The 72,089-nt window shown below is 44.4% G+C and overlaps 1 protein-coding gene across 1 annotated transcript; it reads right to left on the bottom strand.

Annotated features, from left to right (window-relative positions):
* Positions 1-13,274: 13,274 nt before the first annotated feature.
* On the bottom strand, positions 13,275-59,216 carry LOC142488133 (uncharacterized). The gene is made up of 4 exons (XM_075588504.1): positions 58,892-59,216; positions 58,643-58,797; positions 33,038-33,191; positions 13,275-13,420 (listed from the first exon to the last, which is right to left on the bottom strand). Exons 1-4 carry the CDS (start codon positions 59,214-59,216, stop codon positions 13,275-13,277), a joined length of 780 nt encoding a protein of 259 aa, XP_075444619.1.
* Between the last annotated feature and the right edge of the window lie 12,873 nt (positions 59,217-72,089).

Below are 72,089 nucleotides of genomic sequence, written 5' to 3'. Positions count from 1 at the left end.
ATAGCCCTGAGCCACCCAGTAGTGTAAGTTGTGTCAGGGACAGGCCCCAACCTTAGGGACCCTGCCCCTTACTATTCAGAGTCAGTTAGTGACTCAGCAGACGCTGCACGTCCGTCCTGAGGTTTGGGCGCAGACCTTCATTGTTGCTGCAGCAGCCATCCGGGTGGGATCGCCCTGGACGGCAGTTCCTGTGTTCAGCAGACATCAGGATCCTTTATGAAGTTCCGTGGCAGGCCCGGGCACCGGAGTGCCCGGCAGGTAACAATCAACAAGTGCACCAACGAGTCATATCACATTCACACGGGACATAGTGGCTGCGTAATCACACATAACTATCTCACTTGAGGGTGGGGTGATACTGTGTGGGGGTACTGGACACTGGGTGGGATCATCCGGTGGAGGTGCAGGTGGAGGTAGCGTCCTGCGAGACGCATTAGTTAGTGTCTCCTCTAGGGAGGGACACCTATTGAATTGTTGAATTGTGATGCATGAGTACGGTCATCTAGTAAAGGCATTAGTGGTTATCCATACTGTGTGTTGAGTGATATATTGTCCTGCGAGGAACCACTCCCCCTCTGGTGGGAGCCATCGCAATTGGAGGCGCTGCACCGAGTACAGGGTTACTCATATTATACTTGCCCCAGGTTCCCCACGGCGGAAGCTCAGCCCTCCTGTGAGCCTAACAGGTAAAGCACCACACCAGGTAACATTAGGTTCCCCTTACATATGCCATATATGCGATTGGGTGGGGGAATACCCGTTACATAAATAAAGAATGAAATAAACACATATAAAATAATATATAAAACATATACAAAAAATAATGTCATTTCCAATCGTATTCATGCCCAAGATTGCAAGAGTACCCAAAATATATATCCAAAACACCTCCCTTCTGTTGAGAGCATGTAGTCTGCCCCCGCCCTTGGTGGTGGCGGGGACCTGTTCGATGTCCACAAAAGACCATGTGGATAAACTGCCATGTACACAACTTGAGAAATGTCTGGAGACCAGGAACCTATTGTCTGCATGTTTAATAGACCATATGTGTTCCATATTTTTTTTATTTTAAGGGCCACTGCCACATCTCAAGTAATAAATTACATAGCTGGTGTTGCAATTGATAAATTGTTTTAACTTATACCCATTGTCAAGTACCTTAGTTGGTTTGGCAAATGGACAGCCCTTACACTGTCAACATTTTAAAAATTCCTTATTGGCAATCTGTCCTCTCTGTGTTAGAATTTGAATCAAATTAACTGGGAGATACATACTAAGTGGCTAGTGACTTTAATTTTCTGAATACTAGCCTTGGACGTGAGCAAATGAAAGCTTCAAGATTTGTTGTCCAGAGATAAAACAACCCAGTGTTTGGAAATAATAGATTTGTTCTGATTTGCTTGTTTATTAAATATAGTGATAATTAATCGAGTAGAGGATGTACCATCCCTATTCACATCAGACCTTTGTGTGGCCTGTTAGGATTGACTCGTTTTTGTATACTTTTCAGCTCAATGGCTTCATAGAGGTCTGTTTTTTCTTTTAAATATGCACAATCAAAGGCTTTCTGGTTATCGTTTTCATTATAGCCTTTGGACCTGAACCTAATGGTTCAGTCTTTTGATAGTTCAAGAAATGATTAATTAGAAGAACAAATAATTCTTAATCTAAGGAACTGGCTATTGGGAATTCCTCTAATGAGTGATCGGGGATGGCTGCTGTTCGCACTTAGAAATGTATTTCTTCAATTGTGTTTCTGAAAGATATTGTGCAATTCATATCAATAAACAATACTGTATGTTGTCTAAATAATTCATGTGATTTTTGTTGTGCTCAAAAGTGAATTTTAAATTATATTTATAAATATTAAATGTACTAACAAATAAAAATAAAGTGTCTGTGTCACATTTCCAAATGAATAGCAGATAATCTCTGAATCTTTGTAAAATACAATATGATTGCGATAAAGATTAAATAGACTCCCAGAAACCCAGAAACAGATTTGCATAAGAGAGAGTGAAAGAAGTGCCCATAGAAGTGACTTGTGTTTATAAATAATAATGTGAATCAAACATAAAAAAATTGTGAGTAAGTAACAATTTGATAGATTCCAGAATGAGAGGGGATTATGCTAAAGACAGATAGGAAAGTTTAAGTAACTGGTGAACAGCAGCCAAACCTTGCTCGTGATTGATGATGGTAGACAGGGACATAACATCCATTGTTACCCAGATGTATTTATTAGACCATTTGACTTCCTGCAGTGAAGTGACCAGATCGGTAGAATCATGTAAAAATGAGGGAAGAGTCTACTAATGACTGTAGATATACATCGATGTAACGTGAGGGGCCATCTCCCAAAGATCCAATACTTGATATGAGGGGATGACAAGGAGGGTTAATCAAGGATTTCTGGATCTTTGGGAGATGGTGAAACATTGGTACAACTGGATGACTGGTAAAAAGAAAGTCACATTCAGTATCTTTTAATACATGAAGCATCTTACATAGATCTAACAACTCCCTGAGTTCTCAAAGATACATACCGTATCTGTGGGGTCTGACAGTAAGCCAGAATAAAAAGAATCTTGCAGCTGATGGAGAGCCCCTACCCCAGTGTTTCCCAAATGGGGGTCCGTGGCACCCTTGGTTTCCATTAGAAGATCAAAAGGGTGTCACAGGATTTTTCCGATTTTCCAGAGCAGGAAGAGAGCAGGGCAGTTTCTTCTATCCTGATTGGATGCCTTACCCACAAGCAGCCAATCAGGAGGAGGTGTCAAGAGCCTGCAAGGTCAGGCCATGCAGAGGAGGAGTAAGCAGCATGGGCAGTAGAGAGGTGAGGCTGTGTGTCTTTGTCCTGTGTGTATTTATTTTGCTGTGTGTGTGTATACTGTATGTATTCTGTGACTGTCTGACCCCCTAACTCTCTGCCCCCTATGACTCCCCTGCCCCCTATACCCCCTCTGACTCTTCTACCCCCTCTGCCCCTTCTGACTCCTCTGCCTCTCTGAAACCCCTGCCCCCTGTACCCCTCTGACTCTTCTGCTCCCTCGGCCCGCTCTGACTCTCCTGCCCCCTCTGACTCTTGTGACTCCATGCACCTCTGACACCTGTCACTACCTGTTCCGTTTGACTCCCCTGCACCCTCTGACATCTGTGACTCCCTGCCCTCATCAGACTCCTGTGACTCCTTGCCTCTTCTGACTTTTTTGACACCCTACCCCCATTACGCATGTGATTCTCTGCCCCCTCTGGCCCCTGTGACTCATTTGACTCCCAGCTCCCTCTGACTCATGTAACTCCCTGCTCCCTCTCACTCCTGTGGCCCCCTGTCCCCTCTGATTCCTGTGACTCCCTGGCCCTGTGACTCAGTTAACTCCCAGCCCCCTCTGACTCCTGTGACTCTCTGCCCCTCTGACTCCTGTGACTCCCCTTCCCCCTCTGACTCCTGTGACTCCCTGCCCTCATCAGACTCCTGTGACTCCTTGCCTCTTCTGACTTTTTTGACACCCTACCCCCATTACGCCTGTGATTCTCTGCCCCCTCTGGCCCCTGTGACTCATTTGACTCCCAGCTCCCTCTGACTCATGTAACTCCCTGCTCCCTCTCACTCCTATGGCCCCCTGTCCCCTCTGATTCCTGTGACTCCCTGGCCCTGTGACTCAGTTAACTCCCATCCCCCTCTGACTCCTGTGACTCCCTGCCCCCTTTTGACTGTCTGTCTGTTTCTCCTGAAACAGTCTCTCTGTCCTGTATTTTCTGTGGCCCTGTCCCATTGTAGGGGTGCCTCAGCAGCTGAGCACTAAAGTTAGATGTGCCCTGAGAGAAAAAGGTTAAAAAACACTGCTCTACCCTTTAGTCCGTAGCCAGTTGTACCACGGTTGCTCCCCCCTTGCCTGCATTCTTGATACCAATTGATTTATTAATTTTTAATGCAGTTAACTCCTCAAATTCTTTTTTGAAGAAATTACTGGCAAACAGGTGTGAAAAAGTAAAGTCTCTGGATAATATATTGAGATATCTCTTGACTAGTTTTTCCAATCTTAAAACCTGTGTGCCTTTTGAAAATTTGAGCAAATTACAGATTTCTTTCTAAAGCCAGAATCATAACTGCCCAGAAAAGCTGACAAGGCTGGGGAAAAACCACCCCCCTGTACAGTGTCTTCTGCTAGTAAATCTTGCATATTTTAAAGCGCACAAAAATCTTTAAATGTCTGTAACCGGCAAACATTGTCCCCTACCTGCATCCCTGGTTCACCGGTCCCGCCTCCACACTGTTTACAGCAGATGCTTAATGTTAACAACACGAGTCAAAATACAAAGACAGTCTTCATCAGTGCATGCTGATTGTTTCATTAATCTTGTTCTGACAATTTTATAAATTATAGTGCCCTTTTTATCATGCATTAAATGCAGTGTAAAGTTCATGTAGATTTTCATGTACTTAATTAGCTAATTTGTATTACTTTTAAGCCGTGATATAACAAAGTAATGATTTTTTTTATTTGACACTCACTAATATATGTTTCCAGTAAATTAGCTGTCCAAATGAAGTCAAAGAGATGAGAAAATGTATTTTCTGGGTTACGAATAGTAAGTATATTTGTCTCCAACTATTAATTAATTGATGTTGACATTCTCTGGATTTGGTTGGCTGACAAAGCAGCTATACTTCTTGATAATGATTAGCATATAGATGCAGCCAGGAGTATTAGAACTCTTGCCTTTTAAATTCTGGGGCAGTCTCACAGTAAATGCCTCAACATTGCTGCAACATTGCCTCAACATTTCTGTGAGATTCTTAATGGCCCATCAGATTAACACAGCAGGGTCCCTGCAGTCCCATTCAATTTGAATGGGACTGCAGGGACTCCCTACTGTGTCAATCCGATGGGCCATTAAGAATCTCACAGAAATGTTGAGGCAATGTTGAGGCATTTACTGTGAGACTGCCCCAGAATCTCCCAGGTACAAGTGTTCTAATACTGGTTGCTGTATCTGTATTGTATTGGAAGATGAAGAAATAAAGTGGTGCAGGAAGCACACAGGAGCCTTTTCTGTTTGTAAATTGTGCGAGAAACGAGGAAGAACAGAACCTTGTGGCATTCCAGTACCACAGGAAAATCTACTACAGAACCTACACAGACCTCACCCCACACACAGAGCTCCTGGTCTGGTATGGAGATAAATATAGGAAAGAGCTTGGTATCAAGAGGGTGCGCTGTGGGAAAGTAACGCGCCAGCACAAGTACAAAACCAAGCACCAATAATACAGCCATGCCAGCACTGCAAGGTTGCTTTTAGCAGTCAGGATTACCTCATCAGACACCTGAAGTTCCAACACCCAAATCAGTATATGGAAAAGATGATGACAGAACAATCTTGCAACATTCCAATAAATATGACAGAAAATGCATCTTTCAACCAGTCAAGAAGCAGTCTGTAGCCTCACTTAGCTCTGAATCGGTATAGTTTCACCGCGACCAATTTGCCATCGGCATTAGGCCGCAGATGGACAATCCGTCACCAGCTGCTTCTAATATCTGATTCCATTACCACAAAGGACTCTGAGTGCTATTGGATTCCGGATCCATTATCCTCACTACCAAGATCTTTGAACTTCATTTTCTGTCAGGTTTATATACCAGATAGTGCGCCAAGGACTATTTCTGTTTTCATTCATTGTTTGTTTTATTTTCTGTTTATAAGTTAATGTTGAGGCATTTACTGTGAAACTGCCTCAGAATCTCCCAGGTACAAGTGTTCTAATACTGGTTGCTGTATCTGTATTTTAGAAACAAAATTAAGACCGATTGGGAGTCATTTATAATTTAACATAGAAACCACATACAGTAGATCTAAAATGTATTCAGACTTTTTTCCACCATTTTGGTAATAGGTCAGATGATGGGATTTACCCCCGCACCCAAAACTGTTTTGAGGCACAATAAAAACTATCACATGTATGGAAAATTGGGTAGACATTAAGATCAAATGTGCCCTTAACAAGGAATGTCTGTTTAACATTTTAGGTTACAGTATTCTATACTAATCTGTAGACAAATTCACTTTAATATGGTAATAGCCGCTAAGGTAATGAAGGGGTTAAGGCACAATAGCAAGTTTATTGGGGGAATAGGGGTGAGTGAAGGGTGTACTTGGCCCAGGGTGGGTGGTTAGGCCTACCGGGAAGGTTACGAAAGGAGTTAACCCCTTAACCACTCCACCCTGGGCCAAGTACCCCTTTTCACCCAATCCATCTACCCCCAATAAACATTACAATGCCTACCACCCCACAATACAGAACTCACCCACACCCTGTACCCCTAACAACCCCCCTCCACCCCTAACAAATACAGTACAGTCCTGGGCAAAATTATTATACAGATATGGATAATAGTGCATTTGCCCATTTAAAAAAAGAACCAGCCAGCATAAAGTGAATACAATTTGCCCTTATCACTGCCAGGATGAAGTGCGTTCTCATCTTCATCACCATCCATGTTCTCCATTGGCAGCAACAGTACAATAAAAAATAAAATCTAATGGCCTCTAACCCCTTAATCACAATAATGGTTAGTAACCACTCTAGTAATTAAGGGGTTACCCAACCTCCCCCATTACCCACCAGGGAGGTCTAATCACCTTCCCCGGGGCAACTACCCTCACACTCCACACCCACTACCCATTGATTGGCATAGTGTTAAAGCATGTCCATATAATATGGGTATGCTTTGGTACTGTAGCAATAAATGGGTAAGCTAAAAAAAAAAAACAGGCACAAAATAAAACACGACATAAAAAATATACACATTACAAATGCCAAGAAACCAATTGATTGTCACAGTGGTACATCATGCCATATAATATGGGCATGATTTACCACTATGACAGTCAATGGTCAACCTAAAAACAAAACAATCACCAAAAGAAACACAGCAAAAATAAACCACAATTAAAATGCAAACACCAAAAAAATCCCAGAAATAAATAAAAGAAAACACCAAAAAAATCCAATAATTAAAAATCAAAATACAAAAAATAAACAATAATTACAAAATCAATCAACAAAGAAAACATGATTGATACAAAGCAATAAACAAAAATACATTTAAAACAAATAAAAGCAATCATTTGTCAAAAAATGCATTGCTTGTCACTGTATTTATCTATAGCATAGGGGCATAGATAAATACATTGGAAATCAATGGGCAATCAAATAAATGAAAATTAAAAAAACACAATCAAAATACCTGAAAAATAAATGTACATACATCCTCTTGGGAGATTCCATTATCAAAGGTATAGATTTGGGAGCTGGCAACAAGGGGAAGAGGGAAGTACTGACCTACCTGGAATTACATCTCAGAGGGATAGGAGATGCATTCTGACTTAGGCCTCGGGCATGGTCAGCGCTCATGCGCTGACCAGTGCTGAGGTGCGCTGCTGCTCGGCAGTGAGCCCCTGCAGCCGCAATGAGAGCAGCTTTAGCAGGGGCTTGCTTACACTTCCGCAAGCGAGCGGAAGCATAAGTCTTAGAACATTTTTAAATTCAACCGCTCAAGGGAGCGCAGGGCCGGTCACGTGAGAGGTTTGCCCAATGAGGGCGAACCAGCTCTGTGACGTCACTGGCCCGCCCCCCGACACCCCCCCCGGACGGCGCGCTAACCAAGGCCAGGGAAAGCACCCACTTTCCCTCAGCCTCAGCGTGCATCCGCATGGGCTGAGTCACCATGGACTCAGCCTAAGAATGAGATTGGAAGGAATTTGAAGAGCTAGAGAGAGCTTTTAGGCAGGTAGCATCCTCAGGGTCTTTTTCTCGGAGGTATTGCCAGTATATAAAGTTCGGGAAAGCACATTTTCTCACACCAGAGAGGAATTGGTGTGATGAAGAGGGATTTGGATTTACTGGACATAGCTGTTCTGTTCTGGAGGGATGTGGGTCTATATAAAAGAGATGGCCTTCATCCATCTTAGAAGGGAACCCGAATACCCAGTGAGCCTTCCAGATGCTTCATTAGCAAGTAATAAAACTTGCTGATGGGGGCAGTGAAAAGAGTCAGGCAAAATCCAATTGCAACCCCGCTCCTGCAAGAGGTAAGGATTGGATGGGATATTACAGCAGGAAAACTATTAAGTGAAATAGAAGGAAGCTTAAATAGGAAAAAGAACAATACAAATAGCAGCTAATATACAGGGGAAACAGGAAGAATTATAAAAAGCAGTAACAAAAACCTTCAAGAAATATGTACTCTGATGGTAGGGGGTTGCCGGTCTTCATAATAAAGGTGTAGCCCAGCTGGCTGCCCCTAAAATCCGTGTCAAGAGTTGAGTGTCAGCTCTTGGGTCTAGCATGGTACCCTGTAATGTTTCCCTGTAACTCTGTTCCCATTATACTGTCCTCTGAAGAATTATAAAATAGGGATGTCATGTGTGGTTAGGGTCACCCATAAGAAATAGCTGCAGGACTGCGACTTTGGGAGCAGGAGTTTAAGGGTAGATATTGGGGGGCAACTAGATTTAAAATCTGTATAAAATGTTGCTGACTGGAGATACGGGCAGTACTGATATTTTACCCATAAATATTGTATGATTTGCGGGTACGCGTCTGTAGATAAAGACGTGGTGGTTATGGAAGTCCAATGTAACGTATAAGAAAAACCTGACCGGTTTTGTGGTTTACCTGTTCCCCTTTCCCCAGAGTATAACGAAGGGAAGAAAATCAGGGCTCCACAGATAATCCTAAACCAGGGATTTTCTGATTACAATAGTATGCAGCAATTTATCTTCCCCCCTTTCCCCAGAAACATGAGACTTTGGGAGTGGGAGTTTTAAGTAGGATGTTTGGATTAAAATGTGTGTATCTTGTTTGCAGATGTTTGGGGGATAAAGTTACCAGTAGTCCCGTAATTCTCCCCGACGTGCAGGCATGATTTGCAGGTACGCGAGGTGAATTACACCACAGCTTCATTGTGTCCCACAGAATCCTGGTTTTCGAGCCCAAGTATCCCAGACCCATTCCCCACACATATATAAGGTTCCCCAAGAAATGTGAGTGTATTAAAACAGTGTTTTAATGTTTGAAACTGTATGTACTAATGACTATACAGTCAGCCTGGGCATCTACATAGGTGATGGGAAGTATGCATAGACATTGGAGTTCAAAGGAGAGAAGGGATGTCCAGGGGTGAGAAGACCATTTGGTGAGTAGGGAAGTGCGAATACCAGGTCTGGAGAACAAAGGGCCTCCCGCTGGGGCACCTTTTGGACTGCCAGATCTGGTGGAGCCTGCCCAGCGTGTGGAAATTGTTTGACTGAGGGAAGATGCTGCTGGTAGGCGCATTTCCAATTGGCCGATTCATATTTCCCGCTTTTCTGGCTTTTCGAACCTAAGCACACCCCCTCCTTTGATTGGGAAAGCCAGACGAGGGTTGGCTGGTGGGAAAATTCCTACGCTCTGATTGGTCGCCAGTCTGACTTCCATGCTAGGGATAACTCAGCGGAGTGTATATAAGGAGACTGCCCGATTAGAGAATGAGACCATCTAGTGACTTGAGTCGGTGATGCAAGGGCAGGCTTTTCAAAGTTGCTCTTTTGCAAATAGCAGAGCAACCGCCTTAATTTTTGGAGCTAGGAAAGTCTGCCTAGCTGAGGTTGTCAGATGCGAAGACCAAGTTCTCATAATATAATGTAGCAGTCACAGTTGGGTATTCTACCCAAAAGGAGTACCATGAAGCTTGGGACGAAGTTAGGGTAAGCCTCCCGAAGCAGGCACCCTGCACCTTTTTAAGTCTAATTTCACCCCAGTAAGTATGTATTTCGTCTATATTTTGTATATTCATTGTGTGTACGTGGGTTTACCCGTATAAACTACATTTTATTCCACTACCTTGTTTTGCTTAGTGAATTGAACCCGGAAGATATTATTATTGAATTTCCTCACAGGCCGCTGCCTTGTTTAAGGGTCCTCAGCCACTCGTTTCCCCACCGGCAGCCACCATCTTTAAATGTCCTCAGCCACTGATCTCCCTGCCAGCCTCCACCATCTTTGAAGATCCTCAGCCAATGATCTCCCCAACGGCCGCCGCTATCTTTAAAGGTACTCAGCCAGTCACCACGCTGACACCATTTGTGAATGAGCCCGGGCGTGCACGCAGCAGGACTTTCAGCATGCCTGCCAGAAGTCAGGGCACACTTTTAATTTCCCATGGGAAAAGGTATAGCAATCCACTGTCACAGCTGAAGGAGAGTACACAGTTGAGTAACAGAAATATAAATGGAAAGGAGTTGGTCACAAGTTCATTTACAGAGGAGAACGTTCTACTGGAAATTTAAAAACTGAAAGTTGACAAGGAGAGAGAGAGAGAGAGAGAGAGAGAGAGAGAGAGAGAGAGAGAGAGAGAGAGAGAGAGAGAGAGAGAGAGAGAGAGAGAGAGAGAGAGAGAGAGAGAGAGAGAGAGAGAGAAAGAGAGAGAGAGAGAGAGAGAGAGAAGTACTGTAAAATGTACAAAAATTTGGATCAATAGTTGATTGAAAATTAGCATGATTACTGTCACACATATACGACTATGTGTAACAATTAATAGCCCTATAAATTATTTTCCCCCTCCTGCCTCTTTTTCTATTGTCTTGTATGTATTCTGTGCCAGCCAGCACCTGTTAATCAATAGAGCAGTACAAGCAGCAATGGTTCATCAAAATCCATGGTGAAATTCCTGTGTCCTTATCTGACTTACAGGTCCACGTAGGTGCACAATTAAATGTAACGGGTGTACGTCAATGTAGAACCCTAAAACTAGTTTGCATAAATTAGGAATAAACATGCATATATATTGATAATTTTACAAAACCCTGGGTAAAATTTAATTTGTGTATTTTTTTGTCAACTCTAAATTGAGCTTCTTTTTTTAAAAGTTGAAAACCACCATTTGCATCCACGTGATAAGTTAGCGCTACTTGTCCACTGTATTTAGCCCCTTTGCAACATATGCAATAGTCACATTTAATAACTTTTATAAGTACCAGACAAATGTTATTAAGGTCAGTTCTACATTCTACCACTATTGCCTTGATGGCAACTTAATTTTTATAAAGGTTATGTCCGTACATCTGATACTTTGCACCGCTTAGTCCAATAACTTTGAGTCAAGGTGTCACTGTAAATATTTACAGTGTGCTACAGTTTCTCATGAATCACTTACTTAAAGAGTTAGAGAAGTCTCTTACAAAGGGAGTGAGTAATTCTTTATAGTCAGAAGTGTCCGTTGGGGCCTTTTCAGAGGAAACGCCACATTAACGTCTTAACTGCCACTTCTACGTTCATGGAATAAGGCCCTATTCCTAATTCATGGTGTGCAACAGATATACTGTATCAAAGAAAAAAATCATTTCTTGTGTCATTCTTCCTTGGACAAAGTAATTCACTATGAGATGCCTGTTCTAACACAGCAAGCTTAAAATATACTGTAGTATAGCAGTATATCAACTTGATCAAAAACACAGCAGGCTGGGTGTACTGGGATATTATCTCCCATTCCAAGATGCAAGAGTCATAAATAAGTAAATAGATATGTTTCAGCCCTTCAAATCAAGAAAAACATGATATTTTTTCAGAATCTCATAACTGCTGTTCAATTGTACTTTGATACCATAAGAATGCAAAGCAACTTTTGACAGCTAATGCAACTCTCTGTCAGGCCTTGCAAAACTTTTGTACTAGTGCATTTTAACAAAAATGTTAGTTTGCATGTTTATTACATATACTGTAAGAGCATAACTTAAATAAGGTTTAAAGTAAGAGAAGGTGGCAGAGCACTGCCAAAGGATGAAGAAAAAAATCCGGATGCTTTTATTTTTGGTCCTTCTTGGGTTTTTTTGGTAGCCCATTGACTACCATAGTGGCAAATCATGCCCATATTATATGGGCATGGTGAACTACTGTACCAATCAATGGGTACAGGGTAGGGGTTGTTGCCCCGGGGAGGGTGGTTATGCGGCCAGGGTGGGTAGCGGGGGAGGGGGTTTAACCCCTTAATTACTATAGTGGTTACTAACCGCTGAGGTGATTAAGGGGTTAGTGGCCATGAGTTTGTTTTTTATTGTTATGTTGCTGCCACGGAGGATGGGGAGGAAGACAAGGATGAAGACGAGGAGGAATATGAGGAGGAATATGCTTCCAACCAATGCTTCTACTTCCATGGGGTGGGTCATATTGGTGTTGGGTCATATTGGTGTCCTCACCTGAATCACTCCATCTATGGGGTAGTCCTGACTGCTGAGGCCCCATAGCACCATCTTCTCTGCTGACTGAAAGGGCAGATGTTTTAGATGCATATCATAGAATGACTGATAGACTATTGTCACTTGTTATCCGGTGTCTAGTAGAGCGGAAGCATATATTCTTTCAATTAGTACTCTCACTATGCCGTAGGGCCCACTCTACTAATGGCCTCCAGAGGCCACTCAGGGTCTGGATCGCCAGTAGGAGGGGTCTCAGTAGAACTGGTTGGACGTTCTTCCATGTGGGTAATGTAGGACCGGGCCGAACTAGTAGAGGTTTTCGACTGTTTGCAGTCCTTTGCCAGGTGACCCTCTTTGTTGCAAGTGTAATACCATGTACTCCGGGTCACACCGGCGCTATTTGTAGTGACCGGGTTCCAGGGCACCATGGAGGTGGTGACAGGCATTATCCTTGGCACTTTCCGTCTCATTCGGATTCTGGGCCGAAGCCCCTCTGTTCTCCCCTTTGTGGGAGTCATTAGATTTCTTGGTAGGGTGTAACCGTGTATGGGCCTCGTTCCCTTTCATCAAACCCAAGAGCTCCTCAAATGTAGGCGGACTTCCTTTAGCAAGGAACATGGAATCATGATGGCTATATGATGAGTGGGTATAGATCCCTTTAAGAACCATTTCCTGCAATATTCATTCACTTCAGAGGCTGGAATTATATTGTGGGAATATAGATTCCATAAAACTAACTGTATCCATTGAATAAACGTGGACAATTCTTCTCCCTCTTTCTGTCTAATACTATAGAACTTAGACAAGAGTTCACCTTCATCCTCTTCTAGGCCGCAGACCCAAGTTAAGACGTTGACTAACCGTTGTGCCGTAACATGGGGGGTTTGGCACTCCATTATCCACTGCCTCTTAACAGCTTTGGTGCAAGACCATTCCTCCATTACTTGCAAGGTGCGGTCCTTCCAGGTTTCGAAGGTCTCTTCTCCGGAGGGCATGGGCAATACCCTTGAAAAAGCTTTCGACTTACGATAATGCTATGCCTGGGTCGACTCGCTCCTGTTCCCAGCCAACTGCAGTATGGCTTCTGCGAGCATCTGAACTCCCTCCAAGCTGCGGGAACTGTGACCAGATCGTTGGCTGCCGCTGGGCGCAGCACTGGCTTTTCTTTTGCAAGGACTCCCTGGGGAAGGTGAAGACATAAACATCGGAAGCTCCTGCATGTTAGAGGTGGGACTAGTGGGCTCCACCTTCACGGGTATTTAAGGATAGATTATGGGGCACCCGCTATCTAGCGCTTCACGGAACCGCAAAGTAAGAGGAGCTCCTTTTCCATTAGGTCATATTCGCCAGTAACTCACACTGCGCACCATATCTTTTCTGGATCCGTTCGACGGCCTAGGATATGTACGGCCTGTAGGCCCGGAAACTGCCCCAGTACTAAACAGATGTCGTAAGAGGAGTTGTCGGCGAAGACTTTCCCAATGTCGAGCACCGGATGGGGTGATACATAGCTTTTCAACGCCCATTCATAGACCTCCCGCCGGGATGGTAGTGATATGATCAGCGACATCATTTGGTTGTACTAATTTTGGACAACCCAGGTCTGAATCTCAGCAGCGCCTCTAAATGTAACCCACTTTCCCAATTCCTATGGGAAACTGTGCATGCTGCTGATACCTGTATGCTCACAGGAGGCCTGAGCCTCTGTTTCTGGAGCCTGGGGTGAGCTCTCTCTCGGTGCAGCACCTCTACCTATGGAGGATCCCAGCTAGGAGGGATTAACTCATAAGAAACAATACGACAATAATAATACAATCAATGTATATAACACACTTTACTGATAAAGTAATAACACAATAATATAATTACACACAATTATAACAATAATTAAGCAATCACACAATGATGGTTACGCCAAAGTACAGAGGGTGCCCTGGGCACCTGAAACCCTGATGTCCGCAGAACAATTTCCACCCCAAAGTGTGTGAAGGTAGCACTACCCTCCCTGAGGTGTGGTGGTGCACGGTGGGTAGCTTCCTGGCTACGACCAGGGAATTAGGGGAATCCTCTGTTAACAGGGCCAAATCCGTGTTCCCATGATGCGAGGTCTGAACAATTCACCTCACACCTTACAGTTGGTGGTCACGTGCGGTCTCATCCGAAGGCCGCAGTGTGTGGAGGTCCGTGCGACGGCACAGTGACGCGGGTTGTGGGTCTATAAGGGGGAAGAGTCCCCATCTAAGGCCTTCCCTACAATACTGTGCTCAAATAGTGATTAGGGCCTAACTGGGGCCTTGGGGCAAAGTTCTGGCCTATTCCAGGGGCTTACTAGCTCCCTGGATCCATCCATCTTCTTTGCTGTCTCCCTGATGACTAACTGTCACCTCCAGAATTCCGCGGCGCAGTTCTCTCTTCAAAAATGGCCGCTCACGCCCTTTGCCACACAGCCTTCTTGGGCTTGTTGTCTTTTTTCAGCAATGCCTAAAATGGCCACCGTTCCTGCCGCAATTGTGTGGCAAAATGACCACTGCCACTCCTACTCGATTGCGCAGAGCAATTCCCCGCGTCAGAAGCAGATATGGGGGACTGTTGGGTCCTCCGTTACATTTGGATATCCTTGTGGATTTATTTTCTCTTCTCCAATCCCTTTTTACAGTCACTCCTCTATGTTCCTTATGTATTCCCCATTTCTTGTTTTGACACCTCTCATGGTAATCCCCACATATTGTTTCCCACAAGGGCAGTCTAACAAGTCCAGTAAATAAAGTATGTACTACTACAATTAATGATGTTATTTCAAAGACTTCTTGGTTTCAACTATGTAATTGTTTTTCGTAGAGAGGCTTTGCGTTTCCAGTTCTTACATTTTTTACACCTAAAAAAGTCCCTTTGGTCTACTTTGAAGCCAGCATCTATTTTCTTCTTTAATTAAAAAAAACCTTGGCATTAATTTATTTTTCAAATGTTATTTTATTTTTATTTTTGTTTGACTCGGGGGAACCCTGGAAATGCCTACATAACCATATATTTATTAAAATGTGTCAATGTTTGTTTAATATCAATTTTAATTGTGGTGCTTTCAAATTACAATCTGTGATTAAAGGTTATACAAAGGGCAAATTCCACTCTGTTTGCAACTTCCTTCAAAACTTTTGCACATCTCTAGTAACGCCTTTGAAATGTCTTCAATTGTATTACAGTAATTGGCCTATTGTTCAGTCTGATGTTTCCCTACTGGGTTTCAAACTCTAACACCTCCTTGCTATATTGTGCTACAACTGAATAACAGGTTACTTGATTTGCAAACAATTGTTGTCTAATTTTTATTACTTTGTTAATGGTTAACAATATGCTTGCAATTATATAATCTAAGAACACATGGACAAACTGATACAGTAGGTGAGTTTCTGTATTTATGAATCATAATCTATCAAAAATGATCCTAATTAGTTTGTCAATTCTGAATATTTTAGTACAGTAAAAAAAAGTTATACCAAATATAATATTTTGACTTGCTGCCCTTATATATGTAACGGTTTTTGTGAACCGGCCTGACCCACCCAATCTCACATTGGCCCCTGTGGTCTAACCGGTCCCCATTACAGTGTGGTAGTGTCGGGTGGTGCACCTGTTGGCAACAGGACTCCTGAGTCTCCCGCATGATGGTGTGTGGGGAGGACCCGTCCAGACAGGCAGCTGAGGTAGTGTGCTGAGTCTCACCTAGTTCCAGTGCAGCGCCTCCACCTCATCAGGGTCCCTGCGTCCGCAAGGGGATGATCCTGTTGAGGAACTCCTCCGTGGTGCTCCTCTCTGTACACTCATTCCACACATGTACACGAGAGGGTTTCTGAATGAACACATCTTTATTGAGTGATGTGGGCTAGCTGCCCCTCGCAGTATATTCTTAGCCACTCATTCTGTAGTCAGTGCCTCCCTTTAAAAGGTGTATCTCTCCTTAGATAGGGATTCCCTATCCCCGCAGGGATCACTGCCCTGTGCCAGGTCCCTGGACACAGTCTCCTCTATGGTTACTATAACATAACTTTCAGTCTCTTAGGCTAGTACTTGAACTTGGATGCAGATCTCTGACAGAACTCCTGCAGAACTCCTGCAGAACTAACTTTAGGCTCAGTGCTGTGCCTTATGTATACTCTGGAAGCTGACACACCTCTGACATCACTAACCATGGAGTCAGAGCATGTGACCACTCCCATCCATACACAGGGCACTCCACAAGGGTGTGAGGGCCAACCTCCATAATTACTGCTGGCATGCCTACTACTTACCAGGCCTTACTGTCAGCAGGAGAGATGACTGTAGCCATTTTACATGTCCGCTACATTCTCCCCCTGGTGAATCCCATCGTCCTCGCTGGGACCTAAATTTGTATACCCTTTTCCAGGAAGCACTGAAATACAACACATAATTGGTTAACTTTTCATACAAATCTTCATGGTGTATAACAAAATGAATACAGTACATTCCGCCAAGCCCGCCCCGACCAGCAGCCACGAACCCGCGTAATGTATCAGTACCTCCTAAAAATAGTGATTCGGGTCAGGTTTCTTGACCTCTCTTCCGCCCATGTCTATGACCGTGACGTGATAGTGCCTAGGCAGTCCCCTCTCAGGCCTATATGTCACCCGGTGCTTATAGATGTTTCGGCCAATGCCCCATACACGTACTAAGTGCTCTATGCGCTCCTCAGCCTTCTTCCCTATCACGGAACTCCCTCTTCCCACTAGGTGCATTTCTATGGCCTCCCTAAGCCACCTATCCCGGATGTCCTCTATCTCATCCATGAGAGGCTCAGGGACATACGGGTACTCCAACCCGTGGGAAGATTTATACCGAGCCATTATGGTTCTCTCGGCCCTACTAATTCTAGTCAGGTCAGCCTTAACTGCCCTCCCAGGCAACACCCATGATAGGGGCTCATCAGGATCCACGGGGTCTGATAGTATGCTAGGACCCATAGGCTCTATTTCCCTATTCTCAATCTGCAGCCATCGCTCCTGCAGCTCTCTGTCCTTCTGTTCTGGGGTAAACTCTCCCACAGCCCACCAGTAGTCCACTACATCCTCTCGCCGGATGAGGAACCGAGTGCGGTCCATCCAGGCGGAGTACCCTTCAAATAATGGGGCCCACCAACGGCTCTCCTTAAATCTATCTGACCTCCCTGACTCCCTATCATCGTCTATGGAAAATATCCCCGATGACCGTGCGGATCGTGGCAGGAACCATCTGGATGACCCCGGGGCCTGTACCGCTTGTACGGGTGCTGTCGTGGCCACTCTCAACTCTCCCCCTCCCCGAGAATCGCCCTCCGTAGCGCCACTGTGCTGTCTTTCCCCAGTCCGTCTTTCTCCCCCTCCTGGTGATAAGTCCACAGATTCCAAACTAGGCGGGGAACCCGGGGACCGTGTGATTGGGGCAGGGGTTTTAGCTAGGGCGTGGGATTGGGCGTATGGGCAAGAAATTGGACCCCACGGGGTTACGACCCGTTCCTGGCTGTCCGTAGACTGATCCAATGAGGATATCTCACCCTCCTCAGTCCTGGGATCGCCCCTCCAACTCCTGGGCCTTGTAGGTGATCGGGGACCTTCCCCCGATCGCCGAAGCGTCGCTGCACTCTTCCCTGGGGTTCCGCTGTCGCCACCGGAAGTGATGTCCTCCCCGGAACCGGAAACACCGTCATCGCGGGTTGGACCCCCATTCGGGATCTCTTCCTCAATGACGACATCCGGAAGCTCCGCCGTCGTCCTCACCGGAAGTGATGCCGTCTCTCCACGTGCGCCTGCGGCCTGGCATGGCCTCTCCGCTCCTACACCGTCTGCTGAGGCAAGGTAAGTGAAGGGACTCCTCTTACCCGTCCGCAGGGGTGCCGGCGTCTCTCATCCGTCGCCGCCGCGTTCTGAGGCGGAGGGACTCTGTCTCTCGGCTCGCCGATCTGCGGGGGACGTCCTGTCTTTTTGACAGCTGCTAGTACCACGGGGTGTCGTCCTCCCCGGTTCTATCCTGGGCCTCGCTGTTACCTCCGCAAGTTCCCGGAGATCCTCGTCCGAGTATTCTCCCTTCTCGGTGCGGTCAGGAGGTGACCCGACTGTCGCGGTTGCGGCCGACCCAGCCGACTTGACCGGCTCCAGTCCCCTTTCTCCGGGACTCGCACGTCCTATCCACAGTGCGCCAGGGGACTCGGCGGTTCGCTTAGCCTGGTCCCCCGGGGGGTCAGCCGATTGTATCGGAATAAACGTTGGCATAGGCCATAAGTATAGTGTCCCGCAAATGGGGCAACGTGCCGCCGTGTTGACCGTGCCTCCGGGCAGCCCGCATTGTAGGCAGAGCCCGACCACCGTCTCGGTGTTAGCCACCCTTACTACCAGTAGCCCGCCGGGTACTGAGTAGGGCTGAGTGGAGACCATAGTTCCCACAGCGGAGGGGCAGGCCATTCTTTTGGTAGGGACCACTTTCAGTGTGGGTCTCTCCAGGTCAGTGGTTCCTCGCAACTGACCGGTAGAAGCTTCTGGGCCAGCCACTTCCTGCCTCGGCTCCTCCTTTCGCTGACATAGCTGGAACCCGCCCCCAGGGGTTGCAATTATGGGTGGGTCCCACAGGGGAACATCATGCCCCTTAATTAAGGCCCCGCCTCTCTCAGTCCTGGTGGGCGCGGTCTGTGTTTTCGCGCCAGTTTCCTCCTCAGAGCTGGATTCCTTTCCCGCGGCTAGTTCCCACCTTCTCCTTGCAGCAGCTTTGCGTGTGAAATATCCCTCTTTCTTGCAAATCGTTTCCGCGGCCGGAACTACTTTTTGTAGTGGCGCCGTCTGGATATCAGTCCCTGGGCCCAGTGGGTGCATTCCCACAGGCCATAATTGAAAGTCACTCCCCCTGGTAGAAATCAGGGGAGGGTCCCATAGACTAAGCGGTTGACTCAGCACAGGGGCCGAGTGAGTCACTGTCCATGAAGGCGCAGTCATAGCTTTCGTGCCATGCCCCCCATCAGGGCGGGGCTCTGCTGTTCGCGCCATTCCCGGCCAGCTCTTAGCAAGTCCTGTATCAGCCACATTTTCTGTGACTGGCCCATGCGGTTTCCCTAGCAAGCGGGAACCGCCATTTTGGTTGGCTTTTAAGCCCAAAAAGTCATTTTGTTTGCTCTCCTCGCGGGGTTCTCCCCCAATTATGACAATTTCCTCACACTCTTCAAGGGTGGCCCCTCGGTGTCCCAGACAGGATAAAAACGGGGCAGCCACGGCCTTCGCTCCGCTCCAGAGCAGACTGGTTAATGATAACTCGGCGACTGTTTGCTCTTCAGTGGGGTGCACGCCACGGGTGCCTCCCCATCAGCCTCTGGTCGCCATTTTGTGTTCTCCGCACCACGCGGATCCTCCATTCTTTGGGTTGTCTCACTCTCGTACCAATTATCGTACATGGGGCTCCGCTCTGCGGGGCAGCCTCCACATCAGTACAATAAAGAGTTGCTCAGATGCACCACCACATGTGTACCTTATCTAGGTGTGACCCAGTGTTGCACTACCTCAGGCTAGGCTCACTCTCTCAGTGTCTGCTGTGACTCCTTCCTCCCAGTCTGTGCTCCCTACGGTGAGTGTCTGGAATGGGCTAGGTACTCTGGCTCTGCCATGCAGTACTTGGGGCATCTACCTCTCTTGGTCAGCCTAGCGCAGACCCTCTCCAGGATTCCTGACCAAGTTAACAGGCTATCCCTTCTGGCATCCTACCAACTAGCACTGCCTCAAGGTGACTCGGTCAGCTATAGCCCGGCTCCAAACCCCTCACTCCTTTCAGGCCCCTAGGTTGTCCCTGCGAACTGACAATATCCCGTCAGCCCCCTGACCACCCCTAGGTCCGTACCTACGCAGCACAGAGTGGCAGCAGACTCTCTCCCTGTTTCCCAGTGTGCCTAGCTAGAGCCTGTCCTGATGACAGATCTGATCTCAGCAGCTCGCCTCCAAATGTAACGGTTTTTGTGAACCGGCCTGACCCACCCAATCTCACATTGGCCCCTGTGGTCTAACCGGTCCCCATTACAGTGTGGTAGTGTCGGGTGGTGCACCTGTTGGCAACAGGACTCCTGAGTCTCCCGCATGATGGTGTGTGGGGAGGACCCGTCCAGACAGGCAGCTGAGGTAGTGTGCTGAGTCTCACCTAGTTCCAGTGCAGCGCCTCCACCTCATCAGGGTCCCTGCGTCCGCAAGGGGATGATCCTGTTGAGGAACTCCTCCGTGGTGCTCCTCTCTGTACACTCATTCCACACATGTACACGAGAGGGTTTCTGAATGAACACATCTTTATTGAGTGATGTGGGCTAGCTACCCCTCGCAGTATATTCTTAGCCACTCATTCTGTAGTCAGTGCCTCCCTTTAAAAGGTGTATCTCTCCTTAGATAGGGATTCCCTATCCCCGCAGGGATCACTGCCCTGTGCCAGGTCCCTGGACACAGTCTCCTCTATGGTTACTATAACATAACTTTCAGTCTCTTAGGCTAGTACTTGAACTTGGATGCAGATCTCTGACAGAACTCCTGCAGAACTCCTGCAGAACTAACTTTAGGCTCAGTGCTGTGCCTTATGTATACTCTGGAAGCTGACACACCTCTGACATCACTAACCATGGAGTCAGAGCATGTGACCACTCCCATCCAAACACAGGGCACTCCACCAGGGTGTGAGGGCAAACCTCCATAATTACTGCTGGCATGCCTACTACTTACCAGGCCTTACTGTCAGCAGGAGAGATGACTGTAGCCATTTTACATGTCCGCTACATATAGATTATAGAACCTCATATCAGACACATTAAAAAATAAATATATTGTACTGCAATTAAATCTGTGAGCTTGTTTAAACCAAGCTTGTATTCCCATCACCATACTGCCTAAAGGGATCATCTCCATTTCTCACGGACATTAATATATTATGTTAAATAAGAAAGGACTCTGTCAAGTGCATCATGTGTAAGGTACAAGGTAACATTTGAAACATGGGAAACAATGTATTTACATGTCAAGCTATTGTACCCTTTCTCAGTTGAACAGGGTCACATCCTTTTTCCATAACCCCTCAATTCTGAAATTACTTAATTAAGTCTCTCATTTTAGATTCTGCATTGTATGTAAAGAAGCTCAAGATTACTAATTGAGAGACTAAACTGTAAATTAATATAAATAATCAATACATGTAAACAATACAGAGGATAACAATTGCATTAAAAACAAAATCTTTCATTTTCCTGACATTGAAATAATATAGTGATAGCAATTTTGCTTATTTTTCTGTCAATGCAAATGGTGTTATTAACAAATATAAGATACTGCATATACAGTACATTGGTTTTGATTGTGGAATGATATGTTTTATTTAAGTAACTCATTTTTTTGTACTTAACAAATAATAAAAAAATAAAAAAAAATAGGTACATTAGTTAAGCATAATTATGTTTCGCTATCATCTATTATTGGAAATAATTTCCTTCTTCTCAATGCTTTGATGGTTGCCCTTTTGTTCCTGCATGAATAACTTGAATAATAATTATATTAATTATTAATAATATTTCATGTTGAAAAGGAAAGACAGAAAGTGTCAGTCATCACAAAATAAAATGTGTAATGACCAAACTAGCGGGGGTTAGGTTATAATAGTAAATGTATCAGATAACTTTTCACATGGACACATTTAACATTTGAAAAAACAGAAACTAGAGTTCAATGTTTTCCGTATTTATTGATTTTCACTATTTTTTTTTCTGACAGGAATTCAGTTTTCACTATTTTATACCTATTCATCATTCCTCTCAATATTTTTCAGGATACTTATTTGTGGTAAATATTAACGCTTTACAGAATTATTGTTCGTACTGCAGTGTTGAGATTGAAATACAGTAGTTCCTGTAAAACACATCACCATGGAGGCTGTGAGGTAGCTCCTCTCACCTCCTTGCCCAGTACCCACATAAACACATATAAATAAAGACAGAGACCGGATCTGGAGGTATAAAGACAGAGGCTATTTTATTTTATAAATAATAAAGTAAATGCCACTCCCTGCCAGAGTGCTCCATTAAAGGAGAGGTCATCCGGTCCTTGAACTGCTGACCCAATGACCCTAACAGCCAGGCCTACATGACCCAGCCATTGTCGCGAGTGGGCTCCAGGAAATCATGTCCGAATGACCTGCCCACTCACCACTCCCCCGGGCTTTAACAGCCCAGCTCCTAGTCTGGCAAGAACAAGCACCCACCCCCAAAAAGCCGCCACAACAAAGGCAACTGGCAAACAACCCCTCCTCATATTCACATGCAACATACGACACGCAAACAGTGACAATTGTTAACAATAAGATCAATTTCATTGTCATGGTTGTCCGTGAACGATTCACACTAACAAGGGTGTGTGGGAAATTGCTGGTGGGCAGCAAAAAGGCCGCACTCCCCACCAGATGGGCTGTAAGTAGCCGCTGGCTCCTCCAACAACACCACTCCTCCCATTGTGCTAGTTGGGAGGAGAGCAGCCAAGAAGGACAGAGAGCAGGACAGAGAGGTGGAGCATGGCCCCTCGTCATAAGGCCCCCCATGGAAGGCCAGGAGGCCGCTTGTCACGGTAGACTAAGCTTATTAAGACTTTTAATTACCGGGATCATTGATTGGGAAAAGCAGAGAGATACAAATAAATTGTGTTTATTCACATAACGAACGTACACAACTATGTTACACAAATTACAGGAAAAGACACATCTACTTTGGAAACTGGGATAACAGAACTAATCTTTTTTAGTTGCAAACACACAGCAAAATAATTCCTGGACACTTTTCCTTCCTGTGGCCTCTTGCTGTTGATTTGTGGTCACTTAGCATCTGAGAAATGTAGGTGATTTACTCAGAGCCGGAACTCCTCAAATGGGACTGAATCTTAGGTGAATCACACAAGATGGAACTGATGGAACTCATGAAAAACTTAGATGGATCTGATGGAACTGATGAATCTAACTCTCTGACTGACTGCAAGACTTTTTAAAAACTCCCAAAAGTCCATCCTGTCAGTCTGCAGCGAATCACTTCATGGGAATTGTATCCCTGGCCAATGGGCATGCTCTGCCAGTAACACAAGTAGCCTGGCAGAAGCTTCAGAACAGGGACTGGAATGTGCAACAAAACTGTCATCTTCCCCCCACTGGCCACTTAGCACATGCCATCCTGTTTTCTTCCTGAATGCCGCTCAGTCTAGCTAGGCCAAAGAGACCCTTTTGATCTAAGGCTATTGGGGCTTCAATTAGCACGGAAGGGCTAAGAAAATATTTGATATTTCCTGCTAACAAGAGGTTAACACCTTTGAATCCTGCTAAGCATTTCAAAGCCCAGGCTTACACACCCTACGTGTCAACAAAAGGTTTAGCATCTCTTGAACAAATGTCTCTTTAAACTTCCTATGCAAATGGGTTGTTTATCTAACTGACTTCCTATGATATTACTATACTTCAAAAACCTAACTTATAATTCTTGGGGATGTTAAAACCCATTCTCTTTTCCCTTATTCAAAAACATTGTTACCATAATTCATATATTTAGCACATTATATGATTTTCCCCCTTAACCCTATTTTAATAAAACAAATCTCCGTCTTGGCTGCAGAGCCGACACTCTACGTTTTAACTCAAAATGTAACCCCTACAACTCTAAACCTCTTATTTGAATAAAACCCCTCTCAGTCTTATACCTGGCTCGAGTGTGGGGATATACATTAACCCCTTGTGTCCCATTTTTACCCTTTCCTGCTCTGTGCTGAAGCAGGGGTCCCAGTGGTGAGTCGCAGGAATGTTTTCAGGATGGGAGTTTGACCGGAGCAATGTGCTCTAGTGTATCCCAGAATCTTACCTGATTCCTGGGTACAACCTTGGGGAATCCTGTAACTCCAGCACCCCGATACATAGCAACATTCTGTAACCAGTTTCTCCGTCAAACCCACCCTGAAACTTACCTCCTGAACATAACCTGGTCCCAGCACCTCTGGAATCGGTAAAACACAAAAAACGGCAATTGGCTCAAATTTTGCACACAGTCACAGTAATGCATATACAATGTCTGGCCCAAAAGCTGACACTCCCAAAATACGGGTCAGGGGTAACCAACTGGGCTTGACATTTATTATAAGCCTGGTTAACCTTTCCTCGCCACATCGCTGAACAAGCAAATTATGGTGGTTGGCAAATCAAGCAATGTACTGTAATATTGCGCTCACATCACTATCTTGTTGGTAAAATATTAATATGCACAGAATCAATTACTAAATTTAAAAGTAGTGAGCAAAGGTTTATACAAATATCAGTATTTGCTGTAGTAAAATGTTTTTATATGAAAATGTTTTTCCTGAGATATATATATTTATTTTTTTATCCCAGTTCAATAAAGGTATTAATGTTTGAAAAATAAACAGAAAAGTTCCAGATTTCATTATTTTCCAAATAAAAACAGAAAACGCAGAACACCAACAGAAAGGTATCACAACCTACATCAAATCTAGTTTTCTCCAGGACAATTAAGGCAACTATAACTTTGGACTACAGTAATAAAAGACAGCTTTTTATCAACAGAATGTATTTGTGGAAAGCTTTCAAGTGTAAAGGTGTAAGAATGTCTTGCAATTCGAATTGCAAATAAAGGGGGAGATACACTCCCAACCACCTTACTTTTTCTTATAATTTGGGACACAATAGGGTTGAATAAAAGGTTAATACAACCTAATCATACTATGACTCCCCTTTTCAGTAAACCCATGTTCTCACCATGCCTGTGGAATAATACCTTCACATGGTGGTTACAAAATGGGATCACTAGAATTAGAGACATGATTAGAGATAGAGATTAAGCCATTTGACATTCTAAAAGAGACCAAAACATCCCAAATACAGAACTCTCCCTATATACAAAATATGAACTTTGTACAAAGCACAATGTGGGATAGACAGGGGGATAGAGGATGGGGGGGGGGAGAGTGCACTGTTTTACCCAGTGATTATGCACTCTCTGGTCCAGTGTGATCACCTGAAAGTCAAGTAAAAACTCCCATCTAATCATTTGGACAGGTTCCAACTTTTTTAATAAACCAGACTTCGAACCAGGGCTTTCTGAGTCAGCCTTCCACACTTAAATCAGATGCATTACTATAATTGGAGATTTGGTTATAAGTAAAGACATTAAAACAATTTCCAGAACTACAAGAGAGTAAAAAGCTACCCTCCTCAGAAATCTTTAGATATGTAAAACTGAAACATTTTGTTCTACAATCCCACACAAATCAATCCCCCTATTCAACAACGTGAATCAATGTTTAGAAATACTGTAGGTATCTAAACAAAGGCTTGATCTCTACCCTACACCACTCTTTCATTTGCTCGTAGGAAAACAATAAATATTGTTTCTGTAGCCAATCAAAACTGAGAAAAAATAAGCCATTAAAAAGAAGAAAATAGTGTTACATTTTAAAAAATAAATAAAAATAAAAACCTATTTGTGAAAATATTGAAATGTTTATGGTGTCTTTTTAAAAAAAATAATCAAAACCTTTAAGTGAAAAAAAAGTTTAAAAATATATATTTCATTAAGGGATATTAGTGAATTTGCAACAAGTTATATTAAATGTGCAATGGTATAGCTAGCCTCACTGACACTTGAGGGTTTAATTACCACTTAGAATATTTTTCACACATTATATACAGTAGTGAAAAGAGGGCATGTTCCATTGTACAGGGGGGCTGAAGATTACACCTTGTGGGTAATACTGGATATAAAAATGATGACCGTTTTAGGAGCATCCGTTTCAACTTTTTATGGTACGAGCTGTCTTCTAAGATTTGTCTGTGAATCAAATATTATTTAAAATACCATAAAGAATGAATGGCTCGAATTTGGACACATTCACCTTTGTTTATGTAATAGTAATAATTGCAATATAAGGAAGAAATGTTTGTGTCATTACATTACTGAAGGTTTGGTGGATAATAATTGATTTGCCACATTTGACTAATAGGACTATTGGCCATTAGTCAGGAAGGGGAGGGGGATGGGGGTGGATAGGTTTGTTGAAGGGGTGGGGGTAAAAGGAACGTGTGATTGGGGAAGCTGCCCAATGGAGGGTGGTTAGGCCCCTGGGGGGTTGGTGGTAGGGGTTTAACCCTTCGTTTGCCTTAGCAATTAGTTAAGTAGTGCATGGTAATGCTTTACTAGTCACTAAGGAAGCCAAGGGGGTAAGTACTGTGGTTTATTTTTTAATATTTCCCCTTTGTAAACCCTTTGGGTCAAATAATCATGGAAACCCATGACTATCGGACCACTTCGGCTACTAAGTGGTTAATATGTACTGTAACCTGTCATCATTATGTTAGACATACCGTAAAAAATTTTTTATTTATAAAAATGTTTTACCAGGAATTAATACATTGAGAGTTACCTCTCGTTTTCAAGTATGTCCTGGGTATAGAGTTATGATAACAAATAATACACGGTTACAAATACAGTTACATAAGTGAACAGGGTATATATTATATACAAGACCTTGCATGCACAGTTAAAGATGATATATATTATGGGCGTATGTAACAGTTACAGACCAGATTAAAATGTGAGACAGCTTTGGTTTTGAAAGAACTTAAACTGGTGGTGGATGTGAGAGTCTCCGGTAAGGTTGCTCCAGTTTTGGGGTGCACGGTAAGAGAAGGAAAAGCAGCCAGATACTTTGTTGAACCTTGGGACCATGAACAGTCTTTTGGAGTCAGATTTCAGATGATAAGTGCTGCATGTGGTAGGGGTAAGGAGCTTGTTTAGATAGACAGGTAGCTTGCCCAGAAAGTATTTGAAGGCGACAAGAAAGATGAATGTTGTGCCAAAACTCAAGTGATGACCAATCTAGTTCTTTGAGCATTTCGCAGTGATATTTGTTGTAGTTGCATTGGAGAACAAAACGCCATATTGAATTGTAGAGGGTATCAAGTTTGCTAAGGTGGATTTGAGGTGCCTAGCCATATACTAAGGCCCCATAGTCGATAATTGGCTTAAGCATCTGCTGTGCGATACGCTTTCTGACCAGCAGACTTAGGGAGGATTTGGTCCTATACAGTACACCATGTTTGGCATTGGTTTTGATGTCAGGGTATCAATGTGCATCCCAAATGTTTAATGGGAGTCAACCAAGTATTTAAAACTGCTAACAGGAGCTAGGGGGGTATTTGCGTTGGTTCTGATCTGGAGCTCAATCATTGGAAGCTTTCAAAATGTAGCCTTGGTCCCAAATACCATTGTTACAGTCTTGTCAGTGTTTAAAAACAGTTTGTTTTGGGAAATCTAATTTTCAAGTCTCAAAAAGTCATCCATGTACATGTGTATTGAAGCTCCCTTACAAGCTGTAGGAAGATCATTGATGAACACTGAGAAGAGTACAAGCCCCAGAACAGAGCCTTGCAGGACACCACAGGTGATATCCAAGGGGTTGGAGTTAGAGCCTGAGATAGACACATGTTGGGATCTACCTGATAGGTAGGAATGAAACCAGTTTAAAGCATGCTTCCCTATTCCAGAGCACTGGAGTTTCTTAAGCAAGATAACATGATCAACAGTATCAAAAGCCTTGGCAAAATCTAGGAATATTGTACCATTGAGTTGTCCCAGTTCCATTCCACACTGGATCTCATTGCAAACTTTTAGGTAGTTGCCATGGAGTGTTTGGGGTGAAAGCTAGATTGGAATTGTCTAGGGAAATTTGTCTTGGTATACTAATTGGAAGTGAACACATATTTCCATGACTTTGGATAGTATTGGGAGAAGAGAGATTGGTCTGTAGTTTGAGACAGTGTTTTTGTCCCCACTTTTGAATATTGGGACAACTCTGGCAGCTTTCCAGGTCTTGGGGATATGGTCTGCAGACAGAATAGAGTTGACAATGGAAGTAATTGGTTTGGCAATGGCTGGGGCACCAAATCTTAAGAACTAAGGTAAATTGTTTTAGATTATTTTGCTATGTATATGTAGCCAGGTCCCCCACTGGGCTTCCCTCGTCTCTCCTCTTACCTCCGGTAGCTGCGGGGGTAGTTGCGGGCTGTAAGGGAGGCGAGTGCATCACCGGAGCTCCTCAACACAGGTGGTGGCAATCTTGCGACTCCTTGCGCGTGCGCAGTGCAGGCTTGGGTTGCGGTGGCCATCTTGGCACACCTTGCGCATGCGCAGAGCAGTTCTACAGTGGCGGCCAATACAGAAGTACTCTGCAGGGGAATTAAAATCCCCAGCAGCCCCTGGGGCTGCTAGACACATGGGATGCTGCAGCCAAATGCGAGGCTGGAATCCCCTGCGATCAGATTGATACATTTGGCACGCTCGGAGGGACTACGTCAGTCCGAGCCAGGACAGAGAAGGGGAAGGTAGGGTCTGAGTGGCAGTGGCACTCAGACTAGGCCAGAGTACCTCCTTAGGTCCCAGATAGGCCCCCCTCAAGTGAGCTTGTGGTTGCTTCAGGGAAGGCACTAGATAGGGATGCTTCCCCATTTGCTGACTTGTGTGAGGGACAAAGAGGAAGACGCCATGCAGTTATTGTGGCCTGTGGTCTAGGACCAGATCACCTACGTACAGAGACTCTTAAAGGTGGAACCCTCCTACCGGAGACCACCCAATGCAGAGGCGGATGCCATAGCGGATGGTGATGTCGCTGGATCAGCGGATCCCCATTGCTAAGTCGACCGCACCAAGAACTGGAGTACTCGGCAAGTACCCCACAAAGTGCACCGACATCTCACGGGGTAGCGCTACTACCTACACTCTTGGGTCGGCCAGGACATTGGGGAAAATGACATCAGGTTATTGGTGCCTAGCACCACCAATGTACTTTGGGGACACTCATTGGTGGTGCAGAGTTGGGTTTTTTATACTGTGTGGTACAGGGTACTGTTTATGGTTCATAGTAAAAGTTGTTATTATATATACAGACGTGTGTATGTATTACTGGTATTGTTCCTGGGAAGGGCTTATCCTGCTGGGTCAGGATCCCTTTCAAGTGGAGGTGCTGCACCGAGGTGGACATCTGATCACCCCAGACTCCCAGTGGCAAAGGCTTCTGTGAGCCAACAGGTAACGGCAGTTCTGGTAGACTCTTTAGTAAGGGGAAAGAGGGCTACATATACCGAATTTCCTCGATTGTAAGATGCAGGTTTTTTTCCCTTTTTCACGTGGCTGAAATATGACTGCGTCTTACAATCGATGTACTGGGGGAAAAAAAACAGCCAGGGGTCGCTGCTGGAGATGCCTGTTGGTATTCCGTGTGCAGCAAAAATGTCTGCGATCACAGCCTCCCTCCTCCCCCTCGTGCAGAGAGATATGCTGGAGATGCAGCCGGTCTTCTGTGTTCTGCAAACAGCAAAGCTGCGATCACAGACCCTCCCCCCCCCCTCTGTGCAGAGAGATCACGCCTCCCCCCCAACCCTCCATGAGGTGCAGAGTTAGGGGAGATGCCAGGGACAGGGCTCTGTCTTCACAGCAGCCAGACACAGCAGCCCCCCTCCTCCCCCTGGCAAATCTCTGTGTGAGCTGCACGTGCAGAAGGAGGTGTGTGTTTGTCTGTGTGTATCTGTGTATGTGTGTGTATGTGTGTGTGTATGTGTGTGTATCTCTGTGTGTTTGTTTATCTGTGTGTGTGTCTGTCTGTCTGTCTGTCTCTGTGTGTCCTTCTATTTTCTCCCACTCCCCTTCCCTCCTATCTTTCTCTCCCCCTATCCCTCTCCCCCTTCCCCCTATCCCTCTCTCCCCATCCCCTCTAACCCTCTCCCCCTTCCCCCCTATCCCTCTCCCCCTTCCCCCTATCACTCTCCCCCCATCTCACTCCCCCTTCCCCCTATCCATCTCCCCCCAATCTCTTTCCCCCTCCCCCATCTCTCTCCCCCTCCCCCCCATCTCTCTCCCCCCTCCCTCCCCTCTCTTCCCCCCTCCCTCCCCTCTCTACCTCCTTCCCTCCCCGCTTCCCCCTCCCTCCCCTCTCTCCCCCTTCCCCCCCTCCCTCCTCTCCTCCCCTCTCTCCCCCCTCTCTCCCCTCTCTCCTCCCCTCCCTCTCCTCTCTCCTCCCCTCCGTCCCCCATCCCTACCCCCTCCCTCCCCTCTCTCCTCCCCTCTCTCCTACCCTCCCACCCCTACTCCCTCCCCTCTCTCCCCCCTCTCTCCCCTCTCTCCTCCCCTCCCTCCCCTCTCTCCTCCCTCTGTACCCCGTCCCTACCACCTCCCTCCTCTCCCCCCTCCCTCCCCTCACTCCCGCCTCCCTCCCCTCCCTCCCTCCCCTCCCACCCCCCTCCCTCCCCTCTGTATGGAATCGGGGGCCACGTCACTTGCGGCGTGACGACTCCTTACCCACTACCAGTACTGCAGCGGCTGCTGCCCCTGCCCCCCGTCGCTACCCATGCCGCCGCCCAGTGCATACCTTGAACTCTGCCGTCGACATCTTGGATTCTGGCACTGGTGTTACAGACTCTCAGCTGTGCTCCACTTCTTCCTGGTCTCTCAGCCACTCACGAGCAGCTCCTCGACACTCCTCCGCCATGCCCCTCGTCCGGATTGGTCACTGTCGCTTTAAATATCCTGCTTTGGCTTCACTTCCTTGCCGAGCATAGATCCTTATGGGATGTTACCTGTGTTTCTGCCACAAGCCCTGATCTCTCGTTACGTATCTCTGTTTTTGTTCCAGTTCGTTGTACTCGTCCAGTTCCTCCAGGCCTGCTGCTGCTACGCTGAGTTCCTGAGTTCCTGGTTCTTAGAGACCTGCTTCTTTTGCGCTATAACACAGGGTTACTAGTACTGCCTGGTGGTGTGCCCATTGCGGTCAGTCTTCCCTCTCCTAGACTGGCGCCATGGGTCATGGACGCCACTCGTGTAAACCTCGTTCCCGACCTGCAGCAATTGCGCTGACGCAAAAGGACCAGCTTTATTTCCTGTTGCCGACTCCTTGCTTGAACTACGACTACCCGAATATCTCCTACCCCGACTCTGGCTCATCCAACGTCTATGCTGTTATCTCCAGTCCTGAACCCGGCCTGTTTGACTATGAACTGCGCACTCCGGACCAGTCTGCGTGGTCTAAGGTCGGTGATTTCATAACCCAGCCTCAGCCCCGCGGTCCGGTCCCGGTTTGTGGCGAGCACAATCGTGACACCCTCTCTCTCTCCCCCTCCCTCCCCTCTCTCCCCCTCCCTCCTCTCTGTCCCCCCTCCCTCCTCTCTCTCCCCCTCCCCCCTCCCTCCTCTCTCTCCCCCTCCCCCCTCCCTCGTCTCTCTCCCCCTCCCTCCTCTCTCTCCCCCCTCCTCTTTCCCCCCTCCTCTCTCTCCCCCTCCCTCCTCTCTCTCCCCCCTCCCTCCTCTCTCTCCCCCTCCCCCCTCCATCCTCTCTCTCCCCCTCCCCCCTCCCTCCTCTCTCTCCCCCCCTTCTCTCCTCCCTCTCCCCCTCCCTCCTCTCTCTCCCTCTCCCTCCTCTCTCTCCCCCCTCCCTCCTCTCTCTCCCCCCACCCCCTTATCTCCTCTCTCTCCCCCTCCCCCTCCCTCCTCTCTCTCCCCCCCCTCCCTCCTCTCTCCCCCCCTCCCTCCTCTCTCCCCCCCTCCCTCCTCTCTCTCTCCCCATCCCTCCCCTCTCTCCCCCCTCCCTCCTCTCTCTCCCCTCAGAAAAGAAATTCTACACATTTAATATAGTTTTTTTTCCCCCAATTTTTTTTTTATTAAATCAAGGGTGCGTCTTAGAATCGATGGCGTCTTAGAATCGAGGAAATAGGGTAATCGCCAATATATTGACCATTATATAAATAACCAGAGTTAAGGCCTGTCTGAACTAGGTAACAACATTTTGCTATTTCTGCCAGTAATCAGGTTTTGATCAAAATCGGAACTTGATCACAGGAATGATAGGGGGGAAACTTGCATTATTACCACATTTTTGGGTGGGGTACAAAATGTGTTACGTTTAGCAATTGAACAATGATGACTTGCATGCTAACAATTATGCATTTTTTTCACAGTAATACCGACTTGTTAACAAACTTTGATGAATCTAGATCAATGGGTTTCCTTGCTATAGTGAGCCGATCAACACGATCACGGTTTAATGAAAAATCTACAATGAGGTAATTCTGGTATATAAGAAAAAAAACATCCCAATTCGTAAAAATAATTGGAAAAAGTGGTATTAACTGAAAGTAGAATTAAACAATTCTATCTTCAACTGAGACAATTCAGCCCCCATATATATATATGCAGAATATATTGAAGTTCTCATGGAACTGTATGAGGTCCTGTTTACCCGAGGTCTAAATCAGGAGGATGTCATCGATGTACCGAATATATGTAAGGGGTTTCACGTGACAGGTAGAAAGAAAGTCCCTTTCCAGTTTTGTGCAGAACAGATTGGCATACTGTGGCACCATCCGAGTGCCCATAGCGGTCCCGGTTGTCTGGAGGTATGTATATATATACAGATATATATTTGTATACATATGTATACCTCCAGACAACCGGGACCGCTATGGGCACTCAGATAGCGCCACAGTATGCAAATATATATAGTATATATACTCTATATATATACTATATATATTTGCATACTGTGGCGCTATCTGAGTGCTGTCACGGTACTGTCACGGTAGTGCTGCCCGCAGACCAGACCCGTCCCCAGACTGAGGTGGAATGAATAATACCACGCACCCGCAGCAGTGGAGCATGTCCGGAGTGTGGTAGATATGTTGCCAGGCCAGGAGACTTTAATTAGGTAACAAAAGGTACTTGCCGGATCCGGAGATGGAAGAATCGTGGTGATTGCCGTAGCCAGGGGTCGAGGATACCAGAGGTGCGAGCAGTGATCGGGGGTGAAGAGAGACTGCATAGTGAGGAGGAAGCCGGGGGGCAGAGAGGGAGAGTCGAAAGCCAAGCCGGGTCAAAACCTGAAGTACACAAGAGAAAAAGAGAACAAGCGAAATCCAAATGAGTCTAGCAGAAGCTATGCAGAGCAATGATTCCCAGAGAGACCAGGGGTTATAAATGTAGGTGAGCCAATCACAGAGGGAGGCAGAGCAGGGGTGTGCCGTGGAGCGCTTTGTAATAGGTGCAGGCTGTAATCATTGCCTGTGATCATCTGTGGAGCGTAGAGGCAGGAGCGGGACTCCACATGCTGACGGGCGGCATGGCCAGAATCCCAGAGGGGGGAATATATTACAGCCGGGGACGCGCACTGTGAAAGTTCCTCCTGCGCGCGTCCCGGCAAGATGGTGGCCACGTGAGCCAGCGCCGTCCGGGATAGCAGGACACCGCGATGGGGATACCTCTGTGGGGACCGAGGGGTGGCAGCAACAACCTCCGAGCCAGGTAAGGAGGTGTTGCGTGAGCCCTGCTTCCTGACACACACTAAGCATGCAACCATCTACAGTCAAGCCATATGATATAAATGGATATGCAAACGGATATGCTCCGACACAGCAGACAGAAGCCTGCGTATTACAGCCCTGAGATCAGATTTCATAAACCATGGATGTAACCACAGATTCATAGACCAGCAAATTCACAAAGCCACCAGAATACCAAGAAGTGATCTCCTTGAATACAGATAGAAAGAGACAAGCGACAGGGTAACTTTGGTGGTCACATATAACCCACACCTAGAAGCCCTACGCAAGATCGCCAAGGAACTACAACCCATTCTCCAGGAAGATACAAGACTGCAACAGGTCTTCCCTGAAACATCCTTATTATCATACAGACAACCTCATAATCTCAAGAAAATGATGGTGAGGAGTAAAGTATTCAACAGTACAACTGAATGTGGGACAAGACCATGCCAGGACGCAAGATGCAAAACCTGCGCAAGGCTACACAGAGCGGGCACAATATGAATACAACACCGGAATCTAGAGTACAAAATCAAAGGAAGGTTCCTCCAGTAATGTCATGTACCTCATCCTGTGCATGAAATGCCCAGGAGGCTGCTACAACATAGGTAAGATGGGACAGGGGCTAAACAAGAGAATTAATCTGAATCACCACAGCATCACATGCAGAACAAGAGACAGCCCTGTTGGCGAACATTTCTATGACTCTGGCCATAAGATGAACGATCTGAAGGTGGCCATACTCAAAGGTAATCTTAGAACACCGAAAGAGAGACGGTTGAGAGAATACAAATTTATGCAACTGTTCAGGACACTTAGCGTTGGCCTAAACCGAGACCATGATTTCATGAGTCACTACTGACACTAGAGAACTCTCTTCCCATGAGTGCTAAAGGCCATGTGTCTACATACTGCGCTATATGAATGCACACACAGCTGTCTCTTATACCTGGTAATACACATACATATAATATGTAATTCTATCCCTATATACCAATAGGGACCACATAGTATCTACACACACTAATAGTAATGCAACACCCTCTTACATTTCTACACCTACCATTGGTATACACTCCCACTCCACACACATCTGTGTAAACTACTGTATACACTGTGGGCGCTGTGCATTTATATTTACATAAATACATATACACACACACACACACACTTTAACATCACCAACATTCAGGGACCTTATAACACCGCAAGTCATAAAATTGCATACTGCACTGGTGGGAGGATAGGCTTCAACCACAGATCACATTCCAGGATGCACTGTTTTAAAGTAAAAACCCTTTTGTGCTTTATTCATTGTAACATCACCAGAAGAAGAGATCAGTGTATTTCGAAAGCTCGCACAAATAAAAGATTTTGTTAGCCACAGAACGGTATCGTCTATTCGTTTTTGATTTTATATATATATATATATATATATATATATATATATATATATATATATATATATAGATAGATATATAGATATATATATATAAAGCAAATGTAAATATACTGTATGCTCATTTGCATGTCTTAGGCAGGTCTGCAACGCCGCCTTTCACCATTATCACCTGGCTCACAGCACTTCCACTGCAGCAAGGGATTCTGGGAAATGACATGCAAATGAGCACAGAGTGCCACTTTTTGCTTCAAAAACCATTTTATACATGGTTCCCTATAGGCTTAAGCTTGCTGCATGGTCACAGCTTTGAGCACAGCCAGGGTTGTAGGGAACCTGTATTAAATGGTATTTGAAGCAAAAAGTGGCACTGTGTGCTCAGGAAAAAACAGCCTCTAGGGAGGTATGTATATGTATGTATATGTATGTATATATATATGTATGTATATATATATGTATGTATGTGTGTGTATATATATATATATATATATATATATATATATATATATATATATATGTATGTATGTATATATGTATGTTAGTATGTATGTATGTATATATATATTTGACGAAGGCCTCTTTGACGAAGGCCTGAGGGCTGAAACACGTCAGAGGATCCACCAGCTACACATGTCTGTTCAATAAACCTTTTTTGTAGTCACCACCCCTGTCTACACCCTGATGTTCATGGCTGTGCAGCGCTACCTTTCCTGCCTTGCTGGATGATTTTCCCTTCCTTCTACTGCTGCTATGCACGCCAGACAACCGTTGCTCACGGAGGAGTTCACCGCTGGTCAGGTGACAGCCGTGCGTGAGACCGTCAACACGCCAGGAAGAGCGGAGCCACACTCACACCTACAGCTGAGTTGAGGCGCAATATCGGGCATTACCCACCTCACCCGTACCGGAGGAGATCACCGCCGGTCACTTGACCGCCCCTTGACGCTGCAGTCACGATAGGGTTGGTGGTGCAACATCATCAGTATTGCTGAGGATTCCATACCAGGTCATCCACCCTCCTCAAACCATGAGTCTAAGCAACAATTGGTGCCTAGAGCTAGGCCAGTTGCCATCTACTTTCTAAGACTGTTTATTTTTTGCCATACAACGGTTATCTTATCCTTTCTGACGCATCTGATAGGATATATACCTATATCCAGATCCACTTTATACTATACATGTTTATTCAAATTAAATTGTACATACACTAAAGCCCCTCTACACACACACGCACACGCACGCACACACGCACGCACGCACACACACACACACACACACACACACACACACTCCACCCTCACACCCACAAAGCACACTCATCAGCCCTCCTCCACCCGCTACAACCACAAAAAACACACAGCCCACTGCAGCTCCTTTGTAAATCCATAAAACACACTCTGTGCCCCCCATCACCTACAAAACACACACCAAAAAACACACTGTACACCCCCTCCCCCCGAACAACCACAACACATACTTAAACACACACAACTTTCTCCTCACTGTCTCCTGTGTGGAGCATTCTACAGGCTGGGAGGGGGAAGAGACAGTGTCTTGTTGGTGCCCGCTGTCCAATCACCAACTCTGTCTGAGAGCTGCTCTCACTCTGTATGTATGAGAACTCAAAGCTGATTGGCTGAAAAAACATGGCAGGGTGCCAAAAATTCCAGGCCATGACTGAATAGATAATGCCCCAAATTTTGGACAATCAGACAGCAAAGATTTCAATAATTCCCAGAGTTTCTAACTGTTTCGTCTATAATAATTATAAGTGAGCAACTATTTCAAGTGTTTTATATGCAAACAGCTTTTGGTTATATTATGTTGCAATTTAGCGGATATTAATTTTGGGACTTTATTTTTGATTTTAAATCAGTCATCTATGGTACACTTATAAAAATGTTTATCGTAGCGACATTTGGAAGAAACAGCTGCTGTTTGCATGAATTGTTACTGTGTGGGATAAATATCTAAATCTGAGTTCTCCAAGTAATCCTGTTAACTTCACATTTTTGTTGGAATCAATTACTGTTGAGGCACTTATATTAATGTACTTTATTGTTATTTATATGAAAGATAGATAAGTGGATTGTTTTCTTATATTGCAGATTCTAAATATATTTGTATTGTTAATGATATGAGTTAGATAAATTGGTAACTTATTTTGTGTAAACTCTGAGTAAGCTCAGAGCATAGCTGAGAGGATATTGAAATCTAAAACATAAAAAATATTGTCTATTCTTACCATAGCAAGTAAAATTAATGTGAAAATGTAAAGAAAAAAAGTAAAGGCTATTTAAATAATTTTATAGCTCATTAAAGTTCACATTCGTTAACTAAGATGACCTGCAACCACAGTCAATTAGTTTATGGAACATGATTTACAAGTCCTTAAATTTATTGTAAAAGTTATAAAATTAGCAGGTCATTTTAATTCTATACTTTTCCTGTAGAACAGAGGTCTCTTCATTAGAACATCCAGGCCACAATTTGTCTACTGAAGACTTCTTAAGAGTCCTTGGGAGCAAGTAATCTGTCAAATGAGTCATTTATAAGAAGAATTAGTTCTCAGAATTTAATAAGCATTTAGGGAGGCAAAGCCAATTAATAATAAACAAAAGAAACATAATTAACTGAGCATAAATTCTCCACAAAATATCATGGTGAATGATGTGCACCAAAGAAGATGTATAGCTTGTCCTCCCGTAAATTGGAGTTTTGCACTCAGATAGGAAGGAAATAACCTATTTAATAATTACCACGTGCATTACATCTCAGAATGAATTGATTTTTAGCTCAACAGCATTTTGCAAGATGTGATCTATTTTGATCAATGTGAGATAAATGTTTTTGCAAGCAAAAACAGTCATGCCAGTTAAACCACTTAACAACAGTTAGAATTACTCAAAGCAAACATAATATACTTTATTGATAAATCTATATACTGTAACTATACTTTTTGTCACCTGTTACATACTTTGATTTTCATTACCTGTAAATTCTTTTTATTCTCATTTGTGCTCTTGATTAAAACAACAATCTGCTATTGACAACATATTTTGATTTTCTTTGCAATGCTGACTGTTCTATAAATACTGAAACAGTTATTTTGTGTTGGCTACTGCTTTAAAAAACTGGATAATAAATGATTTATGGCTCATGGAACTTTTATGAAAAAATAGGTATTTTAGTGGCTTCCAATTAGTAAAATTTTTGTTCATGATATAAGATAAGCCTTTAGTCAAACTTCTAACATTTACTTTTTTTAATGTCATCAGTGACGGCAACAAATAAAAACCTATCATACTCTGCAGGCTGTTTATTTAGGGAGAGGTGAGAGAATACAAAAATGCTTTTTATGAAACTGCTGTACCTTTCTATATTGCAGTTGCGGGAACTCCGTATAAACGTAAACGAGAATAAATTGAGTAGTGTAAATTAGGGTTCGGTAATCCTTTTTATTGTCTTGTGAAAATGCAGACTGAACCTTTTGAATATGGTGAAAATGATAAGACGAGAAACACCAGTGTTTCATGTCTAGAGGTAAAGAAAAAAAGCTTGTACAGTATTTTCAAATGAAAACTTGCGTGCTAATCCTGAAACTCCTGTATGCACTAACTCCAAAACTCCTGAATATGCCCACTCACACTTTGTGCATACACATGCCTGCATATATACATTTGCATGTACATACAGTACATACAGTAGACCTCTGCACTAACAAATTGCAGCCTCCTTCATAATTGTACATACATTCATATTCACTTCTACTGGGGGAGAATTAAAGGCTGTCAGCTCCTATGCATGTAGAGAGCATAAATAGAGCACAATCCTGCCTGTATGGTACAGTGGCGACACACTTTATTCTTGCTCGGCTAGTCCCGCGAATTTGGGTATACTCGGGTGTATTGAGGTTTGTGATCGTTTTCTGCCAGAGTGTATAGCGTTATTTTCCCGGCAGGGATTGAAGCATTTTATTCCGGCTGCCTGCAATACTGCAATGCCGTGTAAAAACACATGGGGGCGCTTGCGAGCTGTTCTCTTTGAAGCCGTCCCCTATAATGAATTGTAATGCAGTATATATACTGTATATATATATATATATACTGTATAACAACAGCCCCTATAACCCCTAACATACAGTACTGTACACATACAGTACTGTATATGCACATACAGAAATGATACTATGGGCCAGCGGGGGCGAGATGTGTTTGCAGCAGAGAGAGATCCGCTGCTCTCTCTCTGCGCAAACATCGGCACATTAAAAATTATTTTCAATACATTTTTATTTATAGTGTAGATGTGCAGGGGGTCTCGGGAGCTGAACCGCAGTGGTTTCAGGTCGGGGGACCCCCTGCTCTCTGAGATACAGACCCCTTTATGAGGTGCCGGTATCCCTCTGCGTTTAAAGGGCCCGATCACGTGATCGCGGCCTGTTAAACCAAGCAGAGGGATACCGGCACCCCCAAAAGGGGCCTGTATCTCGGGGAGCAGGGGGTCCCCGGACCTGAAACCAAAAGGTTTCTGCTCCGGAGACCCTCTGCACATATACAGTATAAATAAAACACATATATAAATAAACACTCGTTCTTTACCTTAGCGGCTATGCGCTATGGTAAAGAAGCAGCATTTCTGTATTTTTAATAATATTGTACAGTGAGCAGGGGGTTCCCTGAGCCAGAAATCTAAACTCAGGGGGCCCCCTGCTCCTGCTCAATATTAGTAAAAATACAGAAATGCTGCTTCATTACCATAGAGTATAGCCGCTAAGGCAATGAGGGTTAACCCACCGTGCCCGCTTTATTGTGGGTAGCGGGGGTGGGTGAAGGGGGTATTTAGCCCTTGGTGTGAGTTTAGGACTTGCGGGGGGGGTTGCGGGTGCACTTAACCCCTTCACGACCGTAGTAGTTAATACCGCTACGGTCATGAAGGGGTTAACCAACTCCCGCTACCCCCCCCCGCAAGCCCAAAACAACCACCGTTGGGGCTAATACCCCCTTCAACCACCCCCACTACCCACAATAAAAAAGAATCACACACAGCATCCCCGCAATACATAAATAAATAAATAAATAAATAAATACAAATAAATACATTTGAAATACATTTTTATTGCTAGTGTAGATGTGCAGGGGGTCTCGGGAGCTGAACCGCGTTGGTTTCAGGTCGGGGGACCCCCTGCTCCCCGAGATACAGCCCCCTTTATGAGGTGCCGGTATCCCTCTGCGTTTAAAGGGCCCGATCACGTGATCGCGGCCTGTAAACCAAGCAGAGCAGAGGGATACCGGCACCCCCTAAAGGGGCCTGTATCTCGGGGAGCAGGGGGTCGCCAGACCTAAAACCACAGCGGTTCAGCTCCGGAGACCCTCTGCACATCTACACTATCAATAAAAATGTATTTTAAATGTATTTATTTATATTCATTTATTTATTTATTTATTTAGATTTATTTATTAATTGTACTGCTGCTGCTGTGTGTGAATGATGGCCCCATCGGTGGTTGTTTAGGGCTTGCGGGGGGGTAGCGGGTGCACTTAACCCCTTCATGACCGTAGCGGTATTAACTGCTACGGTCGTGAAGGGGTTAAGTGCACACGCAAACCCCCCGCAAGTCCTAAACTCACACCAAGGGCCAAATACCCCCTTCACCCACCCCCGCTACCCACAATAAAGCGGGCACGGTGGGTTAACCCCTTCATTGCCTTAGCGGCTATACGCTATGGTAATGAAGCAGCATTTCTGTATTTTTAATAATATTGAGCAGGAGCAGGGGGCCCCCTGAGTTTAGATTTCTGGCTCAGGGAACCCCCTGCTCACTGTACAATATTATTAAAAATACAGAAATGCTGCTTCTTTACCATAGCGCATAGCGGCTAAGGTAAAGAACGAGTGTTTATTTATATATGTGTTTTATTTATACTGTACATGTGCAGAGGGTCTCCGGAGAAGAAACCTTTTGGTTTCAGGTCCGGGGACTCCCTGCTCCCCGAGATACAGGCCCCTTTATGGGGTGCCGGTATCCCTCTGCTCTGCTTGGTTTACAGGCCGCGATCACATGATCGGGCCCTTTAAACGCAGAGGGATACCGGCACCTCATAAAGGGGCCTGTATCTCGGGGAGCAGGGGGTCCCCGGACCTGAAACCAACGCGGTTCAGCTCCGGAGACCCCTGCACATCTACACTATGAATAAAAATGTATTTTAAATGTATTTTAAATGTATTTATTTATATTCATGTATTTATTTATTTAAATTTATTTATTTATTTTTTGGGCGGCTGCTGTGTGTGATTTTTTTTTATTGTGGGTAGCGGGGGTGGGTGAAGGGGGTATTGCCCCAACGATGGTTTTTTAGGGCTTGCAGGGGGGTAGCGGGAGGGGTTAACCCCTTCATGACCATAGCGGTATTAACTGCTACGGTCGTGAAGGGGTTAAGTGCACACGCAAACCCCCCGCAAGTCCTAAACTCACACCAAGGGCCAAATACCCCCTTCACCCACCCCCACTACCCACAATAAAGCGGGCACGGTGGGTTAACCCCTTCATTGCCTTAGCGGCTATACGCTATGGTAATGAAGCAGCATTTCTGTATTTTTAATAATATTGAGCAGGAGCAGGGGGCCCCCTGAGTTTAGATTTCTGGCTCAGGGAACCCCCTGCTCACTGTACAATATTATTAAAAATACAGAAATGCTGCTTCTTTACCATAGCGCATAGCGGCTAAGGTAAAGAACGAGTGTTTATTTATATATGTGTTTTATTTATACTGTACATGTGCAGAGGGTCTCCGGAGAAGAAACCTTTTGGTTTCAGGTCCGGGGACTCCCTGCTCCCCGAGATACAGGCCCCTTTATGGGGTGCCGGTATCCCTCTGCTCTGCTTGGTTTACAGGCCGCGATCACATGATCGGGCCCTTTAAACGCAGAGGGATACCGGCACCTCATAAAGGGGGCTGTATCTCGGGGAGCAGGGGGTCCCCCGACCAGAAACCAACGCGGTTCAGCTCCCGAGACCCCCTGCATATCTACACTAGCAATAAAAATGTATTTCAAATGTATTTATTTGTATTTATTTATTTATTTATTTATGTATTGCGGGGATGCTGTGTGTAATTCTTTTTTATTGTGGGTAGTGGGGGTGGGTGAAGGGGGTATTAGCCCCAACGGTGGTTGTTTTGGGCTTGCGGGGGGGGGCGCGGGAGTGGTTAACCCCTTCATGACCGTAGCGGTATTAACTGCCGATGTTTGCGCAGAGAGAGAGCAGCGGATCTCCCTCTGCTGCAAACACATCTCGCCCCCGCCGGCCCATAGTATCATTTATGTATGTGCATATACAGTACTGTATGTGTACAGTACTGTATGTTAGGGGTTATAGGGGCTGTTGTTATACAGTATATATATATATATATATAGTCAGATAAGGCAGTTGGCACTCCAATAGGTGCTGTTAAGCCACAGGTGCACGTCCCATATAGAGAATGTAGTTATACGTTACCGTTCCAAGGATTGGTAAACAAGAGACAGCACTCAATGTTGAAGATCAAAGTGTATTAGTGAAAGCAAAAATACATCCAGAAACCCAACGTTTCGGTCCTACAGAATGGGACCTTCCTCAGGGGGATACAAAGGGAGAATGACACAGTTCACCACATATTTATACATCAAACACTGAAAGTCAATTAACCAATCACCATCACCCAATTAAATTAACACAAGAAACCTGCAGCTCTGATGTCATATGTTGATTAAGCTTACATAAGATACCTCCATACTGCTAATCACTCAGCTGTGTATCATCCATTGTCATGGTTATCAATGGGTGTGAGCTCTGATTGATATGGCAGGGGCAATAGGGAGAGGATATCTAAAGAATTATATATACTGTGTATATACAGTACTGTATATATATATATACTGCATTACAATTCATGAATTTATGCCATCTGGTGGACACGCGAAGCATTGCAGCCTATTAAATCCTGATCATTATCATTTAACAGATCAGCCGCCCGTCAGCTAGGCATGAACCGTGGCTGGGAAGGCAAACGCAACGCGGCTTGTCAGAGGTGAGGAGCGGCGCATACCAGGTATCTGCCAGGTACAAACTGGTTATTTGCTCGAATAAAGTGTGTCGCAGCAGTAAATTCTAATGCCCTCTCCCCTCCCCCATCCACTGCTCTCTTAGGGCCTCATGCAGTAAGCACCGAAAAAGCAATCTCGGCAGGGGTTCAATATCGGCATGATTTTGGCGATTTGCCCTCGCAGTATTCAGGAAGTACCGAATCCCTGGTGAATCACTGCGAAAGCAAAAAGCCGAGTAGCCGGTGGCAAGACAGTCTGTCTGCCGATAACCTGGCGAGACGCCATCCCCTGCTGATATGTGTTTGAAGCAGAGAGAGATCCGCGACTCTCTCTGCGCAAACATTGGCAAAATAAAAAATATTTCAAAACAATTTTTATTCATAGTGTACATGTGCAGGGGGTCTCCGGAGCTGAACTGCATTGGTTTCAGTTCTGCGGACCCCTGCTTCCCGAGATACAGGTGCCGGTATCCCTCTGCATTTAATGTCCCGATCACGTGACCGCTGAAAGTAAACAAAGCAGAGGGAAACCGGCACCCCATAAAGTGGCCTGTATCTCAGGAAGCAGGGGGCCCCCGGACCTAAAACCAAAGCGGTTCAGCTCCGGAGACCCTCTGCACATCTACACTATGAGTAAAACACACATATAAATAAACATTCATTCCTTACCTTTGCGGCTATCTGCTATGGTAATTAAGCAGCATTAATGTATTTGTAATAATAGTAGTGTACGGGAGCAGAGGGTCCCCAGAGGTGAACCGCATTGTTTTATGGTCAGGGACCCCCTGCTTCCCAAGTTAAAGGCTCAGGTATGGGTCATCGGGTGCCAGTGTCGCTGCCATCTTTATAGCATCCCATACGCGACGTGCCCGCTATAAAGATGGCTTTGACACTGGCACCGATGCCCCATACCGGGGCCTGTAACTTGGGAAGCAGGGGGTCACTGAGCCACAAATCAATGCGGTGCAGCTCAGGGGACCCCCTGCTCCCACAAAATATTATTAAAATACATTAATGCTGCTTCAATACCTTAACGGATAGCCGCTAAGGCAATGAAGCGGTTAAGGCATAATAGCATGTACATTGGGGACAATTGCCCCCAAAAAACATTGCAATAAACAACATACACCCCCCAACAAGCCCTATACCCCCATTACATATATAACATTTTTGGGATGCACAGCAATGATACTATAGGCCGGCGGTGGCCCTCGGGTGTTCCCCGTAGGCCTGCAGTACCATTTATGTGCACCCCCAAAAAAAGAACAACACATAAATACACCACCCTTAACACACACAGTATAGTAATGTTCAAAATTAATATTATCCACATATGGATAATAGTGAATTTGCCCATTTTAAATACATAAAATACATATTGCACTCACCCATGTCCGGCTGCCACGATGAAGGCCACCCTCATCTTCATCACCGTCCCTGCCCCCTCTGATGCTGCAAAACATAAACAAGAATAAAAACAGCCAATGTAATGTCCCTTAACCCCTTAATCACCATAGCGGTTATTAACCGCTACAGTCATTAAGGGGCTAACCCATCTTCACCCATCACTCAGGAGGCCTACATACCCTCCTCCACTACCCCCCCCACCCCGTGAGGCCTAACCACCCTCACCCATTACACAGCCGGGAGGCCTACCCACATACCTGTGGGACCAATACCCCCTTCCTCCACCCCCAGTACCCACAATAAAAACAGTACAGAGCCCCACAATAAACATCATTATATTAATTAAATACATAACCCACCTCCTGTGCCCCCCCATTAAATACATGGTTTATTATTTTACATACAGGGTTAATATCCCAGACCCACGGGAGTCCCCGGTGGGCCTAACGGGTCACCTCACAGACCTACAGTAGCCCAGCACCATGTTTCAAACAGGGTCTGGAGGGCTGCGGGTGGTCCCTGACAGGTGCCATGGTCCACCAGGTGGTCTCCACGGGTCACTGTGGGTCACAATGGGGTCCCCATGGGTAGGCCCGCGGCTGTCTGGTGGGCCCCGGGTCAGAGCCACAGGTGTCTGAGGGGCCTCGGGTGCTTCACACGGGGGTCTGGGGGCCCTCGGGTGGTCCCTATGGGTCCGCGGTGCCCTCACAGATGTGGGGCCACCGGTTCTTCCCCGCAGGCCATCATTGTTTTGATGACGTCATCTTAAAGGCAATTGAAGCTCAGCCATTCTGATTGGCTGGCGTCATTGCCTTTAAATGACGTCAACATTTTTAATTTTTTTTTCTCAAATCACATGTTTTTCATTGCCCAATCAGGGCCGTGGAAACATTTGACCAAAATGTGACGTCATAGGCCTATAAAATCCTATGTCGTCTCATTATGAAGCCAGACGCCGAGGAGGAAGGACCTCCTACAGAAGAAAAAAGGCCAGGACGTGGCCGAAGAACAGAAGAAGACACCGGAAGAGAGCGGAAGAAGATACAAGAAAGAAGAATAAAGATGAAGATGGATTACAAATAGAAGACCCCAGGATTGTTATGGTTTATTATTTTATGGTTTATTATTTTATGGTTTATTATTTTATGGTTTATTATTTATCGTTTATTATTTTATGGGTTCCTGTAAGTGGATTGTTTCAAGAGTAAGGTGTTCAACGGGAGTCGGTGAGTTGGTCAAGTAATGGTAAGTCAACAAAATAAATGTTTTTTTTTTAACTTGGACATGTATATTTTTAAAATTTTACAGGTGATATATTTTTTTTAATACAGATCATTTCTTGCCTCTGTATGTATGTTGTATATATTATGTCTCAATCGATATATACATACAAGGTAAGAAATTATTTTGTAGGAAATGCTTGTTTTGCTATCTTTAAAATGTTTTTGGCTATGCTGCTATGCATAAATGTGTGTGTAATGTATTTTGGAATTAGATTAATGTAATTTTTGATGTTGCTGCTGTACTTTAGGTCATGGTGAGGCTTGCTTTTGTATCTTGGTTTATTGTTTGTACTAAAAATTTGTCTGATGGCAACTTGTTTTGTTTAACGATTGAAATAGTTAATTGTGTAATTGCTATGGATGCTATTTTAATTGTTTTGGGATTTGATTAATGAATGCTAATTGATTTCTGCTGACTTGCTTGGTTAAAATAGTATACATGGTTGGATTTAATGGTATTTTGTAAGGAATATTTTATTGCTAATATTGATTTGCAGAGTGTACATGTTGCACAGATTTTATGCATCATGTTTTGTATACAATGTAAATTCAATGTTTTGATTGGCATTTGATGCTTTTGAATGGATAATGAGATTTATTTTTGTAGGTAATCGGATGTTACTGTGGCTGATATGGAGAAGTGGTATTTTTATTAGAGCATTTTTTGGTTATCCCTTAAACATTTCTTTGTATATTGGTTCATCATGTGTATATATATATGTATATATATGCTAAGAGAGAGAGCAGACCCCGCATCCACAAGGCTGATGAGGGAAACTAAATACTGACTGCAATAATATTGATACTTAATAGTATGTCAGTGGTGCTACAAGGGCCTGATAATGTGTAAACAAAAGAGGAGAAAGGTGCCCAAAAATATAACACTCTAAATAAATTTACAAAAATACACAATTTATTTATTAACTGTCACAGAACAAATATAAAAGAAAGCAAAGAATATTTAAAAACAGGCATAGATCCCCTGTACGTAAAACATGGCAATGGCTTACTGACATGCAAATCTATTTAGGACACAATATCTCAAATGAGAACATCCCAACCCTATAGGATCTCAAGCAAAGGGGGAAAAAGGTTTATACAGAATTAGCTTGTAGCTGCAGTATGTAGGATATAGCTATAACCATCATATCAGATCACCCACTACACAATCAATGGGAATAGTATATATAATAATCCCTAGAAGGCTGTACACAGCTGTGCAACTATCAAAGCTGTGGGTGAAAGAAAGGGTTAAGCAGACTCCAGAAACTGTCTGGCATAAAATGCATTCCACCTAAGCATGAAGAAATTCTGTGTCAATGAAAAAGCATGGAGCAACTGCTCAAAATATAATTACGTGTCCCTAAGGGGGGGACAAACCAGGGGATCGTGCCTACAGCACCCACTTCTACGCGTCTCGGCCAGATGCCTTCAATGCGGCATCTGGGAAGTGGGACGTACTTTACGACATTACGTCATCATGTTGCCTACATGGTTTACGGCCGGAGCGTCTAGGATCTGTATTGAGGCCAACTCCGATGCCACACTGCGTGGAGGACTTCATTTGAACGCGCTAAGGACGGACGCTGTCAGGTGCATTGCTCAAAGGTTCCAATTGGACTGACAACACGTCACGGGACGGTTCCTGCATCGGTGGTGATAATTTTGTCACAAATTGCTTGTTATTCACTTATACTTTGTAAGTGTTTTTAATCCCCCCACCAACCCCTTCCCATCATTAAATGTACAGGATCACACTATGGGGCGTGCGCTCTCTATTTTCTTTTTGTATCTATAGATTCTGCCTTGGAAGTGGTTCTTCCATTTGAGAGCTGCCGTGGACCCTTGGAATCTGTACTATTTCCTGTATTACTTATCAGGACTCATTTTGGGGTTTGGACATTTACACTTGGACTGTTTATTATTTTATCATTTATTTTAATGTATATATAATAGAGTGTATATTTTAGTTTGTCAGTATTAACTTTATATTTAACACTCATTATAGGACTGTTTTGTAATTTGAATTTAGCACTTTGAAAGGGTTTATTATTTTTTTCACTGGTTTATGAGTGGCGCTACTTTATTCACTTCTTTTTTTCTAACATATGTATATATATATATATTTTTTTTAATATATATATATATAGTTGTATGATGAAGCCACTGTACAAATGAATGTGTGAAGAGTGGGTATTGGGCCAGGGTGGCTTAACCCCTTAATTACCTTTGCGGTTATTATCCGATAAGGTGAGTAAGGGGTTAATTGATAACAGAATGTAATTGCAATGTATTGGCTATGTATTTTGTGGGCAATGGAGGACATGGAATTTGCTGTCGAGGGGGGCTTCTTATTGATGAGGTCAGTAGAACTTTATTTATTTTATTATGCTAGTTAATGTGTTTAATAATGGGCAAATAATCTATTATCCCTATGGATATTAGTTATTTTGCACATTATTGTACTGTATGTGTTGGGGGGGGGGGATTGATGTATTTAATGTAAAGGTCAGGTTTATTTTTTTTAAATACAGGGTTGGTTTCTTTTGGTCTGCGGGGGACCTATGGAGACCATCTGCGGTCTCCTCGGGCTTTCACGGGTAAACAGCTGCCGGGTCCCCGGGGGACACCTGCGGGGAAGAACCGGTGGCCACACATCTGTGGGGGCACCACGGACCCATAGGGACTACCCGAGGGCCCCCAGACCCCCGTGTGAACCACCCAAGGCCCCTCAGACACCTGTGGGTCTGACCCTGGTCCCCCCAGACAGCCACAGGCCTACCCATGGGGACACCATTGTGGCCCACGGTGACCCACGGAGACCACCTGGTGGACCATGGCACCTGTCGGGGACCACCCATAGGCCTCCAGTCCTTGTTTGAACCATGGTGATGGCTACTGTAGGTCTGTGAGGTGGCCCGTCAGGCCCACCGGGGACTGGGGTATTAACCCTGTATGTAAAATAATAAATCATGTATTTATGAGGGGGCACAGGAGGTGGGTTATGTATAGAATAAATATAATGATGTTTATTGTGGGGCTGTGTATTGTTTTTATTGTGGGTACTGGGGGTGGGGGAGGGGGGTATTGTCCCCAAGGGTATGTGGGTAGGCCTCCTGCCTGTGTTAATGGGTGAGGGTGGTTAGGCCTCACGGGGTGGGGGGTAGTGGGGGAGGGTATTTAGGATTCCCGAGTGGTGGTTGAGGGTGGGTTAACCCCTTAATGACTGAAGCGGTTAATAACCGCAATGGTGTTTAAGGGGTTAGGGGACATTACATTGGCTGTTTTTATTCTTGTTTATGTTTTGCAGCATCGGAGGGGGTATGGACGGTGATGAAGATGAGGATGGCCTTCGTTGTGGCAGCCGGACAAGGGTGAGTGCAATATGTATTTAATGTATTTATTGTTCTTTATGTACATATGTGGACAATATTAATTTTGAACATTACTATACTGTGTGTGTTAAGGGTGGTGTATTTATGTGTTGTTTTTTTTTGGGGTGCACATAAATGGTACTGCAGGCCTACGGGGAACACCCGAGGGCCACCGCCGGCCTATAGTATCATTGCTGTGCATCCCAAAAATGTTATATATGTAATGGGGGTATAGGGCTTGTTGGGGGGTGTATGTTGTTTATTGCAATGTTTTTTGGGGGCAATTGTCCCCAATGAACATGCTATTATGCCTTAACCGCTTCATTGCCTTATGTATTTAATGTATTTATTGTTCTTTAAGTATTTTTTTATGGGCATAAGTACTACTATCCATGTGTGGATAATAGTAATTGTGCTCATTACTATACTGTATGTGTTAGGGGGGGTTTATTTCTTTATAAGTATGTATGTGTTTTTAAATTAATTTGGAGGGGCACAGAATTGGTACTGCAGGCCCGCGGATAACATCCGAGGGCCCCCGCCGGCTTATAGTATCAATGCTGTGCATATATACACTATACACCATATATGGGACTGCATTAGGCAGTGAGGCATTTAAAGTGAGGTTTTTAAGTGATAAATACAGTTAGACTACAGTTAATATACTCACTTTCTTCATGCAATGACCAATAACCTCAGCTGATATGACATGGATCTAATTGCATTCTCTTCACAGGTATGTTCCTGATGCTGTGCAAATCCTGTGTAAAAGACTGAATCTGGCCTTGTAGAATTGATATAAGTATGTTCCTGATGCTGTGCAAACCCTGTGTAAAAGACTGAATCTGGCCTTGTAGAATTGATATAAGTATGTTCCTGATGCTGTGCAAACCCTATGTAAAAGACTGAATCTGGCCTTGTAGAATTGATATAAGTATGTTCCTGATGCTGTGCAAACCCTGTTTAAAAGACCCAATCTGGCCTTGTAGAATTGATATAAATTAGTATGTTTGAATGTAAAAAGTGTGGTTTTTTTTCCCTCTTAACTTTGTGCTGTTAATTGACCAAATGGAACAAGCTGACTGATTGGGGAGGGGGAGGGTCATGTGACTGTTTTTTCTGTATTATACCAACACCTTTGCTGCATTGGGCAGGGACTGCCTTAGGCAGTGAGGCATTTAAAGTGAGGTTTTTAAGTGATAAATACAGTTAGACTACAGTTTGACTAGAGGTGACTGGGGACTGCTTCTTTCTGCAAACTCTTTAACTCAAGACAACAAACGGTAAGCTATTCAGATCACACTATGCTTGCTAACCTGCCTATTTCAACCCCCCACCCGTTTACAACTTATTTACTGCAGTCTCTCCCAAAACTGACTGCACAATACACTGAAACCCTGAACTGACTCTAGCATTGCAATCCAGCTAAACATTTGACAAGGAACAGGCACACACCTGCTGTTAGTCTGCTCACACTCACTCTGCTCACAACAGCTCCTTGCAGCACTGCCTACCTCTGGCATAATGAACCTACTATGTATTTTAACTTTTTTCTTTCTCCTGGCCTCATGGAGATGTTATTCCCTCTACCCACTACAAACTCCTCCATCCTGGCCCACACCCAACATCACCATACACCCTGGACTACTCAAAAGCTTTGCACTATCTACTGAATGTTGGTGGAGAACTCTAAAAACCAGCACACCAACCACTGCTCACTCTAATGGCAAACATCACAAATCTACATCTTGCAAACAACTAACCAAATTTCTACTCATACTATTACTCTCTCTAGGAGGTGATATTGAACCTAACCCAGGTCCTCCCATTTCAGCTCTGTCCCATGCCCCTGAGAATTCCACCTTTAAATTCCAAAAAGGGCTATCTGTCGCCCATATAAACATCCGGAGCCTGCTGCCCAAACTGGATGAACTAAGGGCATGGTGCCTTATGCATAAACCTAAAGCCATCGTTCTTACAGAAACATGGCTATCCCCTAAAACCCTTGATGCACATATTGCCATTCAGGGATACTCCATTTTTAGGAGAGATAGGTCAAAGAGAGGAGGAGGGGTGTTATTTTATATTGCAGACACATTACAATTTACACTGTTAAATTGCCCACCAAGCCCACCCTCTTTTGAAACTCTAGTTGGCAAAATCTGCCTCCCCTTTTCTAAGCCCATCTTGCTTGCTGGCATCTACCGCCCCCCTAAAGCCCCTCTACAATCCCTGACTGACATCACCCAGTTTCTTGGCTCCATTTCCTCTCTGAATGAGAAGAGTGAGCTGCTAGTTCTAGGGGATTTCAACTTCAATTGGCTTGACCCTAAAAACCACAAAATCCAGATACAACTCAAGTCACTTAACCTATCACAACTCATTTCCCAACCCACACGGATAAACCTGAAATCGCATAACCATTCCTTGCTAGACTGGATTCTCTCCTCAAACCCCAGCAGAATCCAATCCTCTGGCATCCTTCCTGACATTTTCAGTGACCATGCAATAGTGTACTGTGTAAGGAAAATTAAACCGCCCCAATCAAGCCCTAAAGTTCTCCTCACTAGAACATTTAAAAACTTGAACCCACAACAGTTTCTGGATGACCTTACCAACTGCCCATGGCACAGAATTTATTTAATTCCCGACCCTGATTCTGCGCTTGACTATTTCCAATCCGAGTTCTTAAAACTCTGCAATACCCATGCTCCACTACGCAAAATAAGGGTAGGGGGGGCCCACCTTCCATGGGTTACAACTGACCTTATAGCACTCTACCAGTTCAGGGATGCCTTGTGGAAAAGCTACAAAGTAACTGGCACTACCAAGGATCTCAATCACTACAGATGCATGCGGAACATGTGCACAAGGCAAACAAGGCATGCAAAAGCACAATATTACTCTGACAATCTCCACCAAAATACATCAAACCCATCTAACTTCTGGAAGGTTATCAACAATATATTCCAGCCTCCTAACCATCAACAACCAAGTAATATCACTAAGGGGGATATTACTCTGACAAACCCCACTGACATTGCAAATGCATTCAATGATTACTTTGTGGGGTGTGCCACTAACTTATTAGCGAAACGCAGCACAAACCCCAAACATGAATCTCATCCTGGGAGTATCCCTACAGTCCCACCCCCTCCCAACACTGCCCACAATTTTCAATTTAGCCCAGTATCTGAAGAAGAGATTACACAAGTGCTCCTCAAACTAAAACTAAGCAGCCAATGTGGACCCGACTTACTACAATCTAGGTTCCTACGACTTGGTGCCCCAGCCATTGCCAAACCAATTGCGTCCATAGTCAACTCTATACTGTCTGCAGGCCATATCCCTAAGACCTGGAAAACTGCCAGAGTTGTCCCAATCTTCAAAAGTGGGGACAAAAACACTGTCTCAAACTACAGGCCAATCTCACTTCTCCCAATTCTATCCAAAGTTATGGAAAAATGTGTCCACTCCCAATTAAGCGATTTCTACACCAAGACACATTTCCCTAGCCAATTCTAGTCTGGGTTTCGTCCCAAACACTCCACCGTAACTACCCTGCTAAAAGTTTGCAATGAAATCCAGTGTGGAATGGAACGGGGACAACTCACTGGCGCAGTATTCCTAGATTTTGCAAAGGCTTTTGACACAGTTGATCATGTTATCCTGCTTAACAAACTCCAGAGCTCTGGAATAGGGAAACATGCTTTAAACTGGTTTCAGTCCTACCTATCAGGAAGATCCCAACATGTGTCCATCTCAAGCTCTAACTTCAACCCCCTGGATATCACCTGTGGTGTCCCGCAAGGCTGTGTTCTGGGGCCCCTACTCTTCTCAGTGTTCATTAATGATCTTCCCACAGCTTGTAAGGAAGCCTCAATACACATGTATGCAGATGACACAATCCTATATGCACACAGCCATAGCCTCTCTGACCTTCAACACATACTTCAGTCTGACTTTTTGAGACTCGAAAACTGGATTTCCCAAAACAAACTGTTTTTAAACACTGACAAGACTGTAACAATGGTATTTGGGACCAAGACTAAATTTGTAAAGCTTCCAGTGACTGAGCTCCTGATTAGAACCAACGCTAACACCACCCTAACACCTGTCACTAGTTTTAAATACCTGGGCTTATGGTTTGACTCCCACTTAACATTCGGAATGCACATTGATACCCTGACAACCAAGACCTATGCCAAACTAGGGGTAATTTACAGGCACAAATCCTCCCTAAGTCTCCTGGTCAGAAAGCGTATTGCACAGCAGATGCTAATGCCAATTATTGACTATGGAGACATAGTTTATGGCTCGGCTCCTCAAACCCACCTTAGCAAACTTGACACCCTCTACAATTCAATTTGTCGTTTTGTTCTCCAATGCAACTACAACACACATCACTGCGAAATGCTCAAAGAACTAGATTGGTCATCACTAGAGTCTAGGCGCAAAGTTCACCTTTCCTGTCTCACCCTCAAATACTTTCTGGGCAAGCTACCCAGCTACCTGAACAAGCTCCTCACCCCTACCACATGCAGCATCTATCACCTGAGATCAGACTCCAAAAGACTGTTCATGGTCCCAAGGCTCAACAAAGTATCAGGACGTTCCTCCTTCTCTTACCGTGCACCCCAAAACTGGAACAACCTATCAGAGACTCTCATATCCACCACCAGCTTAAGTTCTTTCAAATCTAAGGCTGTCTCACACTTTAATCTGGTCTGTAACTGTTTCATACGCTCATAATATACATTTTCTTTAACTGTGCACGCAATGTCTTGTATATAATGTATACCCTGTTCATTTATGTAACTGTACTTGTAACCATGTATTATTTGTTTTACTCTGTGCCCAGGACATACTTGAAAACGAGAGGTAACTCTCAATGTATTACTTCCTGGTAAAATATTTTATAAAATAAAAAAAAAAAAAAAAAAAATATGTACTGTATGTTAAGGGGGTATAGGGATTGTTGGTGTAATATATATATATATATATATATATATATATATATACAGTGGTCGACAAATCACCAAAAAATCTACTCGCCGAACAAAAAAATCTACTCGCCACCTAGTACCACACGTGTGCTGCTTGGGCCAAGAGGAGCTCGCCACGATGTTAAATCCACTCGCCTGGGGCGTGCAAATGTATAGGTTTGTCGAACACTGTATATATATATATATATATAAAAATATATATTTATTTATTAATTGGGGGGCTGTTGTGTGTGTATTTTTTTTATTGTGGGTAGGGGGGGGGGGGCAAAAGTGGGTATTAGCCCCAATGGTTGGTTTTTAGGGCTTGCGGGTGGGTAGCGGGAGAGCTTAACCCCTTCATGACTGCAGCGGTATTAAACGCTAAGGTCATAAAGGGGTTTAGTCCACTCGCAACCCCCCGCAAGCCCTAAACACCCACCAAGGGACAAATACCCCCTTCCCCCACCCCCTCTACCCACAATAAAACTGGCAGGGCTGGTTAACCCCTTCATTGCCTTAGCGGTTAGCCGCTAAGGATATGAAGTGGCCTTTAAATGCATTTTTCCTGCCTCGGATCCATGCCGGGGGACTCCGGTGCTGGTATTAATGGGTATCAGCGCCGGAGAATCCCGGCATCAATCCCAGGCAGGAAAAAGGCCTGTTTTTTCTAAGTGTCAACCTTGCCGATGCTTCTCAATTTGCCAACTTTAGTTGGCAGGCTGGATTGGCATACAAATCTCAATTCTAGAGTGCCGATCAGCAGCGAAAAGCTGATCGGGGCTACTAGAATTGAGCACGTTTCAGAAAGTGCCGATAACTGCCGAAAAGTGGCTTATCGGCACCCGGCTACCGAAAAATTATTATCGGGGGGGAAAAATGCCGATTTTGGGAGCTTATCGGCGCTTACTGATTCAGAGAGGCAATATTGGCGAGAAAATGGCGAAAAAAGGCTTTTCGGCGCTTACTGCTTAGAGCCCTTAGTTCCACAGCTCCTCAGCCTACCAAGGAAACTGCCCTGTTGTACAGCGCAACAGTGCTGCCTTGCACTGCAGGGATTTGTGAATGGTGTGCAAAATTAATACATATTAGTCCAATATGTGTTCAAAAACCCCTTATATTTTCCTGATTACAAACTTGATTGTAAATCCTCCAGTAGTTTAGTATTTTTAATAAATTAAACACACTATACAAAATAATTATGGGGATTCTGAACGGCTGAATGAGACAGATTAGTATAGAACATGAGACTTGAACATCTTCCATACACTATCCAAAAACATACGGTACCTGCTGACCACTTCCACAGCCATCATGTTGTAACAAGAGCTTGTGAAGGAGTTGCCTTTCCCCAACTATAGCTGTATGTAGCCATATAGTCCCTGGATAATAAAATTATTTGCCCTAGGTGCTATTTGTTTAGTATCATCCAGCAGTGTTAGGGTTAAACCCTCTTACGTATGGCGTGCATGTGAGCTGTCTCCCAAAAGAGACACTAAGGCTGAGTCCCTGGTGGTGACAGTGGTGCACATAGCGATGTGCGCACCACATACCAATCACTGACCTCCATACTGGCAGGCCCCAGTGTCTCCTTGCGTGTTGGCTCCCATGGTGCTGTGGCGTGTCAGCCAGCAGGGGATACAACATGATTGTGTTCACGTGTGGCGATGCTGTCATGTGGTGCTCCGGGAGCCAATAAGAACTGTCTCTTTTCACTTCCTATTTACCCAAAAAATCTTCAAACAGCGCCCTCCAAATTCAAAATACAGAGCAGAGAAAAATAATAATCTGTCAGCCGGATTCTCCACTGATCACAGCCCAGTCCTGTCTGATCTGCTTCTGAAATGGTGCTGGTACATTACCTGCACCCGGGAAAGCAATTTAGGGTGCGCTCTACCAACACTGGAGCCACATCTTTTCTTGACCTCATATGTATGTGAGAAAATGGATAGAAGTGCGGCGCAACTGCGCATGTCCAATGAACGGCTCCCAGATGACTAGTTCAACATAACTTTATTTGACACACACCAGGGCTACACCAGCATCTCCCCCTCAACGCGTTTCACCCTTACGCAGAGGGCTTCGTCTTGGAGTGGGGAGAAGTGGTGACAGCCTCTTAAATACCTAAAAGCCCGCGAAAGCGGCATTAAAACTTTAACCCCTTCAGTGCTATATGCCTGTTAGCTAATATCATGCTATTAAAGTATTTAATGTCTGTGCAGCTCACTATAAACATATTATATGCACGGAGAGCATCTAATTTATATATTCAGACATACACAGTAGCAATATGATAAGACTATTTGGCAGCACATTCCAGGTATATGAATAAACATAAAAAGCTGTTGCAAACACTGCAAGTGGAATATACTCAACACTAGATTCACAATAACCCATGTTGTGTACCTATTAGTCAGTCATACATATAGGGGCTTCCTAATGCTTTATTTAAACATATTTGTGACTTATAGACCAGTGAATCAAGGGAAGGTAGGTGGGAAAGGGAGAGAAAAAGGGGGGGGGGAGAAGAGGGGGGAAGGGGAGGGGAGGAGGTATGGAAGGGGAGGGGGGGGATGAGAAATGTGAGGGAGGGAAAGAGGGGGGGGGGAAGGAGGGGGGAGGGGGGGGAAAGGCTAAGGGAGGGACAGTGCAGAGAATAAATCAGAAATACACAGTAGACGTTCTATTCTTAAGAAGACCATAATATGTACATATCTGCATTCCACGTATAACACTCTTATATATCTCTTAAAGAAAACATCGTAGATCCCAATCCACATTAAGTCCACTGGGTTGTAATGTGTTTAATGTGTGGATCCAGTGCACCTCCCTTTGATGTAGGAGCTTGATTCTATCCCCTCCCCGAGGGGGGAGGACTACATGTTCTATAGCGCAACAACTGAAATTGTCCACAGAACCCAATGGACAGTTGTTAAAGTGGATTGGGACCGGATGTGTCATGTCTGAATTCTTAATGAGCCTTAAGTGTTCTAGAATGCGAATTTTTAAGGCTCTGCTGGTAAGCCCCACATACTGTTTTTTACATCCGCATTGTAACAGGTATATGACATAATTGGTCTGACATGACATAAAAGTTTTTATCTGATATTTCCGTGTTTCAAGTTTATCAGTGAAATGTTTAACTTTCCTCATTTTGGGACAAATCTTACAGTGCCCACATTTAAATGATCCAATCAATTTTGGAAAGAAAGACAGTTTATTCTGGTTAGTATTAGTAGTTTTCAGCAAACTGGGTGACAGGAGATTCCCTAGCGTAGCTGCTCTACGGAACACTATTTTGGGTCCCACACATGCCATTTTATTTAGTAAAGGGTCTAGTGAAAGTGTGGCCCAATGTTTGTGTATGATGGTTTTAATTGAGTTTGCTTGTTCGCTATAGTTTGTGATAAAGAATGGCGCTTCTGTGTTCTCGGCCTGTGTATCTATCTGGGTACTGTTGGCTGCCATGTTGGTGAGGGTATTCCTATCCATATTCAGTGCATGCTGATATGCCTGATCAAGGTCTGCACCATCGTATCCCCTCGACAGGAACCTCCTCCTCATCTCTTTCGCCCTGTGGATAAAGGCCTCCAATGTGGAGCAGTTACGGCGTAATCGCAGGAACTGCCCCTTTGGAATGCCCTTAACCAGAGGGCGTGCGTGACAACTGTTATAATGAAGTAATGAATTCCTGGCATTCTCCTTTCTATAGATGTCTGATTGAATATTATACTCCATATCCACATATAAATTTAAATCTAGAAAGTAAATGTGGTTTTTATTATATGTGTGAGTAAATTTCAAGTTGAGAGTATTGTCTGCCAGGTATTCAAAGAACCTCAAAAGGTCTTCCTCCCCACCACTCCAGATCAAATTCAGGTCATCAATGTAGCGTTTGTAAAACACCACATGACGCCTGAAGGGATTGGAATTTCCAAACACGTGGGACATCTCCCACCAACCCATGAACAAGTTGGCGTAGGAGGGGGCAAAGGATGTCCCCATAGCTGTCCCACGTGTTTGGAGATAGTACTGCAGGTCAAAGAAAAAATAATTGTGCGTAAGTGAAAATCTAATACTATCAAGAATAAAAACTATGTGTGCTGGCGAAAGAGTGGAATGATGTTGTAAAAAGTGTTCTGTGGCTATGAGGCCGTGCTCGTGATTGATAATATTATATAAGGAAGCCACATCCAGGGTGACCCAGATGTAGCTGGGGTGCCAAGTGATAGGTGCTAAAAGGGATAAAACGTGCTTGGTGTCAATAACGTGTGAAGGTAAAGAAACGACTAGTGGCTGTAAAAAGTGGTCTATGTATTGTGATAAGTGTTCACCCAGGGAACCAATAGATGAAATAATGGGTCTGCCTGGGGGTGCAGTGAGTGTTTTGTGTATCTTGGGCAAGTGATGGAAAATAGGAGTGATAGGATTTGGAGTGGTGAGGAAGTCCCGCTCACTAGGCGAGAGAACATGAAGAATCTCACCTTCATCCAAGAGGTCCTGGAACTCTCTTGTGAATATAGGAGTAGGGTCCCTGTCGAGGATATGGTACGCTTCTGGATCCCCCAGCTGCCGTTTGGCCTCCGATACGTAGTAATCTCGATCGAGCACCACTGTAGCGCCACCCTTATCTGCTTTCCTAATAAGGATAAGATCATTGTTACTCAGAGATTTTAAAGCTGCCCTTTGATCTATAGTGAGATTGTCTCGCTGCAAACCCCTAGGTCCTATACCTTTGGCTAGGAGTGAGAGATCTCTCTCAATGCCCTTCTGGAAGATGTCAATGTACTGACCCCTCATATGTGAGGGGTAGAACACCGACTTCTTCTTGAGGCCAGAATTTGTACTCCCCAGGAAATCAACAGGATCATCTATGGTGTTGTTCTCCATGAAGAGATCACTAAGGTCCTGTTGATTACATTGATCCTGAAAACCTAGCGGAAAGGGGGCAACTGTATTGGCATCATAAATGGGTAACAGAGTATTATGCACATTACTTTTGGTGGAGAAAAAACGTTTCAGGGTTAGTTTCCTTGTGAATTTGAAAAGATCCACCATTGTGGTAAACAGGTTAAATGACGTGCTCGGCGCAAAAGATAGTCCTAGGTGTAAAACGGACAGTTCTGAATGCGTCAATTTATATTTGGAAATGTTAATAACATTGCTGTTCTCAATACTTAAGTTTTCAGTCTCTTTGAGGGCATTCCATTGTAAGTTCTTCCTCCTGCCTCTTCTTGTCTTTCCTCGTTTTTTGAAGAAGACTTCTTACCGGCCGGTCGATCTGGATACGTCATCTCACTGGTGCCTGCCTTCTCATCTCCAGAAGATGGGTAGAAATCACTCTCAGAAAGTGAAAAAGACACAGCATGTGAAGTTAAATCATTGTCCCTGTTACCTTTCAGGATGGATCTGTTACCCCCACCCTCCTTATGGGATTTCTTCGCTTTGGGTTTTCCTTTGCTTCTAGTTGGTAATTTTTGCCACATATACACTTGATTCACCTCATAATCTGCCTTATCGCGCTCAAATTTTGCTTGTTTACTTAACATGATGTTTTTTTCTTGTTTATTGAGCTTGCTGGCTGTTTTTAAATCAAGCTCTTTGAAGTTCTCCATGTGCGAAAAGGCTTTTAATTGGTGTTGCAATTCTGCTATTTGTTTGGACACCATTTTGTATTCTTCAGATTTAAATCTGATGATTAAGTCCATTAACTTAAATGAGCAATCATTAAGAATGTGGCACCATTGTTGCTCAAATTCCCCATTCACAAAGCCAAAGGAGGGTGTTTTGGTATGTCTTAACCCCCTGGGGATGCGCTTAACGCGACTGTAATTCTCCATGGTGGTGATTTCCCACCATGTGCGTTGCCGTGAAAGTAAACATTTCTCCAACTTGTTGAAGTGTGCCTTGAGGTCTGCATTGTCCTCACAGAACAATTCTTTTGTGTTGCTGAAAATAGCCTCTGCTCTGTGCAGCCGGTTGGCAGTGTTGCAACAACTAAATAAAAAGTCTGGATCTGGTTCAGATGCAGTATCCATGTTAGTGTAGCCCTGTAACGTGTGTGTGTGTTTCAAGCCTCATGTGTCAAGCACGGGGTTAATCCCAATTGCCGAGCAAGTAACAGGGAAGGTGTTGGAACGGTGCCAGGGAATTGTAACAGCCTGAGTCCACGAGCTGCTGACAGGAAGAATGTCCGTTGCAGAGAATCTGTCAAGCGCTTCAGTGTGAGGCAGGTCAGTAAATGAGGACACTGGGGTAAGCGTGGGAGAGCTAAGCAGGGTCACTTAATCAACCGGTGCAGGGGGAAAGAGTAACCTCACCTGCTCCTTGGGTTGTGAGACCGCTCTTCTCGCTTCCTCCTGCGTGCCGCCGCCGAGATGCAGGTCAGAAAATGGATAGAAGTGCGGCGCAACTGCGCATGTCCAATGAACGGCTCCCAGATGACTAGTTCAACATAACTTTATTTGACACACACCAGGGCTACACCAGCATCTCCCCCTCAACGCGTTTCACCCTTACGCAGAGGGCTTCGTCTTGGAGTGGGGAGAAGTGGTGACAGCCTCTTAAATACCTAAAAGCCCGCGAAAGCGGCATTAAAACTTTAACCCCTTCTGTGCTATATGCCTGTTAGCTAATATCATGCTATTAAAGTATTTAATGTCTGTGCAGCTCACTATAAACATATTATATGCACGGAGAGCATCTAATTTATATATTCAGACATACACAGTAGCAATATGATAAGACTATTTGGCAGCACATTCCAGGTATATGAATAAACATAAAAAGCTGTTGCAAACACTGCAAGTGGAATATACTCAACACTAGATTCACAATAACCCATGTTGTGTACCTATTAGTCAGTCATACATATAGGGGCTTCCTAATGCTTTATTTAAACATATTTGTGACTTATAGACCAGTGAATCAAGGGAAGGTAGGTGGGAAAGGGAGAGAAAAAGGGGGGGGGGGGAGAAGAGGGGGGGAAGGGGAGGGGAGGAGGTATGGAAGGGGAGGGGGGGGGGATGAGAAATGTGAGGGAGGGAAAGGGGGGGGGGGGGAAGGAGGGGGGGGGAGGGGGGGAGGAAAGGCTAAGGGAGGGACAGTGCAGAGAATAAATCAGAAATACACAGTAGACGTTCTGTTCTTAAGAAGACCATAATATGTACATATCTGCATTCCACGTATAACACTCTTATATATCTCTTAAAGAAAACATCGTGGATCCCAATCCACATTAAGTCCACTGGGTTGTAATGTGTTCAGTTGTTGCGCTATAGAACATGTAGTCCTCCCCCCTCGGGAGGGGATAGAATCAAGCTCCTACATCAAAGGGGGGGCGCACTGGATCCACACATTAAACACATTACAACCCAGTGGACTTAATGTGGATTGGGATCTACGATGTTTTCTTTAAGAGATATATAAGAGTGTTATACGTGGAATGCAGATATGTACATATTATGGTCTTCTTAAGAACAGAACGTCTACTGTGTATTTCTGATTTATTCTCTGCACTGTCCCTCCCTTAGCCTTTCCCCCCCCCTCCCCCCCTCCTTCCCCCCCCCTCTTTCCCTCCCTCACATTTCTCATCCCCCCCCCCTCCCCTTCCATACCTCCTCCCCTCCCCTTCCCCCCTCTTCTCCCCCCCCCCCTTTTTCTCTCCCTTTCCCACCTACCTTCCCTTGATTCACTGGTCTATAAGTCACAAATATGTTTAAATAAAGCATTAGGAAGCCCCTATATGTATGACTGACCTAATAGGTACACAACATGGTTATTGTGAATCTAGTGTTGAGTATATTCCACTTGCAGTGTTTGCAACAGCTTTTTATGTTTATTCATATACCTGGAATGTGCTGCCAAATAGTCTTATCATATTGCTACTGTGTATGTCTGAATATATAAATTAGATGCTCTCCGTGCATATAATATGTTTATAGTGAGCTGCACAGACATTAAATACTTTAATAGCATGATATTAGCTAACAGGCATATAGCACTGAAGGGGTTAAAGTTTTAATGCCGCTTTCGCGGGCTTTTAGGTATTTAAGAGGCTGTCACCACTTCTCCCCACTCCAAGACAAAGCCCTCTGCGTAAGGGTGAAACGCGTTGAGGGGGAGATGCTGGTGTAGCCCTGGTGTGTGTCAAATAAAGTTATGTTGAACTAGTCATCTGGGAGCCGTTCATTGGACATGCGCAGTTGCGCCGCACTTCTATCCATTTTCTGACCTGCATCTCGGCGGCGGCACGCAGGAGGAAGCGAGAAGAGCGGTCTCACAACCCAAGGAGCAGGTGAGGTTACTCTTTCCCCCTGCACCGGTTGATTAAGTGACCCTGCTTAGCTCTCCCACGCTTACCCCAGTGTCCTCATTTACTGACCTGCCTCACACTGAAGCGCTTGACAGATTCTCTGCAACTCATATGTATGTGGCTTGATTTCCCCCCTCCGGTTCCCCCGCTTACCTCCGGTTCCCCGCTTACCTCTGTGAGTCGGTGACGGGCTAGCCAGAGGCTCCGGCGGCTCCCGCAGTAGGGCGCCGCCATCTTGTGAGGGCTAGGGCAGTCGTGGAGGTTTGCGCATGTGCTGAGGGAGTCTGGCAGCCATTACCAAGAGACGCATGTGCAGTGCAGTAGCGCGATGCGGCCATTAGAGAGATAGGGCTTAGTGGGGACTACAAGTCCCATAGTGCACAGGGGCAAGAAGTCACATGGCGCGAACCAGCCAATAGGGCTGTGAGAATCCCCTGCTCAGCTATGGATACATTTTGCGTGCTGGGACCACGCTAGTCTGTTAGAAGAGGGACCTCTGAGGAGCAGGTAGTGCCTGTTTGTGGTATCACACAATGCACTTGTATGAAGTAAAAGTGCCGAAATCAAATCTACATTGAGAATGTATTCATAATAAAAACAATTAAAATAATGATAAAAAGAGTTGAATAAAACAATTGGAAACTGAGAATTCTCTCTCTGTCTTTCCCTATAAAGATAACATGTGATCCTTTAAAGGCCATGTATTCTAGAAACGTTGGTATAACAAAAGATATGCCCTAATTACAGTATATGAATCTATGTATTGTATGAAACAGAGTATTGCAGGCTCTTCCAGTTTTGCAAGGGTCAAGGACAATACAAATATTAAATGTAAAACATTACAAAGCTATACGATCTCGAATATTGAATAAAATACAATAATATATGTAGGACCTCGTCAAATAGATACTTCTTATTTCTGGACTGGGCTGTGCTTTTTGTCATGACCAGGCCCCGTCATGGCTATGCCCACCTGCCCCATTTTGGCCACGCCTCCGATGGCTCCTTAAAGACTGCTGATCACGGTTTTAAGCTGTGCACACGCTGCCAGGACGCCAGGCGCGTGTGCAGCAGCCTCCACCGGGGACTTAGCCTAAGTTGCAATATGCAGGTCTAGTTGCAGCTAGAGTCACATGTAACCAGAGTGGGTGGTTGACTATGGTATGAGGCCGTGATGTCAGCTAGGTCTTCCCAGATACTGGGGCAGAGGGATTTACTGCTTCCCAGGTATAAAAGTTGGGTGCCCTCCCTGTTCTCCCCTGTTCTGTTGCAGCCCTAGTCTTGGGGCTGGTGTGTTCCTGCCTTATCCCTTAGGGTGTTTCAGTTTTGGCCTAGTCATGTGCTAGGATGTTCCAGTCTTCCCTCTGGGGGAAGGGACAAGGTGCTCAGCTCAGCCCAGTTCTATGCAGGAAGGGTGAGAACTGTAGGGCAGGGTTCTGTTCTGATGATAGGATGTACTCCTGGAAATGTATGCTGCAATCCAATAAACATCATCCTATTCAAAAGTTCCTGGCACCCTCTCTTCTATTTTGCCTGCACCTATCTACCACCCACATCCACTCCAATGCCATGGCCTGATCCCATGAAGAAGACTCTGAGAGTCAAGGTAACACCTGAGCTAGTACTCTGTGAGCAGGTCCTAATCCTGTCAGGGAAAGTGTATAGAGACTGTAATATGCACATCAACTTTTATTCATATACACCCTATCTCCTGCAGCTAGAGGGGGATAGAGGTCTTACGTGTATTTGTAGGAGAATTTTTCCTCACAGATAAAAACCCACAGGTGTAGGGGTATTTGTTGGAGGAAACTTACTATGGCAATCTTCTCTGCAAGGAAAGAAGACAGTTGATTAACATGAAAAGTAGCTGCTGTGGCTACCCATGGCTTTCACCTTCCCCTGAGCTTCGGGGAAATTCTTTGTGTACACATCTGCAAACCAAAAATTATAAAGTACATGTACACAGGCCCACATTCACTAAGCCCCATATGTCTATTTAACATGTCATTAACCTGAGTTAAAGTCACGTTAATGTTATTGTCATATTAAGTAAATGAACTGACATGAAGTTTATCCAATTTTGCTCTGAGTATGGTTAATAATAACTGATGTCAGTAATACTATATGCAAATAATATATATAAAAAATAAAATTCTCAAAGGAATGTTTAAAAGCACTCAAAAACATTTGAACTAAAAATTATCATGTTCTTTGACACTAAAACAGAAGGACTTAATGCTGATATGGGGATTTTAAAACACTATCATCATTTTTTTAATGTCTCTCTGTGCTTTTCTGGCAAGTTTACAATTAACCCTTCCCTGCACACTGCTGATGGATGTATAGTCTTATTTCTCACTGTCCTTTTCATCCATTAATTGTCCTGTTTGTTTATTCACTATTCTCTCTGTCATTACTTGTCACGGTAGCTTGTGACAGGCTGTAATTTAAACCAAATATATATATAAATATATATATACCTGGGTTTGAACAGGGACGAGACTTAGATATGATAAAATATAATTTATTCCTTGATAAAGGTGAACACAACAGATTATACAAATAACAGCAAAATATAGACACTTACTTAAAGATTATGACAAGAAAGCCATCAGGATTACAGACTGGGCCATTTCTTCCATATTTCAGCTGACATCACAGCAAGACAGGCAGGTCATACAGCAATACCTGCATCATCCCAAGACCTTGCATAAAGACACAGGCCTGATGACATGCAGACATGAAGATCATGAAGACCATGGGTAAAAGGGTGGCTCTGACTTATATATCATTTTAACCCTTCTTTCCCAGTTACGGCGCCGAGCCGTCTAGCAAAAGTCCCTTTCAAGCTTTTGAAGCTGAGTTTGGACTTCCAGGGTTCAGTGTGAAATGTCACACTTAAACTGGTTAGTTCCTTTGGTCAGTTGGGCCAAGCATAAACAATTAGCAATTTAGCCCATGATGACCAGGCTATGTGAATTCTAGCCTTCCTGCTTATTACCATAGGAGGGGGTTTGCAGTTTCTCAGAACTCAACCAAAATTTCATATTTACTGCAAATCACCTCATAACTTCAGTTCAGTATTACGTACAGGCAGGTGAGAAATATTAATACATTCAGTCACACCTGACGCTCCCATAGAGATCAAACATTACAGTGTAATATGAAAATTAATAGAGATATTAATATCTGGCACTTAGTAGCTGTTAGATATAAAGTGTTTAGACTCAACAGATGGGCTAAATCCCACGAATACACATATGTAACTCTTAGCATGTTCAGCCAAGGACCTCTCACAATATTCTTATATTTAATAAGGTCACTCATTCTGATTTCCCCTGGCAGGATACCTTTTGCTGTAAGGTGTGAGTTATAAGGCTCACCCCCACTCTAGCTTCCTGGGTCCCGCATAGCAATTAGGTAATTACCCTTTGATCAGGCTTTTGGATTCCATTATAAGTGTGAAGAACAAACACTCCGTTTCTTGGTTCCTGCTTCCGCATAACCAATTAGGGCACTTACTTTTTGATCAGGGCTATGTAAATTCTAGCAAGATGTCCTGCTTGCATTACAAAGGGGGGCAGGCATTCTGCCTGTACATTTCAAAAACCCCAACAGGAGGGCACTTTATCAAAAATATATGTTCCCCTTATGACAAAGTTATATTTTTAATATGTGTGTACTTGGGGGGTTACCCTGAGGCTGCACCCCAAAATTCAGGGTGCTGGCGCACTCCGTTCCCAAATTACCAGTTTTCAGGGAACCATTTATTCAGCACTGCATATAATATTAACCCCTTAAGTCCCAGTGGATGTGTTATGCAGACCCTGATTAAACCAGAAACAATAAAACATGGGGGAACAGGGGAAAAAGCATTTTCATGTTATAACAAGGGTTAAATCACATTTCTGGGCCTCAGCCCAGTTAACCCCTTGTCTCCCTGGCGAGGTTAGAGGGTGGCCAAATGGGGGGGTAACCCCGTTAATCCCGGGCCAAACCCTCACGATCGTCACATTACTTTCCTACATTATCTGCCTTAGATTGTTATGAGCTTTTTTTTACATCTCTATTTAACTCATGGAATCTTTGTAAATCGGAATTGATTGACCTAAGGAAGAGTGGGAACTCTCTAAAACTTATCTTATAAAATCAACTTTAAGTCCAAATAGAAAAGGTTTAAATCTGAAAATAGTATGCATATTAATAATTATCATAAGCATTCCATATTTACTAAACTTTATATGTATTCACGCAGGGAAATAACAACAATAATAAAATATACAAGCCACAAATGAAGAAATTGCTGCAACAGAGTTCCATAGTGAAAAGGGGCACTCCGCTATAAATACATATATCCAAGGTGCATAAAAAAGGAGCACACTTGATATACCTGGGATACATGCGAATAGACTTTGCCAAGTATATTTTAATGACTCCTTTTACCATATTTTCCAGGTATCTCTGGTGTGCTCCTTTTTGTGCACAGGTTGTTTAAAGGATGGTTTGAGGGATATTATATACCGTATTTCCTCGATTGTAAGACGCACATTTTTTCCCATTTTCACATGGCTGAAATAGGACTGCGTCTTACAATCGATGTACTGAAAAAAAAACAGCTATGGAGCGCTGCTGGAGATGCTGGCTGGGTTTTCTGTGTGCAGCAAACATGGCTACAATCACGCCCCCCCCCCCTCCTCCCCTCCATGCAGAGAGATATGCTGGAGATGCCGGCCAGGTCTTCTGTGTTCAGCAAACAGCATAGCTGCGATCATGCCCCTCCCCCTGCCCTCTATGCAGAGAGATCATGGCCCCCCTCCTCCTAGATGAGGTGCAGAGAGTTCAGGAGATGCTGGACAGGGGTCCTTCTTCACAGCAGACCCCCTCCCCTGTCAAATCTCTGTATGAGCTGCACGTGCAGAAGGAGCTGTGTGTGTCTCTGTGTGTTTTTGTGTATCTGTGTGTGTGTGTGTGTGTGTGTGTATCTGTGTGTGTGTGTGTGTGTGTGTGTGTGTGATCTGTGTATGTGTGTGTGTATCCCTGTGTGTGTATCTCTGTGTGTATCTGTGTGTGTGTCTGTGTGTGTGTCTGTCTGTCTCTGTGTGTGTTTGTGTGTGTGTCTGTCTATGTGTGTGTGTGTCTGTCTATGTGTGTTTGTCTGTCTATGTGTGTGTGTGTGTCACTGTAGTGTGTGTGTGTGTGTGTGTGTGTGTGTGTGTGTGTGTGTGTGTGTGTGTGTGTGTGTGTGTGTGTGTGTGTGTGTGTGTGTGTGTGTGTTTGTGTGACCTTCCATTCTCTCTCTCTCCCATTCCCCTCTATCTCCCAGGGGATACCCTGTCCCTCCTATTGCTTTCCCCACCTTCCCTCAACCCTATATCCCCCCCTTCCCTCCTATCCCTCCACCTTCCCTCCTATCCCTCTCCCCCTTCCCTTAAATCCCTCTCCCTCCCCCTTCCCTCCTATCCCTCTCCCTCCCCTTTCTCTCCTATCCCTCTCCCCCTTCCCTCCTATCCCTCTCCCCCCTTCCCTCCTATCCCTCTCCCCCTTTCCTCCTATCCCTCTCCCCCTTCCCTCCTATCCCTCTCCCCTCCTCTCCTCCCCCCTCTTCTCCCCCGCTGCTCCTCTCTCTCCCCCCATTCCCCTCTCTCTCCCTTTTCCCCTCCCTCCACCCCTCTCCCCTCACTCCCCCTTCTCTCTTCTCTCCCCTACTCTCGTCTCCTTCCACCCTTCTCTCCATTCTCTCCCCCCTTCCCCCTTCTCTCCATTCTCCCCCCCTCCCCCTCCCTCCCCCTTCCCCCTCTCTCCCCATCTCTCCCCTCTTCCCCCTCTCTCTCTTTCCCCCCTCTCTCTCTTTAGCCAGAAAAAAATTCTGCACATTTAATATAGTGTTTTTCCCCCCCATTTTTTTTAAATTAAATTAAGGGTGCGTCTTAGAATCGATGGTGTCTTAGAATCGAGGAAATAGGGTAACACTGAACTCTACTAATGTAGAATCCCCCTTCCCCTGCCTCTTCCTTCCACTTGCTGCATAAGTAAACATTTGACTAAAACAAATATTAGTTAGAGCAAGCATTTCAGGGCAATAGCTCCTTGGTCAGATGCCAGTATGTGACAAAGTGATAGTGTGAAATAGGCGCTGAAACAGTACTAGTGATCACCAATCTTTAAGTGAATAATAAAAACTTATAATAATCAAGTGTGTGAATTATTTAACCTATAATAGTGCAAAAACGTGAATATAAGGTTGCAATCCTTGCTCAAACCCTCTGGAAGGCACTGTCTGCCCAGTATAACAATGACAATACATCAGGGCCCTGCTTCTCAGCGCTCTGCTTTTCGGCGATCTGCTGATACGGCGGCACCGAGAAGGAGGCCGCCATGTTGAATTTTAAATTGCGCCTGCGCAGAATGGGCGGGTGCGCCCGACACGCATGCGCAGACCGCAGTGTGCGTGCACAGACCTAAGGTTTCTCGCGCAGCGTACAGATCGCACATGCGCAGAATGGCGAAAATGCCGGTTTGCGCATGCGCAGCACTGAAAATCGCCAGATCCGCTTTCCGGCAATTTTTACTATACGGCGGGCCTCTGGAACGGAACCCGCCGTATACCCGGGGCCCTGCTGTACATCCAAATATATACTGATGTTACTGTTTTCGGTATCATGACAAGGTGCAAGATTACAGTTGCAAGGACAATTTATTCACCAAGGATCTTCCTCGTGTCTGCCGTGGTAAGCCAGCAGAATTATTTGTGTAGTTATTTATGTTATTGCAATTCAGTATGTGCCTGGCAGATGGCGCCCTGAATATATTTGCCTATGCCCCCGCATGCACTGTCTACTTCATGCACTGTCCACACCAGACCCTGCTCACCTCACATCTTAGTGAGTAGGATTGGTCAGAGATGACCAACAGGAAGAAATCCCATTAGTTTGCACTCAACTAAATTATAACTCTGAGTATAGATAATTATTTATTTATCAAACCATATGGGTACCAGAAGGTTTAAAACACAAAACAAAAAATTATTTATTACTATATATATATATACACATCTAATTGAAATCCCGGCTGATTACACTTCATGCACTGACTAATGTGTGCCCAGGACCGTCTAGTGTGCGTCACTATACAGATTGCATCTATATGCCCTTAAAGTGTATACTCCTCAAAGATGGGGCATAATATTCCATGAGAGTGCAAAGTGTCTATAGTGCGCTAAATATCACCTGTTTCCGAGATGTAACTCGTGAGTTAGTGGGGATGCCTCACGCTCCGTCTTCAAGCTCCAAGACAAAAACTGGCTGACGTCATCGGTCTGCGCGTCGCCTGACACCCGATGATCGTTTCACGCCGCTTGGCGCTTCTTCAAGGGGGGAGGAGTGTACCATTGCTCCTCTATGGTATGTATTTATACACCTCCTGGGGGCGGGATTAGGGGCGTTTTAAATAATAACGCAGAGTCCCTATTCGTTAGTCTGCCTCAGTTTTGTTAACTGATTAGATGGCTCATATTATTGTAGCCATATCGATTAGTATTGAATAGCAATGCACAGAATTAAAACAGAATACTTAGGTAATTCATATGACTCTTAGTGCGAGTGACGTGATAGGTAAGTATAAGAGTAATTCGTGCTTACATGCAGCATATAAATCTTGGGTCTAGTGTATGTGATGGCTAGTCGGTAGGACCGCAGATAGATGTACAACTTATTAAGTCTATATTGCTAAGGTATATCTCTATGTCTGTCGCGGTATGTGCACATATATCACATAGAAAGTAAGTGGGTAAGTATGCAACAGGGCTAGATTGAGTATGTAATGCCTTAATGCCATAAATTCATACAGGTGGTAATATAGTTAGACATATAGTGGTACATTGTTGTAAGTACATATATATGTGCCTTAGGCACAAAGAGGTAATGTAGGGTGTAGGAGTGACCTCTAGCTGTTTAGACCACCCAAAAGGGTCAATGCGGTCTTACTAGTTCTTAAAATATATTTAAGCTGACTAAAAATGGTATATTAATCAGTGGTCCCACTATATGTCTACCAAGTATGTATACATACATGTAGGGCAGTTATCCTTAGCCCATTTCAAATTAGGGATAACCTAGCATTTGCAGCATTGTTGACACTTGGGATGAACATATATATATATATATATATATATATATATATATATATATATTTATATATATATATATATATATATATATATATATATATGTACCAAGGGTACTGGGGGAGAGAGAAAGGATGTATAGTGAGTGTAGGAGTGACAGCTAGCTGTTTAGTCCGCCCAAAAGGGTCAATACGGTCTGGCTGAGTATTAAGTATATTTACCCTGACTGTGTTCAGATGTTAGATGAAGGGTGAATATATGAATCCCTCATTCAGTCCTATAGGGCTGAGGGTCTTTAACGTATATATATCCATTTACACTCTTTTTGTAGGAGTAACCTTTTCCAGTCTCCCTTTCGTGGTCCCAGTGGTACCAATTCTATCCCTGCGAAACATAGATGTTTAGAAACACCCTCGTGAACGCCATTTACATGTCGGGCCAGGGGTGTATCTTGTTTATTGCGTATGGAACACAGATGTTCCAGGATTCTTACTTTAAGATGGCGAAATGTTTTACCCACATATATTTTATTGCATGAGCACGTGATGATGTTTACTGTATAACTCCTTTGCTATTGCAATTTATGAAGTCATTGATTTTGAATGTTTTCTCTTTTGTATTGTCTGCGAATGATTTTGTGGGAGGCATGTGTATACATGCCTTGCACTTGCCGCAAGGGAATGATCCCTGCGGTTTGTGGTCAAGCCACGTCCTATTGGGTATTGGTTGGTAGTGACTCTGTACCATCCTGTCTTTTAGGTTACGTGATCGTCTAGATGTAAGTGTTGGTGATGAATTCAACACTTCTATAAAATCTTCGTCCTCAGTAAGTAGGTGCCAGTGTTTTGTGAAGATACGTTTTAAATCTTGCCACTGTGTATTATAAGTGCCAATAAAGCGTATTACCTCTTTGGTGTCAGTCCTCGCTTTATTTTTCGTCAAAAGCATGTCTCTTTGTGTGTATTTGGCTCTTTTGTATGCTTTCTGGACTACATTCTTACTATACCCTCTGTCATAGAACCGCTGACTCATTTCTCCTGCCTTAGTTGTAAACTCTGCCAATGTGGAGCAGTTGCGTCGAAGGCGGAGAAATTGTTCCGTGGGTATATTTTGGACAAGATGATTGGGATGGTGGCTGTCCGCCTGTAGAATGCTATTAGTGGCTGTGGGTTTTCTAAACAGTGTGGTTTGCAGATACCCATCAGTTTCCTTGTAAATAGTTATGTCCAAAAAGTCAATGCGATTTTTATCCATTTGCATAGTTATTTTTAAATTGAATTTGTTGTTATTCAATTTCTCACAGAACTCATGTAAGAGGTCTGATGGGCCCTTCCACAGCATGAAGATATCGTCAATGTACCGGACCCACATAATAATGTTGTCCGTGTACATTTCCAGGTCACAGCCGAAAACCACGGTTTCTTCCACCAGCCTAGATATAGATTGGCGTAGGTGGGGGCACAAGTGGTTCCCATGGCTGTGCCCTGGATTTGAT

Source organism: Ascaphus truei, chromosome 2 (genome assembly GCF_040206685.1).
Source record: "Ascaphus truei isolate aAscTru1 chromosome 2, aAscTru1.hap1, whole genome shotgun sequence".
Classification (NCBI taxonomy): Eukaryota; Metazoa; Chordata; class Amphibia; order Anura; family Ascaphidae; genus Ascaphus; species Ascaphus truei.
The sequence above is the reverse complement of the archived record's forward strand: the minus strand, read 5'-3'. Positions and strand labels throughout refer to the sequence as shown.

Coding starts and splice junctions, on each gene's coding strand:
- LOC142488133 (XM_075588504.1), bottom strand. CDS start 59,216: ATGGTGGATCTTTTCAAATTCACAAGGAAACTAACCCTGAAACGTTTT. Junction 58,798..58,891: donor TCTCTCACTCCTAGCCAAAG/GTATAGGACCTA, acceptor TATCCTTATTAG/GAAAGCAGATAAGGGTGGCG. Junction 33,192..58,642: donor CCAGGACCTCTTGGATGAAG/GTGAGATTCTTC, acceptor TGTGTACTTCAG/GTTTTGACCCGGCTTGGCTT.